Here is a 72,089-nt window from a genome sequence, read left to right as displayed (position 1 = left end):
GGGTAGGGGGGTCGGGGGTAGGGTTGGGGGTGAGGATGCGAGAGGTGGGGTTGGGTCTACGGTAGGTGGGAGGAGGTGGGAGGTGGTGCCTGGTGATGGTAGGAGTGAGGTAGTGGTAGTAGTGTAGTAGTAGTGTAGTAGTGGTGGTGGTGGTGTTGGTAGTAGTAGTAGTAGTAGTAGTAGTAGTAGTGGTGGTGGGGGTCGGGTGGTGGGGTGGGGGTAGTAGAGTAGGAGTCAGTAGTAGTGGGAGTAGGTGGTGGTTGGTAGTAGGTATTTAGTTAGTGTAGTGGTGAGTGGTGGTGTGGTGGTGGGGTGGTGGTGGGTGGTAGTAGAGTAGTGGTGGTCGGTGGTGGGTGGTGGTGTGGTAGTAGTTAGTAGTGGTGTGGTGGTCGGTGGTGGTAGTAGTAGTCTAGTAGTAGTTGTGTCCGTGGGTAGTAGTGGTTGGGGGTAGTAGTGGTGGTCCGGGTGGTAGTAGTCCGGTGGGGAGTGAGTGGTGGTCGGTGGTCGGTAGTTAGTAGTGGGTGGTAGTGGGTGGTTGGTGGTAAGTAGTAGTGGTAGCTGTGTAGGTTGGGGGTAGTGTCTGTGGTCCGGGTGGCTGTTTAGTGTTTAGTTCTTAGTAGTGAGTAGTAGTAGTCAGTGTTGGTGTGGGGTAGTGGTGTTTGTGCTGGTGGTCAGTAGTGTGGTGGTAGTTGTGGGGTGGTGGTAAGGTGTCTGGTTGTGTGGTGATTGGGTGTTTAGTTGTGTAGGTGTTAGTGTAGTGTGTTGGTGTCGGTTGGTGGTGGTGTGGTAGTGTACGTAGTAGTAGTGGTATGTAGTGTAGAGGTGGTGTGTGGGTGGTGGTGGTGGGGGGTTGGGGTGAGGTGGTGTGTTGTCGTGTCGTGGTCGGTGTCAGTGTGTAGTAGTGGTGGTGGTCAGTAGTAGTAGTGGTAGGGTGGTGGTGTGGTGTGGGTAGTGGTAGGTAGTAGGTAGTCGTTGGTGAGTGTGAGTGGTTGTGTGTGGGTGGTGGTCGTAGTGGTGTGGGTGTAGTGTAGTGAGTGTAGTAGGTGTGGTGGTGGTTGGGTGGTGGGGTGTGTAGTGGTGGGTGGTGTGTGTGTGGTAGTGTGTGTGTCGTAGTAGGTAGTTGTTGTTGTAATAGTGGGTGTGTGTAGTGTAGTAGTGGGGTAGTAGTTGTGTGGGTGTGGTGTGGTGTGTGTGGTGGTGGTGTGGCGTGGCAGGTGTGTAGTGTGGTAGTGGTGGTGGTGGGTAGTAGTGGGTGGTGGTGTGACGTGGTGGTGGTGGTGGTAGTAGTGGTAGTAGTAGTAGTGGTAGTGGTAGTAGTAGTAGTAGGTAGTAGTAGTGTGGTGGAGTAGAAGGAGAGGAGGAGAGCAAGAGTGGTAGTAATGAGAATAGGGGGGTATGGGGTTTAGGGTAGGGTCGGGTAGATTCTAGTGTGGGAGGAGGGCAGGTGGGAGGAGTCCAGGCGGTACGGAGTAGAGGTGGTAGGGGGGAGTGGGTAGGGGATCCGTGCGTGGGTCTAGTCGAGAGTAGGGTGGCTGGTGGGTAGAGTGTCAGTAGGCGGGATGTTTGGGGTGGGTGGTTCGTAGTGTTGGTAGTAGTAGTACGGAGTCTAGTGTAGTAGGTAGGAGTGAGTGGGTGGTGGTTCTGGTGGGTGGGTCTCTGGTGGTTTGGGGTGTCGAGAGTAGTAGAGGAGCCAGTGTGGTAGTATTATCGGGTGGGTAGTGTAGTTAGTGTAGGAGAGTATAGTAGTGGTAGTAGTGTGTGTAGTTTTAGTGTAGGTGTGGCGTGTAGTAGTGGTAGTTGTGGTAGTAGTAGTTGGTGTGGTGGGTGTAGGAGTAGTAGTAGTTGTGTAGGAGTAGTCAGTAGTTAGTAGTGTTTTGTCAGTAGGGTAGGTTAGTAGTAGTAGTAGTAGTAGTAGTGTAGTGGGGTAGTAGTTAGGTGTAGTAGTGGTGTCGGTGTAGTGGTGGTGGTAGTGTTCGTAGTAGTAGTAGTAGTGTGTAGCGTTGGTGGTGTGGGAGTAGTAGTAGTAGTAGTAGTAGTAGTAGTTAGTGATGGTGTAGTTGGTAGTGGTTAGTGCGGAGTAGTGTAGCTAGTGTTGTGGTAGGTGGTGGTGTGGTGGGGGCGCTTTGTACTGGGTAGTGATCTCGTCTGGGTAGTATGTGGAGTGTGGCGGTTGTCTGTATGGTAGTGGCGGTGGCGGTCTTGCGTCGCGTTGGTGTGGTGGTGGTGGTTGGGTCGTGTTACTGTCTCGTGGTCTGTGATAGTGTAGTAGTAGCTGGTCCGTCGGTGTCTAGTCGTGTGTGTTCACTTGGGTAGACGAGTAGCTGTCATTAGTCTGTCGTGTGTGTGTATCTGTCGTGTGTGTCGGTGTAGTGGTTGGTGATCGTGTAGTGTGTATTGTCTAGGTATGTTCGTGTGTCGGTGTTTCGGTGTCGTCAGTGTCGATGTGTGTCGTGTAGGTGCTTACGTGTGGGTTCGGGTGTGCGGTGTCTTTGTATGTCTCGTTTGTGTCCCTTCCTAGTGACTTCGTTGCGTCGTGTAGCTGATCTCGTGGTCCGGCGTGTGTCCGTCTTGCGTCTGTCTGTAGTCGTCGTAGGTCTATGTGGTCGTTGTAGTGTGTTTGTGTGGGTGGTGGTCGTGGTAGGGTTTAGTGTGTTCGTTATGTCGTGTGTGTCGGTCGTTCTCGTCGTGGTGTGTGGTTTAGGTGCGTCGGTCGGTGGTGGTCGTTGCCGTGTAGTAGTAGTAGGTAGGGTAGGTAGTAGTATTGACGTGTGTGTCGGTAGTGTAGTGTAGTAGTCTGTGGTAGTAGTGTGTGTGGTGTGTAGTGTAGTGTGTAGTAGTAGTAGTAGTGTGTGTGTAGACTGCATAGTAGTGTGGTGGTGTGATAGTTCGTAGTTAGAGTAGGTGGTGGGTAGCTCTCAGTGTATCAGATAGTTGGTTTGCTAGTTTTATGTGTTTGTTCTTGTTCTTCTTGTTTTGGTCTTAACTAGTCTAGTCGTAGTTGGTGTTGGTATTGTGTCAGTTTAGGTGGTGTGTGTTCAGTAGGTATGTGTTTGTTTAGTGTCATTTAGTCTGTATGGTAGTGTGTCGTGTGTAGTGGTTTATCAGTGTGTTGTATCCTTAGTGTTGGTTGGTCTTCTTGTTAGTGTAGTCGGTCGTGTCTAGTGTGTGTAGTAGTAGTTAGTAGCTAGTTTGTGTATGTAGTGTGTTGTCAGTTCGTGTCTCTCGCGTGGGTGGTGGTCGTGTAGCGCCGTGTGTCGTGTGGATGGTGTCTCGTCGTGTCGCTGGTCGCGTAGTGTCGTACGTCTCGTGGTCGTGGTCGTCGTCGTCGTGTCGTCGTCTGGTGTGTGGTCTCGTCCTCGTCGTTTCGTCGTGTTTGGTTTATCGGTTTGTGGTTGGGTTTTGTCTGGACACAACCCCTTCTTTCAAAATTCATGATTATCAAAATAAATTTGGTTCCTGGCAAAAGGGTTTCCCCTTTCATAATTTTAATTTACCCAGAAACATGGCCTGGCGAATAACTCCGTAAAGGTTTTTTATTTTATTTTTTAAAAAAATGTTGCCAAATAGGAGTAAAAAACCTAAATTAAAAAGGGAAATTTAGGGGGGGGGAGAAGGGGTGGGGAGGGGGGGGAGGGAAGGGGGGGGGGGGGTGGGGTGGGGGGGTGGGGGGAGGGGGGGGGTTGGGGTAGGGGGGGGGGGGTTTGAAGGGGGAGGGGGGGGGGGGGGGGGTTGGGTTTTAAAGTGGGTTTGGGGGGGGGGGGGTTTGGGATGATTTGGGGGGTGGGTAGGGGGGTAGTAGTAGTGGGGGGTGGGTAGTAGTAGTAGTAGTAGTGTGGGTAGGGGTAGGGGGGGGTTTAAGTTTGTAGTAGGGTGTTTTGTAGTTGGGTTTTTGGGATTGGGGGGTGGGGAGGGGGGGGGGGGGTTTTTGTGGAGTAGGTGGGGGGTGGTTTGGGGGTTTTTTTTTTTTTTTTTGGGGGTTTAGTGGGGGGGTAGTATTTGAGGGAGTAGTGTAGAGTATTTTGGAAAGGGGAAAGTAGTAGTAGTGGAGGGGTAATAGTTAGTGTGGGGGGGTTTTTAGTAGTTTTTAGGATTTAAAGTGTATAGTAGGTTTTGGTTTTTGGGGTAGTAGTAGAGTAGTGGAGTAGTAGTAGTAGAGGAGGGGGGGAAAGGAGTGGTAAGGGGGTTAGAAAGGGGAGATTTGGGGAAGGGACCGGGGGTAGGGGGGGGGGGAAAGAGGGGAGTTTTAGGTTTGGGGGAAGAGAGGGTAGTGGGAAAGGTTTTTGAAGGGGGGGGTTTAGAAAGGGGTAGGGGGGGGGGGAGAGAGAGTAGGAGAGAAAGGTGGGGTGGGGGTTTGGGTTTTAATTTTAAAAAGGGTAGGGGAGAGGGGGGTGGTTGGGTGGGTTGAGAGGGGGGGGGGGAAAAACAAGAGAGTGTGGGGAAAAAAGGGGGAGAGGGGGGGAGGGGGGGAGGGGGGTAAAGTGGGGGGGGGAAAAGGGGGGGGGGAAAGGGGAAATTTAAGTGGGGGGGGGTGGTGGTAGTAGTAGAGTGTAAAAGTAGGGTTTGGGGGGGGTTGGGTTAGAGTGTTAGAAATTTGGGTTTTTTAGTAGAAATTTGTAGTAGTAGTGGTGGTTTTTGGGTTTAGTGTAGAGGGTGGGGTGGTGGGGGTAAGTGGGGGTGTTAGTTGGTATTAGTAGTAGTAAGTAGAGTAGGAGTGTGGTGGTGGTAGTAGTAATAGTGGTCTAGGTAGTAGTGGGGTGGTAGTGGTATTGTAGTCGTAGTAGTGAGTTAGTGTGGTGTTAGTTGGTTAGTAGTAGTAGTGTAGTGGTGGTAGTAGTAGTCTGGTCATAGTAGTGTAGTTAGTGGGGGCGTGGTGGTGGTGGTAGGAGTAATTAGTAAGTAGTAGTAGTAGAGTAGTAGTAGTAGTGGTAGTTAGTAGTAGTTAGTAGTGTAGTAGTAGTTAGTAGAGTTAGTAGTAGTAGAGTGGTTCGGGTAGTAGTAGTTAGTAGTAGAGTAGTAGTAGTATTAGTGGTGGTTGGTTAGTAGTAGTTAGTAGTAGTAGTAGTAGTAGTGGTGGTGGTAGTAGTTAGTAGTAGTAGTAGTAGTAGTATAGTGGTATAGTAGTATAGTAGTGGTAGTGGTGGTAGTAGTAGTAGTAGTAGTAGTAGTGGTGGTGGTGGTAGTAGTAATAGTAGTAGTAGTGGTGGTGGTGTTAGTGGTATTAGTAGTAGTAGTAGTGGTGGTGGTGGTGGTTGATCATTAGGCGGCACTAAAAGTTTAAAAACGAAAGCACTGTCCATTTCATTAAATCATGCATTGTATATTGATCCAATCTGAATAACAGTTTCGTGTCATGCCATTGGTATCAATTATATAGAGGACTATTCAGGATCCCTATTATCACATACATATTTAATTTACGCTTCAGGCACAGACAATGGAAAACAGCTGGCAGAATAACGTCCGTATAAGGAATTGATTGGGGTTCTGTTAATTTATTTATTTCTTTTAAAGCGCCACCAATGACTTTGGCAACGAAACTATGAGGCATATAAGCCACCCCGAAACCTAACATTAAACAGCAACGGAATATATAATAAGTCGTATGTGGAAACCTTTGTAGATAGTTATGAAAGTGAAGTAATTTGTTTTCTTTTTCTTTCGGTTTTTTGTTTCGTTTCTCTTTCAAATGTTTGATAGATTTGAATTATTACAAAGACGTACATCGCAAAGCCATTATGAGACAACTTTTGCCATGCATAAAACATTTCTGCTACTAGTACCAATTAAAAAAATCAAATATTGAACAGTTAATTTTGCGCTCGAAAAAAGATGGGTTTGAATCGTCAGCGTTAATGAAGAACACTGATGAAGATGTGACAGCACGATTTTATCATGTCATGCTCATGAGTGAAGTATATGTTTCTTTTCACAAACTAAAACAATAAAGGATATTTGAAGTGGCAATTAAGTGTTTTGCTATAAATATAAAGTATAGCTGGTGGACCTTAACAGTCAACACCACTTAAACAGTACGCTGTATTCTGTTTGAAAACAATGAAACAAATTCTTTCATTTTTATGTATCACCCTTTCCTTTGTGTATCAATACGGATACTACATAAATACACAAGTTCCATCCCATATCTAAAAACAATGGTGGCCTGAAGTAATTTTCCATTTCAAGTATGTCTGGTGAGTGTCAAAGGTGATGTCGATTTTATTTTAAATAGTCATTAGAAGTCATGTTTTATTTAAGGTATGTCGCACGAGTGTCAGGGGTGATATAAATAGGGGTGATATGAATAATCACTCATAGCAAATGAACTGGTTGCACTACTAATTTTATATTTTTGATAATGTATATTACAGATAATTAATCAGGAATACAGAATAAGCAGTACCATATTAAAATATACTACTATATTACCAGGGCTGATTGATAAGTTTCAATTTCCGCCGGTTCCGTCTACGTAAGCACAGGGGCCTGAAATTGTGTTTACTCTAGGTGTTTTTTTCACTTAACCTAATGTGTACATGTAGCAAATTTTCAGACGTTTTCTGACTCTGAAATTAACAAACGTTCGGTCAAAATGACACCCTTCGATGTCCATATACAGAAAATTTGTTTTATTTGAAACAGAGTCTATATTTTTGAAGAGTAAACAGGAAAACTAAGTTACCCTAGCCTTCTAATATGATCGTCGTTACCGACGGACCTATCGTCGTCATTCCATCAAGAAAACCGGTTAATCACATAGAATCTCAAGTCACAGAAACGATTGAAAACTTGTATCGAGTCACTGTTTGCTGGTTCAAGCAAGAAGTTGCCAAAATCACCATGAATTTAATATTACCACCCACGAAACATCGCTGCGTCATGGCGATCGAGATCGACATCATTCCCAATAGCTTTGAACTATGAATGGAATTAAAATGAGAGTAGTGACATCATGCAGTGACGTAGTATTTTATAAAAAAAATGTGACTAAGCAAAATAGGAAGTAAACCGATCAAATATGTCGAGGTGCAAATAAAATTGGAAAATTCATTCAATTTATCGTTGATTTTTTAAGATATTAATGATAGAACTTCCTTTTTTCAGGATATTTATAATTTTATCACGGCCACGTCAAAGTCGATCAAATTACGGCAATTTTTTTTTTGGGTGAACTATTTAATCGTTCATCACTTAACCAATAAAGGAACGCCAAAATTGGGTATGATCCTCCAGAATATCATAGGTAATTTTAAGTAAAAACTCAAAGAAATTTGAAAATAAAAAAAGAAGAAAATAAGAAAATGGATGACTGAGGAACAATTTTGTAGTGATATTACATCAAAATACTCTTTCATTTTGAATGTATGTAGGATTAGGATATCTCCCCCTCTGGATAACAAAATGTGTAATCCTTTGATTATCCCTATCCTACTTACACTCATATGAAAGATTCTCATAAAATTCACCAACAAACGTGAATTAACAAATTTAACCGGAAATAATAAAACTAGACCATTTTTTAAAAAGAAAACCCGGTGAATCGCTTGCTGGGAGAGGGGTTTCCCCGACAGCAAAAGACGAAACCCTGCATCTCTCGCCTACACATTTCAACAGTTAGTGATAGATTCCTAGCTGCTACCTGAAAGCCCGACTAACAATATTTACATGTGTCTATTATATGTACGGGTGTGTACCAACATACTTAGCTTGTTTCATGTTGTTTTGTTTAAAACCTGTATTGCTCACCACCTATTGGCCCTATTGTTTGATTGTTAATGGTAAGCTAAGAATCTGAACAAAACATACAAATTTTATACCATCAGTCAACAAAAAAGGACATTTTGGCCAAAAATCATTAGAGAAATAAAACAACATGTAAAGCAGAAAATATATGTTGGTACGCCCATGCATATTTTAAAACGGAAAGAAACGGAATACATTTACTAAATGGAGTAAAACACCATTCTGTTTGATGTTTTATTTTCAACAGAATAACTTTTTATATTACCCTGTTCCATTAATGTCACATCAATTTCCTTTTTTTATTTTGATATCGTTCCTTTAATTCACAACCAATATACAAAATAAACAATCAAATCATGAATCATTTCTAACATAATTTATTTTTGATAAGTAACAAAACGGTTTATTTATAAATTATTCATTGCACAACCCACACAGTATACATCAATACCATCTATGCTTAATGGAGCAGCTTGTTAATTATAGGTTCGTAACGGCGCCCCAACACTTAAATTTCATACAGGCCTACGGTCAGTAGAAATGGGCAAAAAACGAAACTTAAAAAACATGTAAAATAAAATGATGTAAGTACAAGCACCTATGAAAAAAAAGGCTATGGTTTCTCAGATCTCGTGATGAAGACCAACAGCTTTTAGAAAGATCAAAATTGTGTATATGCTAACAGTTGTGAAAGGGTGTGTTGTAGATCAATGCAATCCAATAAAAAGTAGCGATACATTGTTCACTGTATAAGATCATCTATGTACTAAGGCTTGTCCTCACGGTTCAGTTATTGCACATGCGTTCTGTTTGATTGGCCTATACGAAGATCGGCAAGGACAGCCTCGGCTCGGCGATTGTCTTTGTAACAAGGAGATCAATTACCGGTATTTTATTAAATAGAGTGTAATTTATTGGCTGCATATTGTCACCATTAATTTTGTCACTGCAATGATAAATAGTTGTTTAAAATCGGTGAATTAAAGTTTAAAATCAGCTGAGGAAAGGGATTATGCCGTTTTTGCGGTTTGATCTGCTTTTTCATCGCTAGGCATTTCGGTGTCCCCAGGTCCCTGCAAAATAATATAATATTACAATTTGAGGCAAGATTACATCAAACTATTTAATGCTATTAAGAGTCTTTATGAAAGTAAGACTAGATTATTGCTCACGCTACATCGTTAGTTTTGATGCGTGAAGTAGATAGCGTGGATTTGTGCAGACTACATTCAGCCAAAAAACATAGTAAGGAACAAAATATCATCAAAATAGATGAATTCCAAAATAAGCCTAGGAGCATAACTTAAGTGTGTGATCATCTGTTTTGATGAAAACTGTAGGAGCTGTCCGTACAAAATCATCGCACAGACAGACGGATATACTTATCCCTGTATCCCCTAGCGTCGTTGCTACAACATGCAATAATATCCATGGGAGGGTGGCATCTCTACGGATAGCCCAGGACGGAAAATTCACAGCAGGTTACTGGACGTGTAAGAAGTAGGTCCGTCAAAAGACCGATTTAACAGGTACGTCCGATGATCTACAAGACGCACCTGGAATTAAGATTGGTATTAATATTGCCAGAGCGATAGAATTCAGACCTGTCATCTTAAACATGCTAATCAACTTTCCGTTAACGTTATCAAGCTTTCTGAAAAATACAATTGCTGTTGCCAATGAAAGTTACGTCTGGCAAAAGCAAGTTGATCCACTTTGTGATTTTGTTCACTGTCGAATAAATTCCGAAATGACTGGACGGATAACTGTGCGTTTCACCTCCATCCGCATAAGATATAACATTATCAATGACTCTTAAACATTTAAAGGGTTATACGGGCCTAGATGTCCTCATACAGGCATAACACTTGCTTTTGCTGTGCCCATGAAATCCTGCTGTTAGTCAAACATCTTCCTGTAACTCTAGCTGTTGATGTCCCAATGGACGAAACACACATAACCATATGATCCCAAAATATTTTTTAGTCGGTTTTTCAAGCAGATTTGTTTACATAACACAGTCATAATTCCTTCATAAGAAAACATCAATCTTTCCATAAAAAAAACTTCCCTACCACTTACATAAATTAAGTCTCGCAATATATTTCATTTCATACATACAAATTACTAATGAAAATTACAATGTATATAGCATGTACAAAACATACACACATTTTATCCAAACTAATTTGTATATTTACACATTAACTATATATAAATATATATTGGTATTTAGATTATAAGACTCTTTCATATGTGTATATGTAGGATAGGGGTATTCCACCCGAGGGGTCTCAAAATGTGGTAAAACCCGAGGCTTGCCGAGGGTTTTACCACATTTTGTGACCCCGAGGGTGGAATACCCCTATCCTACATATACACATCATGAAAGAGTCTTTTTCTCTCATATAACTACCAAATTTCAGGTAAAGTGTCTCTCTAGCCTCCATTTTAAGTCATTTTTTTAGTTTCTTTATTTGATTTTTTTTTCTTAAATACATATTATATTCTGAAAGATCGTACACATTATTGGCAAACAAAGTTTGCGCACAATTTTGAGCTATTTTTCTATGCATTGCTGAATTGTATGTTTAATTCGCTGATAAAACAATAACATAAGTTGACCGACTTTTGAGATGTGAGTGAACAAATCGAACGATATGTGAACATCCGAGAAAAAAAAGTTCCCTCAGCAAAACTTAAAAAAAAAAACTCAACTAGGGTAGAGTTTTCCAATATTACATGTAATTCAATTTTCAATACAAGATATTTCATAATTTTCACAAATATAACGGTAATTATTTTATTGTTCAGTCACCACACTCAAAATTTTGCGTCACTGTGTGACGTCACCACTGTCATCAGAATCCCATTCATAATGTCGGTCAAGGCTATTCGGAGTCACTCTCGATCACCATGATTCGACGACGTTTCGGTGCTGGAGCATGTGTTGTTATATTAACAGTTATTTGGCAATCACTCATGTGAGAACCAGCGAACAAGGATTCAATATGAGTGTCAGACCTTTTCTGTGAGAAAGGATTGTATGTGTTCAGCCTGGTTTCTTGTTGGGACGACAACGGCAAAGATGAGGCATCTGACATGACTGGTGGCCTGGATAAGGAGGCAGAGGGCTGTGGTTGCGTGGACGGAACCAGTTCTGTGTTTTTCGTGTTTGACAACATGCTAGAAATAGCGTACTGTCATTCAGTGTTCTGTAATTGTTCAGAGACTGTGTATTTTTATGGCCAGTGACATAAACCTGCAAACTGTCGGGAACATGATTATCGGTCATTTTTTGCACAAGGGATTTTCGGACACTTGTGTTTGTCAAACGTTCATAACAAGGTATGTTTGCTTGTTTCGCCATAACTCGCATCATGTTGTCAAGTTTACATTTCCCCCACAGGGGCGCGCAAATACCATCGATATTTAACATCAGGTGTTGTTGTATTTGTCACTGCTGCCAAATAAAAAGGATCGTTAGCATTACTGAAATCGTGTGGGCGTTTTGCTTCATAGAAACAATACAATGCCACGGGACATCTCTCAGGAGTTAGTGGGGTGGCATACATTCTTGGAGGGCAGGGACGGGTGTTACGTATATCTTCGCCTGTTCTTGTTTTTGTTATGCGTTCATGATATTCTAACAAAACCAAATTAACTTCAGGGTCATGTTTCAATTCGACATCTCCCCAACACATTGCCCGATGCTCGGTCGAACCACCCCTCATTCCAAAATGTAATGTATTTTGGAACCACAAAGTATTCAAAACAGAGTTTGGATTGTTTTTTCCAAGCAATTTCGTGGAATATAAAGTTTCGATGCTTTCATCGGAAATTGGTGCAGCTTTAAATGGTTTTGACCCCTTTCCCTGTGATTTTAAATCACGCTGCTTGGCCTTTAGAGCATACCTAGTTTTGACGAATTCAGCACTGGTCCCCATAATACAGGTCCCATAACCTTTTTTGCGTAAATGTCTGTCATAGCTAGATACCATACCTCGAACAGACGAGGGTTCATACTCCCCTCCGTCTGGTTTGCGAACAGACACTAAAAATTCTGACAAGTATACGTCAAGCTGAGACGGAGGAATACAGTGTAAAGCCCGATTTTCGTGAGGATACCGTTTAAGTAGAAATTCCTTAAATAGCTTGACATGAGAAGCAGTCTTCTTCAAAGTGTTATCATTTTCCTGGTCCTCAATGAATGTCTGAACATCCAACTTTTTAAATCTAGACTGTTTGCTGATAATAGACATTTCGATGACAGATGACAGCTGATCTATGTCAATAGAAGCAGACGACTCTATAGGAGCTACCTCCCCTTGACCACCGATTACTCCGCGCGCGTGAATTGCTATGTAAGATAGATTTATCTTACATAGCTATCTTACATGGGCAAACTCTATCCAACATGGCGAGATATGAGAGAAATTTATTTTCTAAAAACAGAAATGTCAATTTTCTACAATGTATAACGATCCAGACAGAAAGAAACAGCTCATTCATTAAATGAAAAGGAAATACAGATACTTACAGGTAAAGTCGAGCACAAAACATAAACGTGTATAGGAAGGGCACTGACAGACAAACAGACAAAATTAACAAGGAGAGACAGAAACAAGACAGACACGCCTAATAACAGGTTGAGACACACCTAGACATTAACAGACAAAAGGACACTGAGGGACCAAGGACAAACTGTACAGAGATAGGAAAAAACATGAAGAGAGGGAGGGGGCAATGGAACAATCTAGGTGGAAACCAGCTACTGTGCAAGTTACCTGTAATCGTCCTGTAGAAAACAAGACTGGAGACGATTTATCAAATTCAATATGGCTACACAGACTATGCATTCAAAGTAATTTTTACTGTTGTTAACAGAATATACATGTAAACACTATACAAACAAAGTCATAGGAGAAACACATACAGATACTTCCGGTACAGGGTACTTCCGGTGGTCAAGCAACATGGACGACGTGTAGTGACAGCGGTGAGGAAAAAAAACTATTTCGCATGGAAAAGTGGACTATGTGGGCCTGCAATCGTCTATAAGTAATGACAAGATAAGTAACTTTCACAACATATAACATGCAGGCTGATCAATAACTTGTACATACATCGTACTGTGGTATTCCTGAAGTGAAGTGGACAATGGTCGATCTTTCCCGCCAGTTCCTTTGTTACCATCATGTTTGTTGAACATTCCATGCTGACTATCTAGACCACCTTATCTTAACTATTAACATTTATATATTGCAATATGTCTTCTACGGAACTATCCGGTAAACTTAAGAAAGGTATCCAGGCCATCAGTGAACTACGCGATCCTGCTATCGTCAAACAAGTAGTGTCCCAGTTAATGGACAACTCCATGTTCAAAGATGCCTTACTCGATACGCTAGGAATTTCAATTATGCATGATAAAATTCAGGCAATGGAGAATGAAATTAACGACCTGCAGTAGTACTCAAGACGCAACTGTCTCAAATTCAGGGGTATACCTGAGTCCCAGGGTGAAGACACCGACCAACTGATTATCGACACCTGTAATAAGTATTTAGGAGGGCTCATGCTCACCAACAGTGACATTAGCCGCTCTCATCGTGTTGGACCCCAAATAAGAAACTATCCGAGAGACATCATTGTCAGCGAGATTTGTCCTATTTAAAGATAAAGGTAGGCCTGCTAGTGAACCCCAACCCAACACCTCACCAACCCCATCCACTCCAAGTCCTAATCTATACATCAATGAGGCACTGACTAAATAAAGGAGTCAGGTATATGCTAAAGCTAGATACTTAAAGTCGTAGAACCTTATATCTGGAACCTGGACCAGAGATGGTCGCATTGTTATTCGTAGTCCAAGTGGAGAAAAATCTCAAGTCACCCGCCTAGATGAACTGTCGTCTTATCCTGATCCACCTCCTAAAACGCCTGGATTACGGACAGTGAAGGACTGGGTTCCCGGTAACCGTAACACAGGTACTCGTGCCAAAGCCAGAGACTCAATCAGTTCTCCGATTCCTCCAAGTAACCGATAGTTATCTCATCATAAACAAGTTATGAGTATATATTGGACATAAAGATATGTTATATTTATGTTAACCGAAATTGAAGTCTTCTGGTCTGTCTTGTCATTTATATATATATAAATTTATTCTATGCACTTTAATCTGTTTTTCACATGTGCATTATGTAAACCTCCAGTATGCTACAAATATACATAACTAGTTTGAATAATGAATATTTATCTACATGTATTAATGAAAACTACAAAGAGTAATTCTACATTGTGTATAATATACATATACTTCTGATATAACAACAACTTGATCCCCCCCTTGCCAATAACTACAGTATTTATCACCAGTCACTACAATTGGAGTAAAAAAGTTGCATGTACGTATATGTGCGCTAGCCTTATGACATATGGATTGTCATGCTTCTATCTAATGATTTGCTTATTCTATATCTAGCACACATATATGATATGCATGTGTGTGCCCGGAAAAAAAATCATTTTACCGAGGAACATACATGTACATTTTTCTTGCATGTATATTTAATTCCCATCTATTTAGAATTAGGCATACGTACATTTCCTTCTGTAAATAACCTTGTTTGCTAATTCTATCTTTACGTTCGTACATGTGACCGGCGTCCTTACTCCTAATATTAGATCAACAATATCGGGGTCCCTTTTTTTCATACAATTCCAGGGATTATATCAACTAGTGTTCATCAGTGAAATAATGGCTACAGTTTATAATCAACTTTATGATTTACTTCTCGCTATGATAACAAGGGGTACACTGGTGCGATTATAAATATATATGTATGTAATTACTGCATCTAAGAAATTATGATAAGACCGGCTAATGGTAAGCGTACAGTGTGCGTAAGCGGTCTGGTGACCTTGATGCGTTTGTTTTGCTCATGATCACTCGGCGGCTTGCATTGCCTGGTACGCGGACCTTCTACATCAGAAACTTTGAAGTCCATCCATGTAGATAGTGGCTTTTGTACTCACCACGTCCTTCTGTATGGTAATAACTTGTATATTAATGCTTATTACTAGTATATTCTTAGTTATAACGTTAGGGCCCTCGCCCGCTCAACTGTTGTATATATGTTATACTATTTATGCTATTTACAATGTCTTCCCATGGTCAATCCCTTGCTGTATCATATGCCCTACCTACACGACAGAATATCCCATAACTATATGCTTATTTGATCATGGTTAAAACTTGTATGTCGCGTGGAAGGGCAGGTTGGAACATCGGGGTCTATGTATACTCATGGTTAACTAAATTGAATGTGTATTCCCCTAATAAGGCACATACTATTATGGCTGTGTATTTTTATACAATGTTAAGCACATTAAAAAACCTACTGTTTATTCTTAATGTAAAAAGTATCTTATTGATCGTTAGTTATGCCATAGAACTAAACCCTGGTCCTCTACATAACCTAGAAATATCGCACCTTAATATAAGATCATTGAAAAATAAAATAGATATTGTGGAAGCTGAATTAAATGAACGCGACATTATTTGTCTAACTGAAACACACCTAACTCCAGAGACACCTGATTCTGAACTGATGATACCATGTTTCTCTGAAAATATTCATAGACATGATAGGAAACTGGGCCAGGCGGTGGTGTCTTAATTTATCATAAAGAAAATATTTTTACTAAACGAAGACAAGATCTGGAACATAATGAAGTTGAAATGATATGGATGGAAGTTCAAATTGAGTCCCATAAATTTCTTTTAGCATGTTTATATAGACCGGAATCGCCAATTAGATACTAAGACACATTATATTTGATTATTGAAAAATCCACTGACACTAACTTGGATGTAGTGATTACTGGCGATATTAATGTAAACATGTTTAATCTTCAGCCTCTCTCTCATCTTGGTAGACTTATGACAAAATTTAATCTTTCAAATTATATCAACGACCCTACTCGCATTACTCCGACCTCTGCAACTACAATTGATATTGTCTTCTCGAATAATAGAAACCTAATTAAAAATGCCTCTGTGCTTCCTCCTATATCTAGTGACCAATCCTTAATCCAGTTCAGTATTTCCTACTCAGTGTTTAAAAGACAAATCTATCGCAAAAAAAACCCTTTAATTATCTAGGTGCAGATTATGATAAGATGAACAGGTGTATAGCAGAAAAAGATTGGATTAACCTTAACAATACCCATGACTCAAATGATTATAGCAGCATCTTATGTGATACCATAAATAATTTGATAAATGAATGTATACCAAGTAGATATGTTACAATTAGACCAAATGATAAGAAATGGATGACTAATGATATCAGACTACATATAAGGCAAAGGAATAGAGCACATAGGAAAGCAAAAACCACTAATTCAATTATACATTGGAAGAATTATAGAAACAAAAGAAATGAAACCATAAGTAAGATACGGGAAGCAAAGAAAACATATATTGAAAATTTACAAAAATCACTGAATGACAAAACTATACCTCCCAATAAATGGTGGAAAATTGCACGGAATGTTCTAAATATAAATAACAAATCCACCTCTATCCCCCACTAGTACACAATAACAATCTTACCCAACATCCATTTGACAAAGCTGAGTGTCTTAATAAATATTTTGTTTCTATATCAACTACCTCACCTGACACTGGACCAGTACCTGAAGTTTCCAACAATCTCCAGCATTCCATAAACAATATCATAATAACTGAGCAGGATGTAAAAGATCAGTTATTCCTTTTGAATGGAAACAAACCATCAGGACCTGATGATATGATCCCCAAAATAATCAAAAACCTTCACCCCTCTATACTCCTTCCTCTCACTCTTTTATTTAATAAAACACTTGAAACAGGTTCAATTCCACTTAACTGGAAAATGGCTAATATCCATGCCATATATAAAGGAAAAGGCTTAATCAATGAAGTGTCAAATTACAGACCCATCTTGGTTACATCATGTTTTAGTAAAATGCTAGAAAAAATTATATTCAAACACCTATACAATTACCTGACTACTTATAGAATTATTACTAAACATCAATCTGGATTTACACCAAAAGATTCTACTGTTAATCAATTATTGTCTATCTACCATACCATTGTTAACTGCCTGGATCAAAATAAAGAAATCAGATTCATTTTCTGTGACATAAGTAAGGCTTTTGACAGGGTTTGGCATGAAGGTCTACTTTAAAATTAGAATCATTTGGTATTAAAGGGAATCTCTTAAACTGGTTCAAATTTTTTTTATCCGACAGAAAGCAGAGAGTTTTAACTGAAGGTCATGCATCTACATTTGATCCAGTCCTGGCAGGAGTTCCTCAAGGTTCAGTCCTCGGACCATTAATGTTTTTAATTTATATTAATGATATTGTTGATTGTGTCACTAACAAAATTAAGCTATTTGCCGATGACACTTCTCTTTATGGTATAAGTGATAACAACCCCATGGAATTAGCTCAAAACTTATCTGATGATTTAAATAACATTAAAAAATGGGCATCTAAATGGGATATTAAATTTAATCCTGCTAAAACACAATCAGTAATTTTCTCTAGAAAAAATGATAAAAACCATCCTATTATAAATTTCTATGATGAACCAATTACTGAAAACAAAGCACATACACATCTAGGTCTAACTCTGAATGATGCCAAATGGAACCAGCATATATCTAATGTTTATGATAAAGCATTTAAAAGGCTTAACATATTAAGACTACTGAAAAATAAAATAGGAAATCTTTAAATACTATTTATACTGCCTATATAGGACCAATCATTGAGTATGCAGATGTTGTTTGGGATAACTGTTCAAAAGCCCAAAAAACTCTATTAGAATCAATCCAACTGGATGCAGGACGATTAATTACAGGCCTACGAAAAGGTACTTCACATGATAAACTTTATAATGAACTAGGATGGGAAACATTGAGTAATAGAAGAAATAAACATAAACTTATTTTAATGTACAAGATAATGAATAATGAAACCCAAGATTATTTAAGAGAAAAATATAGAACCGTATATTGATGATGAAACTCTTGATCGTTATGATCTTCGTACAAACAGATTATTTGACCCCCCCCCCTTGTGCCGAACAGTGAATTATTTTGAAAGTTTTTTTCCATCTATGTTAAACGAAATGAATAGTCTAGCCCCTCAACTCATAAATATCAACTCTACAGCACAGTTCAAAAAGACATTAAACACAAACTTGCATAACAAATCTGATACAACTGATGTATTTAAATATCTCGGTAGTCGTTACATAAATATTGTTCTATGTCAATTACGAAATAAGGCAAGTAATCTCAATTATGATCGTTATAAAGATCATCTAATCGAATCCCCAATGTGTGATTGCAACCAGTCTTTTGAAACTGTAGCTCATTATTTTACTGAATGTAATAATTATCAGAATCTCCGCCAGTCTCTTGAACAACAATTAATACATCAATATCACAATCACATGTGTGTTGAAGACCTTACAAATGGTTGTGTCAGCTGCAATGACAACCAGAATAAAGATATACTTGTACATGTATCAAACTTTATAGTACAGTCAAAGAGACTCTAATTTTTTTTTTTCTTTTACATGAAATTCACATATACTTTGAACTATTTATTCTTCAGTATGAAATAATATCTTAACCCTAAGATGACCACCATGATACAGCAGGCTATGGGCAGCCGTACTAAATCTTAATTACATCAATTCACTTACAATTATGTTATGTATGTATTATTATATTTATATATCAGATAGAGGCAACTCCTATTAGTAAAGTTCTCATCAATATTAATCTATCAGATCAAGTTGGTGTAACCCACCCTAAAAATATGTATCTATTTGGTGAATTTGGGTTTTGATCCCTATCAGTGGATGGCTATTGTGTTACACAATTGGACTTTAAGGCCTGTATCTGGTGGGGGAATAAATTCAATTTGACCAAATAGATGCACTCAGCAAACAAAAAATAACATCCAAAATCATTTTAGAGTTTCACCTTATTTTTGTATAATAAACCTTTGTCTTCACATTGAGGAGTTGCCTCCCCTTTTGTTGCACCATTGTTAATCTTAATTCATGTGTGTATATATGTTTATGTTTGTTTGCCACCTATAATATAAGGAGAGGACTAATATAGGCAATGCCTGATGTCTAATCCTATTGACAAAATTACATCTTATGTCAATAAAATATGTTGAAATTGAACACATACAGATACATAAATACCAATATGGTTTCGTCAATTGTATGCATAAACATGTAATCGACCCTTTGGAAGAAACAAAACAAACAGCTATTACCTAAGCAGAGGAATGTTACTTTCCTATTCATCAGTATTAATGAATAGAATCAACTTTAAATGATGGTAAACTCCTTGTTAGGTAAAATTCGAATTACCTATGTAAATAAGCTGATATATTTCGTTACCATTAAAACTATATCAATTTATGGGAAGCAACATCGATAATCGACAATTTGTGGCAGAGTTCTTTAAGGACATTTCATACACGTAACTAAATAGAGGGCAAGTTGTTCCGTCTCATTATCATAATCCGGCAGATAGGCCGTTAGAATTATAGCTACTACTGCCCCGCGCATGATAGTAAAAGGCTGCTTAATTTGGGATCAAACTTTTTTCTTTATCTTATGTCTCTCTTGCTACTGACCAGCCTTTGGCCGCTGAACGTTCTCCTTATGATGAAGGTTTTGGGTTCTGTCCCTCTGGCCGAGTCTATGATGATAAATACATACCACAGCATCCCGTGACTTACTCGCCCTCACCACATGCTTGCATCTTGCACACGGGGTATGCCGTCCTTAAATGACCATAGCTGTTGATAGGGCGTTAAACAATTATATAGTAAACTAAAAGTTTTAATATGACAACAATTGAAAACAGGTGCCATGTTTATAAGTCAAAGGTTTATTGATTACAGTCCCCCAATCCTCGTATTATATTGACATCATATAATTGTAGAACTCTCGGCCATATCAGCTGATACGTTTCCAGGTCCCACGACGTGGACGTGGTTCTACCCGGGACCCGAATTTGGAATACGTAAATATCTGTGCTGTGACTGGGTTGTTTTCTTTCTATTTACCCGACTGCTTATATCTCTATATAAGCACGGCTTGTTGTCACTTAAAAAAAAAAAAAAAAAAAAAAAGACCCTCCCCCCCCCCAAAAAAAAAACCCCATTATCACGTTTCTTGATTACCTATGCATCCGTATCAGTATATTTCCCATTATGTTTCACCCAATAAATACTGCTATCTGTAAGAAATCATATTACTATTCTTAGCAAGATAAATGGTTGTCATGAAATGTTATATAACGTTTTAAATTAGTAATATAAACGTACATTGACTATATGTATAGAGTTTCGTTAATTAACTTATGCATTACATCATACTATCAATGTATATGTATGAACAAAATGTAGGGAAAAGGGTCGTTAACCTGTTGCCCCTAAATCTCATTTTGGTATTTAATGTCGAGGTGTATATGCATAGCTCAAAATACATTTTTAAAGTTATAGTAACGTGAAGGAGCAGACATAAAAGACATTGTTTTTTGTCTTTCTTTAAACTTGCGTTTGGTAAGCATTATGATTATAAACCTCTACGAAGACAACGCTAACCAATGTCATAAGGAATAGTTATACTTGTACATATTTACATTTGTATTTATTTCTGATCACACGGATTTGTTTTTATTGAGTATTTCCTCTGATATTTTTATGAAAAAATAGACGTTTATTTTATATACATAGCTATCTGAGGATATGTGTTTTATTGCAGATATTTGTCCTGACGATATTTATTCATTAAAATGTTTTCTTCGATTTAAAATGTGTTGTTATTTTGTGTCATGTGAATTCCCTACTTTCTCATACAAGATACCAGTCCTTGAAAATGGGTGTTATTCTATGCGTTAAACCATAAAGCATGGAGAGAAAAATAGAAGTCATTTCTAGCATGCATTTCTGATATGAAAACAATTACACATAACTATGATACAAACAACCCACTCAAAACAGGATATTGACTTTAGTTAACAGGCCCAAAACTTGAATTTGGTGTCACTTTCAAAAAAAAAAAAAATTAAAGAAATGTATGCATGAACCGAAAAAGGTCAATGGCAGTATGACTCGCTATAAACAGTGACATGTAACACATTTTAAGTTGTGTATTGTCCAAAAGACGACAGCAGCTGTTGTAATAAAGAGTATATGTAAAGGCAATGTATATATAAATGACAAATTACTAATGGTCATCTACTTTCTCTGAAGGAAGAAAACTAGTATTTATTTATTATTTTACATAGATAAGAGAAAACTTCAAAAAGAAAGAGTAGATTGTTACTATAAAAAATTGAATAAAAAGGATTTTCATTTCAATCAATTTAGTCTGAATTTTTCTTAAACAATGCTTCTAGTTCTAATTCGTCTTTTTATTCTAGGATATTTCAGATGCATATACTATATACAATCCATGCAATAGTAAATCGTACCTGGGATCCTTGCATGCTTTCGATATAGGTCAGAGGCTTGGTCGTTACTGCACATCCGATTTTTGCTCGTGAAAAAAATCGTAATACGCACATTACTAAAAAGTCGAACTTCAATAACATCAATAACAGTGTAACTGATTCTTTTTTCTTTCTAGAAATGTTAATTGCATATTGAAATGTATATAACATTATATATATAAAGTAATTTAATACCTTCTTGTTTTGAATTTGTTCATGTAATTTTGATTTCAAATAAATTAAACAGAATACTAATATATCAGTCATTCATTATTATATATGGAAAATGTTATCGGCACGTCTGCAATAATATGATCAAGTCACATTTAAGTAATAGCTACACACATCCGCTGACCTACATACTCTCCAACACACCCTCACATCCATGTTCACACACATATGAACAATGATATAGTGGCATCAATATGATTCTGACAGCTATATACAAACCTTGCTATACCATCTAGGGACTAAAATACTGTTTCGACCGATATATTAATTAAAGTTTACCTACCGTATACATGATAGATTCATATTTATATTGCGGAGCTACATATATTGACACACATTGTTCTCATTGTAACAGGCAAGCATATATATACTATGAGTAGTTATGTAAATACATGTACATATCATGCAAACATTCCTATCAAATTGCATTATAAATGTCTAAATTTTGTTTATCATTGTAACAAACACTGATATATATACAATACTCTGTAATACAAATACATATCATACAAACATTACTATGAAACCATATTAAGTATGAATGTTTAATCACATCAGATACCATATTACGTTGTTTCTAACCGAAATGTAATTTTATAAAACAGTGAATGATTGCTACTCGTACCTCATATCAGAGTCGAAGCCATGTCGAATGTTGCTGTTGATCTAGTCTATGAGTTCTTTTTCGAATTCCTGTCACATCATATGAGACAATATGGAAACAATATACATTTTATTATAACAAATATATATATAATAAAAACAGTATTGTATAATTGATATGATAGAAACACTTATGTTTGTCTCTAGAATGAGTTTTTTTTTTTTAAACTTTTTCGTTTTCTAGATGTTATTCAGTTAGATTTAATTACATTGTTGGCTACTTCGTGCTTTACTGATTAACGCTATTTTAGTTTGGTATTTATGTTGATGAATGATGCATTGTTACCATTTAAATAACTTAATAGATTTTTCAGACAAAAAATATATACACAGTTTACAGTTTTAGAATAGTTGCGTAAAACAGTTCAATTTCACAAAGTACAAAGTATACATACCGTTCTGTTTTAGGCGACGTACCAACAGGACGCATTTACCTATACAAAGTCTTATACACAAGTACTTATAATTATGATAATTATAAGGATTAAGTTAAAATTGTTAGGAGAAATTTCAGGAACAAAATAATAATATATCAACAATATAAGATAAATAAATATACCGAAGACAAAAAAATGTTTAAATTATTTGTAAAAGCAAAACACGAGTCAAGCACAGCACAAAGTATGGACAATCACAATGACATAACAATGGACTAAACAATGTTAGTAATTTGTCACCGATTCATCATACAAAAGGAATTCATATAAACAAAATCATACCAAAAGAATGCATATAAACAAAATCATACCAAAAGAATGCATATAAACAAAATCATACCAAAAGAATGCATATAAAGATCATCATACAAAAGGAATTTATATACAATTGTAATATACACATGAAACTAAAGACATGACTCATTACGGAAAATGAATTATTGATGCAAAAGCTGTTTTCAAAAAGGATTAATCATAAAATTACTTTTTTATTATGGATGCTACAAACATCATTATATATATGCTTATTTATTGATAGAAGAAAATATTTATTTTGAACATTAATTAGGTGATGATATTCTCTTTACATCTTTAGTGTTACCTGTAAAGTTGATACACGCAACACGAGCTTGATAATAACAGTATCCAACCTGACCCCAACCGTTAAACGGACAATCTGCTAGACTGGACTCTGTACCATCACATCTTAGATTGTCCATCCATACTGGTTCATCAGGCAAACCGACAACACTCGATACAGCTTCCCCAGCACTAACAAGACAAAAAGTTACATTTTTCTTAGAATTAGACAACACGTTTTAGCGCTTTTATCGCATCTCCGCGATTCTTCAGATTGACTTATTCAAATAAGTTCACTGTGACGTCATATATAAGACGATGGAATACAAATTTTGTTACATGTATGTATGTATGTATGTATGTATGTATGTATGTATGTATGTATGTATGTAGCAATATATGCCTTAGGATGTTGATGAATATGATTTGGCTTATTTCTCTCAGGCCTCGCAAGAAATGTTACTTTATCAGCTATTTAGCTATGAATCATTAACGAACTGACAACGCTGTAAACGTCATGACAGTTCAATTTTTATGGGTTTACACAGGGTTCTTTTCTCATTTGGATCTGATGAAAAATGCGTTTTCCGCTATCATGGAAGGAGCGCATTGTGTACCACTCTTCGGTCCTCTTATAATCAATATACATGTACTTTCACGGGGAAACGTTTATACTTAAAAGCTTAGTGGCTATAGATGGCACTAACGGTGATCGTAATGTTAAAGTTAATATAACGATGTATTATATTCAGCGAACACACTGAAAAGAACAGATCTTGCGCGAATTCGGCTACATATATTAAAACAAAGAAAACAGGTGATCATTCACTAATACTCGTAAGTGCCCGATTTAGTTACCGTATCCTACAAGCCACTATTGCACCACTGTCATCAAAGTCGTTTATAATAAAAAAATGTCTGTGTTTGATTTATCATATTCTATCCGTATTGAGGAGTTGATTGCCGTGACATCTACATGTATATATTGTACTTTACCTGTATCCGAGCATCCTACAGGCGACATTGGCATCATTGTCATCAAAGGCATAATTGTATGTACAAATACCTCCCCAATGTCCACCGTAGTACACCTCCACTCGACCAGTATAATCATTTGGTCTATCTACCAGGCGAATGTCTAGAGCTAAATTCTCTGAAACGGAGGTTACAACCAAAAAATACATGAAGGAAGAAATCCCAGAAAAAACACATTAATTTCCATTAATAACATATTCCAAACATAAGCTTATTACTATTCGTTTTATGTTTCTGTTTTTGCTATAAGTTTGATTCTCTTAATTTTGAATAAATGATAAAACTAGTTTAAAACGATTGTCCTGAAAATAATAACGAATATCATTCTCATAAGATCAATAATTCCATGTACAAATACGTCTACAGTAACGCAAATTTATAGCTTTCAACAAATTATATTGAACACCTTGTCATGTCGCTTTCATGCATATTTGGTGAATTAATATAGTACAGTTTTATGATTAATTTTATTAAATGCCCTCAATTTCATTTAATTTACATTTTTTTTTTATTTTGAAATAAATGAAATCATTCTGGAAGTAATATTTCAATCTTCGGCATATCCGACGAATATATTATTTATCATGCATACCAGTGACGTTATAACAGAAAACAATAGCAGGATAGCTACTGCAATATCCAACTTGTCCCCATCCATCAAACGAACAATCAGCTAGACTGTCCTCCGTACCGATACAGTCTACACCTCCCATCCATATAGGTTCTGTTAGAATGCCATACCTCGTGCTACGATACATTTGCCGACCGTTACTGAAAGAGTAAACGTTCATGGACAATACTAGTCACTTTGCTAGAAAAACAATGTATTACTCAGTTCATAGCCATTCAATCAAATTCATAAATCTACAGGTACGTCCAGTAGGACAACAAAATTTGCAAACATGTTAGACTGGCTTCTTCATGTAAAGTTCTGCACAAGATACGCAATGCAATTGATCATTTAGAGATATGACACTTTTATTGATAAATATGCGGAAAACAATTGTTATCGATTAAAATATATATACAATTTAATTATATCAAAATGATTCATTTACCATTAAACACTTTTTATTGGTTGTATTGATCTACAAATTACAAGAGAGAGTTTAAGGTGTCTTTTCAAATGTGTTTGCATATAAAACAAGTTTGAACTATATAAAAGCTGTTGGTCTGTATCAGAAGGTATGAGTAACTATGGCCACATCTTTATTTTAAACTAAACATGAGTGTACCGATATACATTTACAGTTTTACATTTTCATTTATTTGATGTCTTTTCTACCGTTTTACTAGCCATTTATTGGCCCTAAAGATCTTTACAGTGTTGATGGGCCGTTAAAAATATAAATAACTAACTTTTAAAGAGCCGATTTTGGTCTTTATAAGGGGCGTTCCTGACACGTTAACATCTAATAGACTCATATAAGAGACCCAATATGTCTGCTTCTTAGTGATCTCTTTGATTATATGCCTTTTCGTTCACCACAATTACCTAGTTTCGTGTTTTAGCAAAGTTGACCCCCGACAATCCTTTGTTTTTACTTAATCAAAAGAAATTATGCTCTTTAATAAAATTGACCCGTGTGAACTAGAGTATGGGTCATGGACATTTCTCAAACTTTGTCGGACCTCATTCCAGGGAACCTATCGGCCTAATATAAACCTTGGGCTCCTGGGTAGTGAGTGGAAGTTTAACCGTTTTAAAAAAATTAACCCCTGTGACCTTGGATATTAATGTCTTTTTATCGACAACTCTGTCGAGCCTTATCCTAGAAACATATCAGCCAAATATTATGACTGCGGGAGTCTTTGCTTTTGTATTTGTTTTTGGCGTATAAAGGTCATCGCAACGCCAGTCATGTGAGGAGAGGATTAAAGTAGACCCATATGGAGGAAAACAAATTACGAAAAGTTACGGAAGAAAATCCACGAGTCTTCAGGAACCAACTTTTAGTCGGCTCGTACGACTGAGTTACTGCACGGTGATCCTTTAGGAAAAAGATAAACTGTGGAAATAAGAAAATCAAAAGAAAACCATAAAAAAATTATCGAAGACGCCTACATCCTCCTAGATAACATACCAAGTGTGCGTGGTAAAGATGGGTGAAAATCTTCATTCTAGTATCCTATGTACTGTTTCGTATTTTTTTTTTTTTTTTATATATATAAGCTTTCTCAATTTCAAAAAGGGCATACTGAATGAAAATCATTTTTCTTTTTATTAAGAAACAAGATATTTTTTATCTTTAATAAAGCCTTTTTCGAATGCAAACAAAGCTTACTGTCCATATACTGGAATCTTTCCTTACGTATATTTTTCACCATAACCAATGGAACATATTTAATGTATAAGTCTTCCATGTGATATTATCGTTTCCCTTGCTCTCTAGATAGGGTAAGTTATAGGAGAAATAAAAAGTTATAGTGAAATTATGTTGATGTATCAAATTTAATATTTTCCTATCTTCTATTACATAGGCGATGTCCACCATTAAAATGCATATAGCATAGGTATATTAACATGCATTACCTGTATCCCATCATCCTGCATGTGACATTAGCATCCCTATAGTCCCAGTCGTAGTAGCCACAAACGGTTCCCCAGTAGCCACCATAGTACACCTCCACACGTCCGACATGTGGACCTGAACCTCCAGTGAGACGGACGTCGATATCTGTGCCTGAAAAATTATATACTTTTCTCAATGACGGGTATCTTTTCGCTTATAATTCAAGGTAGTTTGCATATTTCATACCAAAGCACACTATAATCATCAAAATACAAAATTGTACTCAAGAAATAGCAACACAAAGAATTTCAAGGACATCAGGTTTTGATTTGCCTGTATCTTGCTTAACATCATGGTTCTTTTGGGACGGTCTCCCCTGAATCCGAGCTTCATGCGATACCCGTACGTTTGTTGTCGTCTTCGCCTCCACGTGATAACGGTACCTCACGGAAATATACTGCCAAAGCCAGCCAGCCAGCCAGCAGGACTACACAACCGATTAAAATGAGTATCGTAGGGCGAAACAATATGCGCCCTTCGAATGCTATTGTTATATACTATCTTGCATTAAAACACGATTTGCATATCTCACTTTTCACCACAAAGTAAATGTCTAACTTGCTGACGGTTTAAGGCAAACAAGTCAGAGATAGATAGCAATAACATTTGGCAAATTGTTGAATGAACCATCATATCATGATTATAAAGCCTACAATGATTCCAAAAAATTACTCGAACAATTGTAAGATAGTTGTACGTGCACAACTAAATCAATGAATGTTGATAGGAGGGAAACTAGCTTCCCAATACTTTCGATAATAGCATTCACTGATGTCTAAAGCATGTATCTGTAACAGGGTGTACTCATTGCACTAAGTCACACTTGTTTGTGCTGTTTTGGATGTACCCGTGTCACCACGGGTATATCGTGTCGTGAGCGAGTTGCACGTGATTCCACCTGCACACATCACCACCCTGTCTACCCTGTATGTCCCATTCACTCAGCACTTAGCTGCGAAGCAGGACGGAGCTCCTGCATAGATATATTCTATATTGTCACAGTATTGCCTTCCTCTCCGGTCGCTGGTAAGTACCTGTATACTAATTATATAACTGTATAACAGTAGCTCCGTCTAAATGCATTTTTAAATATACCATGCTATAAATAGAAACCGAAACTACACCTGTACATATATATTAAGTGATAGTTTCGTATCTTTTATTGCAGGTTCATATATATATAGAAAATAAACACATTGAAACCATAAACTCGTGTCGAGTTGTATCGCCGAGCTAGAAGGGTTACAAATGGCGCCCAACGAAAGTAAGAGGTGAACCAGTGGCCCATATTGACTACGACGGAAGTCGACAATGCAGGCAAGGGGGATAACGCCGGATTACGTCCGACGGCTATAATGGCCGCATAAGTGCAGAACAGTTATTGTAAATGTAGAGAGTCGGAGCTTGCGAAGCCCTGGATGATGGCCGCTACATGACAGTGCGTTGGATGATGTACGGAGGATGGTGGTGAAGAGTATTGTTATTTCGGCGAGGTCAAGGTGGACCAGAGGACGATATTTTTTGTGAATCTAGACATTATATATATGGAAGCTGACGGGGTTGACTGAACATTGCAAGTGTATCTAACGTTATACCTCGTGTTATTCATATATTATATACCATATTCACTATTTATCGTGAGAAATTCTAGTCTAGTCATTCATTTCAGCGCCGTTGTAATTTATAATTTTTCAGACTGTCATAAATTCATAACATTCATTTACACACTGTACATTGTTAAAATATCTTTGATATTAGCTACTGACATTTACGTAAATATAACTTGTTATACATATAAATATTATTATGTTGTATATTGTGTATAGATATTATCTATCGTATTGACATATATTAATGTGTATACTGATAGGATACTTGATGTTTGGGTTTACCAGGGACCTGTGAGGGAAGCCTGTGAAGCAGTTTAGCAAATTGACATCTGTTCTCATTCATCATTTTGTATCCTGTGCACACTCCCAGCCCAGTCACTAGAGAGAAAGAGGTATTGTATGCATGTTGTGTTACAGTGTATTTTGTCTATTGAAGTTCATGTTTTATGTCTGTCCACTCCTTTTTGATTTAATGCACGAGTACACCAAACTTTTGATATAAACCATAATAATTGTGTAACTATTGTAAACTCTTATATATATCTGCTGTGAAACTAGTTGTATTGTTTATATTTTGGTCATTCATGACAAATGAGTCTAAGTAAACTTAAGAAATTTCTTGAGAAGCCTTTGAATGCACCAGATTCTCTTAAATTTACCCCAGTGTTGTTAACAAGTAGTAAGGGTTTTTCACTGAGGAACCATTTAGATATAATTGAGTGTCTTGGATACAAATTTGATTTCTATTGTAAGGCGGGTGCTAAATTTGACCAAAGTTATAGCTGGCTCACTAAAAATTTGTCAGGAATTATTGATAAACATGGCAACATTACATTGTATATTTGGTTAGGTACGTGTGATATTACTACTAAGAGAGGCCCATTCATCTCCTTGAGTCACAGTACTGATAAGGAATGTTCTGATTATTGCAAATTCCATATTGATAGATTAGTGAAATTTATATCCACATTTAGTAAGGTAAAACTTGTATTTCTAGAGATTCCGCCATATTCAATTAGGGTGTGGAATGCCTACAAAGGCCACGCAAACCCAGAGTCCTATAACCAGCAGGATGTTATTTTGGAAAATCGCATAGAGATTTTAAATAGTTATATCAAGGACATAAATTGTAGGTTAGGTGTTCATTCTTTGAATTTCAGGTGCGATTTGCTTCAGTATAAACGAGCAGGTCGTAAACCAGTCATTAATTACTCGTTGTATAAAGATGGTATACATCCCAGTCCTGTCTTAGCCAGGTTTTGGATGAAACGTTTAGTGGCTAAGGCATTTGTTGATTGCTGCTAGTTGTGTATTTATGTAGTTTTCATTTATTATACACTGCTAGGTAGGGGGCTCCCCAACCACAGTAATTAAATGGAATTTTTGTAGATTGAGTATATATGTTGAATTTCAAGTGCAGTTTTACTTGACATTCATAGTCCTGTTGTACTTTGCAGGATTTTATATTTATTTACTTTGTATATTGTATATTATTCCGTTGTATTCCAATGGCGGAAGTAGTAGGAGCACCTTCCAAAAATCCTGACAATGTCAAGGAGGAGGAAGGGGAAGAACATGTAGAATCCGAGGTCACATTGACTGAGGAGCAGTTGTTAGAGGCTCTAGCAAAACTTGGGAAGTACAGGATTACTCCTGTTACTGATGGGGGACCACCTCCTATCCCTAATGCTGCTAGCACGCCTATGCATAAATTTAGTTTTGTTGGTACAAGCCAAACACATCCACCAGACCACTCTGGCCATGGTACAAGTATGTATGGCGGTAATTCTCAATATATCCCTAAGGTACCCCAGTTTTCAGGGGAAGAGCCACCTTTAAAAGGAGATGTTTCCTATGCGGAGTGGAGGTATGAGATCAGATGCCTCAATAGAGACTCTGATATAACCTCCAGCACCCTTGTGCAGGCCATTAGGAGGTCACTTCGTGGTATTGCAAGGAGGACTCTTTTAACTGTAGGTGATAAAGCCTCTCCTGTGGAAATCTTGGGGAAATTAGATTCTTTGTTCGGGGATATTTCCACACATGGAATGCTGATGCAGGAGTTTTTTTAACTCTAGTCAGAAATCCAATGAATCTGCCACTGCATTCGGTTGCCGGTTAGAGGCTTTGCTGCAGACTGCTATAGAGAGTGGTTCTCTACATAAGTCGGCTAAAAATGACCTAATGCGTCATAAGTTTTGGACTTCCCTGAGATCTGACAAACTTAAGAGTCAGACTCGTCATAAGTATGACACAATAACTAGCTTTAATGAGCTTTTAAGGGAAATTCGAATAGTGGAGAAGGAATTAAATATCTCCTCTACTGCAGGTGCAAGCCAGCCAAAAAAGGGACACCAGCATGCCATTAGTGTTGAATCTGACCCACAAATTGCTTCTGTTACTGAGATGGAAGATAAGTTTGTTATAAAGCTAGAAAGTCTAGAGCAGAAGAACTCTCAACTTGAAAGTAAGTTGGACAAAATTTTGAACAAACTTGGTTCACAGTCCACAAGTGATAAAGCAGATGCAGGTCAAAGGTCAGGTCAGAACAAAGGTCGTGGCCGTGGAGGTTACAACAAGTCTAGAGGCCGTTTTTAAGTAAGTTGACCCAAGTGAATATCTCTGTCATGCGTTTAAGTATTTATGAAAAGAGTTCAATTACGAATGGTCATTTTGGCCCTATTTTCTTTTCTAAATAGTGCGTTTAGCCTCGCTATTACAAAATTGAATTAGTAAACGTACCTACTGATATATGTGTGTGTATTTGAATAAATTGATTTTTTGTATAAATGGAAATTATTTTACATGGTCTACAGTAAGTCTTGAAACTTGAGCTTGAAATAGTTTAGTTAAATAGGCTAGCAATATCATCGTGATTTAGATTATATTATATGGACGCTATGGTTTAAATATCAGCCGTATGCCTGCTATATTTAATCTCTACACTTTATCTATCCTTCTCTTGAAAATATTGACAAGTCATGACGACTTCGATGTATTACTTCTGAATAGTCCAGCATGATAACTATGCCCCTATTTCTGGTTAGACACATTCGTAAATTGTTACGTACTGATAGTAATATGACGACCTCCTGGGTAATCCCGAACACTGTGCCAACTATCACAAACTGAGTATATTTGTGGTAATACATCATTCCTAAATATTTCAGAAACAAACCAAAGACTTCTGAAGCTGATCAGTCTTCTAAGATCAATCTCATATCACTCTTTATTCAGTCAATACTCGTATAAAATAGAGAATTATCAAAGTCTGCAAATGTTTCAATTTATATTATTGTTTTGCGCTGCGGAATGTCTGGTGTTGTGCCGAGAAGATTTAAATGTGTTACATGCTAAAAACAGACAAAGCCGAACAAAAGACGGAATGTTACAAAGATATCGATGAGTTGCAAACATTCTTTCGTATCAAGACCGCAGACAATTGTTTCATCTGTAATACATGCAGACACAGATTCAGAGATAACAGGCTTCAATTAAAGCAATTCACTGAGATTGAGAACTTTCTACCTCCAACAAAGAAAAGATTCATGTCATTCATTCTACTTTATGTAAACTTGCCTACTCGGTAAACACAAAGATAGTTGTGCCGTCAGAGTGCCGAACATCAGTATACTTATACCTGCAGGCAAGAGATGCTGCCAAAGTCATGATACAGACGGTTCACTTGAATTAGATGCGAGGGAGAAACTAAAAACTGACAACATCTAAATGATGAACTCTCTTTACTGAAAATTGATTATATATGTCGCTAATTGATTTACGTAAAGACAGCGTTAAACAAAATTGTGACGTTGTGACGGATATGATAGGGAACACGGCATCAATGAGGCAGCAAATATATGTTGCCATCTTTGTATGCATGATTAAATCAGAAATTTCGAACAAGATTTCGGCAACAATTTCCAATATTTCCAAGTCAAATATACGCCGGGTCTATCAACTGTAAGGAATGCCTTAATGACAAGGTCCGTCCTTAATTACTTTGTTCACGTCCAGCGCGAGGATGTTATTATGGATCATACACGGCTACTTGACCAGACGTTATTTGGAAATTTTGGGCAACAGGAAACTGTCCTTGTGCTTATTGGTACCTATATATCTGTTGAGAAAAGCAATAACTGCCATTTCCAACGCCGATCCACAATACCATAGACCAAGCAAGACCCTAGTGAAACCGATGGTAGTACCATAGCAAGCGGCTTTTATATTTCCAGCATAGGACCATATTTGGCGGATTCGAAGAACAATTATGAATCCATTTTGAATCATATTCTCAAGACAAACGTTGAAGGTCCTAGATTAAGGAGGGAGATAGTTTTATTGTGGACAGGAGATTTCGGGATTCTATTTTACTTTTGGAGGACTTGGGAATCAAATCGGAAATGACACGTGTTTGTGAAGGACAAAAACAGATGTCAACCGAAGACGCCAACATGAACTCACTCATAACAAAGGTAAAAAGAGTTACACAGCCTTAAGCAAGGACCTTAAATATCCGAAAACTCATTATTACCATGTCAAAACCCAAAGAAGAAACCGACCTGTTTAAATCAGTCTTTTCAAGTTTTATACCATATAGTATCATAGACTTTTATTTTATTTTGCTTTAATGCTTGTAAATGAATACAGGAGTTTCCTCGATATTACCCAACCACAATTTTTAAGAAAATGTTGCCCTATTTATGTAATTCAGATAATTCAGATACGATTTTTCCTTGTAGATGGCACGGTTTGTGGAGTCATTAAGTGTCGGGAGGATGGAAATATTTCGACACATCTCTTCCTAAGTTATATCTCTGTCATAAATTATCAGGGAAGATGCTACGGTTGTAACTAAGGAATACAAATCCCAATTGATAGAATAACTATATTTCTAACCTCGTTCATACAAATATGCGGTGTAAATATGAATAAAATAAAAGACAGGGCCAAGAATGACTATTTGTGAATCTACTCCTTTATTGATATACATACCTGTTGTATTATAACAGAAAACACTAGCAGGATAGCTGCTTGCAATAGCCAACTTGTCCCCATCCATCAAAGGAACAATCAGCTAGACTGTCCTCCGTACCGTTACAGTCTACACCTCCCATCCACACAGGTTCTGTTAGATAGCCATAATTTAGTGTACGATATATCTGACGACCGTTACTGTAAGAGAAAATGAATGCCTCTATGAAATTATACCGTTTGATATTAAACTTTATGATAAGTCGAAAGAAAAACTAGAGTACCGACAAGCCATTCGATGTGTCTCTAGATCTGAATTGAAATAATGTTCATATGTTCCAACTACATGTATATATATATTTTGGCGGTGTTTATTATTTTTTTATTATATGTTAATCGAATATAATCTTCCATGGGTCTTTCCTGTGTACAGGGATATCTCAATCCGGGTTAAACACGGACATTACTTAGGGATCTTTGGTGCAAAACAATAAATGATCTTTATTGGTTCCATGCAAGACTGGCCTCATTAGATAGTCATAATTCCTTGTGCGCTATATGTGTCGAACGTTACAAAACCATATATATATATATGCCTATTGATAACGCATGTTTAAAGATGTGCTCAAAACAACCATAATTCACTGTTGTTTAAGTATTGCTTTCTTTGTTACCTTCCTATATGAATGACCGTCCCAGCAAAAAAAAACAAAAAATAAAAACAAAATAAAAACATTTGTGGAAATTAACACAAACTCATCTATATCAAGTTCATCCACTTTATTCCCCCCTGGGAATATTCACCTTATATACACCATTACTATATAAATTGTTGCCTGTTGCATTAATCATTCGGGCTATTGCTTTTTTAATCCGGTAACACGAATTTTCATGACTTCAAAAATACACGTAATATAGTGATGTCAAAACAACGACGTCATTTAGAGACGAGGACAAGAGCATGCTTCTTCGTATCACTAAACCAATTGCAACAAAATGAAAATTATTATATGATAATTTTCTATTTTCTATTGTAACTGATATACATCTATATACATATATATACATATACAAATGCCGAGCAAAAGGAAAATGTTATCTTGACTAAAATATGAATGTGACCGCTTTAAATAAATGGAACATTTTTTTTTTAAATTTTATCAGAAAATAGTGCAATGCATTACCTGTATCCCAACATCTTGCACGTGACATTAGCATCCCTGTGGTCCCAGTCGTAGTAGCCACAAACGGTTCCCCAGTAGCCACCATAGTACACCTCCACACGGCCGACATGTGGACCTGAACCTCCAGTCAGACGTACGTCAATATCACTTCCTGCCAGAAACCATAATGATATTAAACTACGAACAACCGAAAAATTATTATCATTACCTACCACAATAGGTATGTGTTACATAACCCGAAGTATGAAATAATACAACTTTTTAATAGCAAACAGTCTACCACACATGAAATAAACTCAAAAATGCGTTTTGAATTGTTGACACGTTGACCTTTGACGGGGACTATTTCTAAATCATGTGCTTTGTCCAACACATGAAGACCTCTTCACGTAGCTCATTTTATACTTCAGGGAGGATTATTACACCTCAACTGATGCCGAGAAAGGACACATGTTAACACAAACCAGGCCAATTCATCATCTGAATAGCTTTTTTATTTTGAAACAAAAATAAAAATAATAAAATTTATCATTTAAACTTTTCACAATTTTCAATATATATATATTTGGATGGATGTCTTGAACATTATACCTGTAATATAAAACCAATTTTCTTACAATGAACACTACCGAGATAAAATGGAGATAAAGACTTTATCAAAAATCACTGCTCCTTTATTTCAGTCAGTAATTAGGACAACAACCGCATATAAATATAAAATATACCTTTAATTCTGCTTATCACACTATCTAAAATGTCGGATATATCATCAAGTTTATAACTTAGCACTTAATTCACACTGATAACGTAGGAAATAAGTTTTGTTTTTCTCATAAATTTTATTTGCCATGGTAACGTCAATAATACAAAAAAACACAAAAAACCACTATTTTTTTGTTATCTTATTTAAAACGGTTATATTCTCAAGTTTCTTACTACATAGTGATTGTTCACCAAAAATGTTGATGCAAAAAGATGAAAATCATGATAAACAAAAATGTCGGATTTTTTTCAGTTCCATTAGAAAGTCCTGGGTGTTAATGGATTAACGACAGTTGAACTTCCCCAAAACATAAAAATAGCATATTTTACCAGAGACGTTATAACAGAAAACACTGGCTGGATAGCTGCAATAATCCGAAAAAGCCCATCCACTAAAGGAGCAGTCAGCCAGATTTTCCTCCGTACCGTTACAACGTACATCATCCATCCAAACTGGGGACGTATAACTACCGTAAGTAGACGTTCGATAGATTGATCGACCGTTACTGTAAAAATAACAATGATGAAAGTATAGTTCAATCATAAATAAAGATGTATATTATTGGTCCCAGATGTTACAAATAAATGCATTTTTTTTCTTTATTCGCATGTGAATATGTTCAGTGTAATTTATTTATAAAGAGGTGAGGAATGGTCCACTTATCTTCTTTTCCTGCTGTATTATATATCATGGTATCCATATAACCATGCTTGCAAATTACTGTAAAACTTTGATATGATGTCATATAATATCATACAGTGTTGACATATGTGTGTGTATGCAAGCTTTTATCGTGGACTGCGACGCCGCCACTGCCATTGGAAGCGTGGTACTATAGTCTCGCTTTCGTGACTGTTTTGTTTTATCACAGACGGAGAAACAAATTGATTATAAAGACAATGTATCTGTTGTTTTGGATAAAAGTACTATTGCATTTGCTATCGCTCAAAACACTTCAGCTAAATGAAATAATGTATTTGTTTTGACCAATCAGGAGCCGACATTATATTTCCATTGTAACGCTTCTGGTGACACCTGATGTCTTAAGGAATAAGGTATAAACATGTTAACTACTTGACCAGGTTTTAAAAGAAGAGGGCCAGGGAGCCTGCATCGCTAACATGGATGTATTAAAGAAATCATGAGAAATGCTCTCATTCAAGCTATATTACAAATATTTTACAATTGTTTGAGCTGCTTATTCTAACAATGGAACAAACATAACGTCAAAAAAATTCTGTCATCCCTATAAAACAAAACGGAATTTGTTTTATTAAAAAATTTACAATATTTCTTGTATTTGGCCCCGCCCTTCGAGCACCAAGGTAGTTATACCATCTGTTTATACAACGGACCCCGCCCTTAAAGGGTCACAGCGGCTCAGACCTCTCATATATACAAAATTGCTCCCCCTTCACCAAATGATGCTACCGACCAAAGATGGACCAAATTAGTTCATTCCTACAGAAGAAGAATATTAAATAATGTGCTATGATTCCCACTACAGGGTTCACCCGTCAGGCCCGAAAAGGTCTAGACCCACCGTTTATAGCATGATTCAGGCTGAATAAGGACTGAATCCCTTGTTTCCTACAGAAAAAAAAAACGATTTTGATGAATATGCTATATTTTCCCTGTTGCGCCCCGTTCCTCAGGTCGCTGGGGACCTTGACCCACAATTTAAACAAATCTGTATATCTTTCTCAAATGGATGCTTCAGACCATATCATATTAGAATCTGCTCACTCGTAGCGATTTCTAGCAAAAGACGGAAGACGGACCCCGCGCCAGTGACTTGGTAACCATGTCAACCACAACCCGAAAACATAAAAAAAATCACAATTCAAATAAAGCAATCACATCTACACATGGTTTTTAATATTGTGATGTTTTATTATTCTGTTAGCTTAATTTGTCAATTAGGTTTGGAAGAGTAGCCCGGACAAAACATGTCTCACTTAATGGCCATTGTCCCGAGTAAAAAAAAAATCTGATTTATCGGTTACAACGTAATGCCACTAATATTAAGTTCCTTTGAAATCTATGCATTATCCTGAACGTGGAATCGGCAGAAAATTTTTTGTCAACAGACAGAAAGACATACACTCTTTCCAGTATTGCCCCCCCCCCCCCTAAAAAGTGTTTGTGTGTATGGGGGGTGGGGGGTGTATTATTTTACATTCATTGTGAGATGAATGGGAAAATATATATACATGGATACCATTGCATCCGTGCCTTTAATAAAATGAACGTCATTGTACCTGCATTGACATCCCTTGATTTTTGTGTGAATACAAAGCATGTTACACAGTTTCATGATTTATATAATGATGGTCGTTAAAACGAAGTTATTTCTAGATGACGTTTGCTTACCTGTATCCAAGCATCCTACAAGTAACATCTGCATTTTTGTTGTCCCAGTTGTAATCATAACATACTGTTCCCCACATACCGTCGAAGTAAATCTCTATCCGTCCGACGTTGGGTATTGCTCCTCCTACCAGTCTGACGACAATATCACTGCTCGCTAGATGTTTAAATTGAGTATTATGTCACTACTGCTATAACAGGATTATACGGAAATATGTTTTACATGTTAAAAAGAAACATTACTTATAAATATTTTAAAAGGTTTAAACGATACAAAATCTGTATGTATAAGATTGAAATTTGATTTTGATTCTTGAATTTAAACATACCTGTTACATTATAACAGAAAACACTAGCAGGATAGCTGCTGCAATAGCCAACTTGTCCCCATCCACCAAAGGAACAATCAGCTAGACTGTCCTCCGTACCGTTACAGTCTACACCTCCCATCCACACAGGTTCTGTTAGAGAACCATAATTTGTCGTACGATATATCTGATGACCGGTACTGTAAGAAGAGTACATACCTTAATGAAATCGAAACATTTATTATGAAATGGTAGCAAACTGTGAAGAGAACCTCAATGCCGACAAGTCATAAAAGTCACGCGAGTTATCTAAACCTGAACATTGTTTTTATGTTATTGTAAATTGGCAGAATGATATATTTCCATTTTCTCGTTACACAGTTGTGACTAGAGTGTCAACTGTGTTGCCCTACCCCAAGTAGTAAGGCTTTATCCCTTCCGTAGCAACAACTGGATCTCTACGTGAAATATATGAGAATAAAAGGGTCGATAGGGAAATTATTGTCATGTAAACAAACAATTTCTTACGTGTAATTGTCATTCATTTGTGGACGTTTTACTGTTGGAAATATAATTTGATAGATAGTGACTTTGAAGTCGATGTCAGTTCTGTGCTATTTCTCAAGAAAAGATACAGGAGTACAAATTCCTGAAAAAGCACCATTTAACGTGATACCATGGCTATGGTTTGACAACCATTGCCATTAAAAGGATGAAAGGTGTTTACATCAAATTTAAACATCTTCCTTCGAATAAGTATTGCACGTGGTCGGAGAATACACCGTCCGACACGACAGAGTGTATAAAAACCAAATTCGGACATGTAGTCGTGTAACCTGATTACGGTAGGGCATTGAATTTCGGAACAAAAATGTGTATTAGTTATATTAAGATATATAGTTGATTTACTGAAATAACCAAAATACGGACTTATACAAGTAAAAAACGGCTTTCAAAACACTTCCAACTACTGTCATGGTTGCTGTAAGATAACTGTAGTTTTTGAATGATTAATTTCTTTTTTTGTTCATTGAAACAAGTAGGCTGCTCATTGTATAGATACCATAATGATAATGTTTTTCTCTATTTTAAACATATCATTTAATAGATAGTTCACTACTAATGAATACATGAGAATAATACCTGTATCCCATCATCCGACACGTGACCCTAGCATCAGTGTAGTCCCAGTCGTAGTAGCCACAAATGGTTCCCCAGTAGCCACCATAGTACACCTCCACACGGCCGACATGTGAACCTGAACCTCCAGTCAGGCGTACGTCAATATCACTTCCTGCTAGAAACCATATCTAAGTAAACTGCAAGTTATACATATTAGGGCATCGATATTGCTTTCTGCTGAAAGCATCTTTAAGCTTCACAAAACTGACGAGTATGTATAAGTTTCATGGAAATCAATATATACTAGCAGAAAAAAAGTTCGGGTTTTCTAATGTAGCTTCCAGAAACGCGGTCTCAATTCAACTTATTTTACACTGAATTAACCCCTTGCACTGTCGAAATGTTTTCAGTTACAATTTAGTCGAACATTTCCCCTTCCGCGTCTTTTATCGGATGTTTCAGAAAAACCTTCATCCGGGGTTATCTTGCGCCATATGTAGTGGTAAATCATTGCTTTGTTTGTTTGTTTGTTTTTGTTTAACGTCCTATTAACAGTCAGGGTCATTTAAGGACGAGCAAGGTTTTGGAGGTGGGGGGAAGCCGGAGTACCCGGAGAAAAACCACCGGCCTACGGTCAGTACCTGGCAACTGCCCCACGTAGGTTTCGAACTCGAAACCCAGAGGTTGAGGGCTAGTGTTAAAGTGTCGGGACACCTTAACCACTCGGCCAACGCGGCCCTAGAAAATCATTGCAAATCGAACATCGGAATAGTACATATCATTTACAAAACATTACTTTTCGAAGCGACTGTACAGCGAAATGTTGCGTTGTTTAGTAAAGTCGATAAAGGTAGGGTCATAGCTCTGATCATGCAAGGGCATTCGCACCGGCATGTAGCCTAGCAATATGGTGTACCTGATACAACATTATCCCTTTATTTTGGCGTCCCTGAGCCACAGGGATATCGGGTGATCGTCGTAGGAGCGGACGCTCGCGCATTACGTCACGACGTCAAGGTAGAAGCACGCGTTTCCAGTACCTCTGTAATCCATTTCAGACGGCGACCGAGACATCATGCCAAGTTATCGGCAGTGTGTCCAAGATATGTTAGGAATCGGTCGCGGAACTTTAATGTAAGGCCACGGGTGGACACACATGCTACTAATTCGGATCAGCAAACGATGTAGGTTACATATGATTAAAAGTTATTCACGCAAATAGTGTTATACAATATATCAAAGTAGAAGTTCTTTTTAAAAGTCAACAGGAAAAACACGCAATGAAGACTGCTTCGGAAGCGAAGATGACATCTGTGTCATCGTCGACACCTACCATACAATTTTAGGTCAAATCCGAACGATGACAACAGAACCATTATATTATGGAACTGTATGCATCAAGCAGAAGGTATTTTTGGGCGTCTTAACTTCAGCACATACAGGTATAAATGCAGTATCCGCAAAATATTTAAATCACCATTCGATGTTAGTTGTGTTAAAACATACACTCCGATTCTACGTTATCGATCACGTTCAGCTGTAATTGTCTTTCTAATTAAACAAGGGCCCAATGTGCCCGAATCGCCAACCTGCTATCCAGTGACCCTTTTCATGAATAAACATAATTAAGAACAAGTGTATCAGCGATCTTTGGGCCTGGCAGTTATTTGAATAGGTGTGTCTCTTAAATATTTTGGCCAATCTAACTCAAACTTAAATTATGATCAAGGTCATTCATTTGAACAAGCTACTAGCCTTCCTCCAAGAACGCTAAAAACCAGATATAAGGTCTCTGGACCTTTCAGGTATTAAAAAAAAGTTATGGAAAGATTTCAGCCTATTTGATCCCTGTGGCCTTGTATGATGGTCAAGGTCATTCATTTAAACACAAATAGCCTATTTGATCCCTGTGACCTTGAATGAAAATCAAGGTCATTCATTTGAACAAAAGTAGTAGCACTACACCAAAGCATTCTATAGACCCAATATCAACTCCCTGGGACTCTTTGTTATTGAGAAGAAGTCTTAAAGATTTAAGCCTATTTGATACATGCGACCTTGAATGATGGCCAAGGTCATTCATTTGAACAAAGTTAGTAGCCCTTACTCCCAGCATGCTGGGCTGGTGAGCTAATAACTAGCAAAACATACAAAAGCTGTTAAATTAGAGAGAAATGAATCCAAATCAGACATCCATCATTATAAGCTCACCTGCCCGAAGGGCAAGTGAGCTTATGCCGTGGTGTGGCGTTCGTCTTCCGTCCGTCCGGCATCAACTTTTTCATTTAAACAACTTCTTCTCATTAAACAAGAGGCCCAGGGTGAAGGGCTTCCAAGTTTGTTCAAATAAATGACATTGACTTTCATTCAAGGTCGCATGGGTCAAATAGGCTATAATCTTTAAAAGGCTTCTTCTCAATAACCAAGAGGCCCAGGGACTTGATATTGGGCCTGTCTGTAGCATGCTTAGAGCCAAGAGTCACCAAGACCCGATCTTAGGCCAATAGTATGCTGGAATTATATGTCGATGTGCGTTAATTAATTTCAGGATTATCGATAGTATGCAGTCATCGACTGACAATTCAATACAAGGACTAGAACTAGAAAATAGGACTAGAAAATATATTGACATGAATAAACCTAGCTTACTCTGATATTTGAATAAAGTGGTTATCAGCATAGCATCTGTAGCAATGACCTGCAAATTTGCTGTAAAGCCAGGTGAGCCATATAGGCCCATTGGGCCTCTTGTATTGAATTGTCAGTCGATGACTGCATACTATCGATAATCCTGAAATTAATTAACGCACATCGACATATAATTTCATTCTATATTGAAAACAAACGCAGCACGTACCCGACACGTTATAACAAAAAACACTGGCTGGGTAGTAGCACGATTCCGAATAAGACCATCCACTAAAGGTACAGCCAGCCAAATTCCCCTCAGTTCCGTTACAGCGTACATCATCCATCCAAATCGGTGAGGTAGCACTACCGTAGTTAGACGTTCTGTAGATTGCTCTTCCATTACTGTTAAAACGTAAGTGTGATTTTATATAACAGATTGAAGCTTACAGCATGTGAAATCAAACAGCAAAATATCGGTATGGGATATGAAAAAAAGGGAAATAGCCTAGCATTACCACTTTAATGCACTTCGATGATATCACAGTCAATAATGGAAACCGTGCAACACCTTTTTTGCGTGGTTCAGTTCTTTTGTTTTTATTTTGTGTGTGTGTGTGACTACGGTTTTGCCTCATTTCAATATATCGCTGGTCAAACTAATCATCGTTTCCTGTTGCGTTGGTTGTGCTGGATATGGTAGAGTTATACGTGAATTATTTCACAGCCACATCGTTTTTTTAATAATTTTATAAATTATACCAGTAATTTAAATATAGTCATTTAATTAATGGAATTCAGGGTTTTTCAATAATCTCAAATACTAATAAAAGTATATTATTTTAGTTATATTGATTAAAGTATCAAGTCTAAATACAGAGATGGGATTCATAGTACAAACTTTATATCTCGGTTGTTTACAGTGTCTTCATTCGATGTCAAATGTTACATCGTTATATCATATATACATAGTATATATACAGTAGTAATTAACATATCACATTTGTATGAATCTGTACAATAAAGATTCTTTGTTCTTTTTGATATATAAAGTTAGAGTAGAAAATCAAACACCAGAATGAAAACCCTTTACAGATCCTCCAAGATTGTGTTTTTATTCTAGATTCGTAAACTATACTGAAGATCATCACCAGGTATAGGACATAACAAATAACATGAGCATTTATCGGGTTAAATCACACCTGTATCCAATCATCCTACATGTAACATCTGCGTTCTTGTAATCCCAGCTGTAGTCATCACACACCGTCCCCCATAAACCACCATAAAACACCTCCACACGTCCGACGTGGGCGTACGATCCTCCCATTAGTCTCACGGCTATTTCACTTGTAGCTAAAATGTCATATATAGTATCGCTGATGAAAACTAGTTACCAATACCTTACTAAGTGATTTGAGCTGGTAATATATCATTTGCAGATAATGAAATCCATATATGATTTTGAAATAACCATTAATATAATGACACTTTCAATCGCTTTCTACAATTTTTACTCCAAATGTGTAAGATTAATTAAATAATGAAGTAATAACATCTACATGCTGTCATATATTCGAATGCTTCAGCTTCTGATATATATATATGTAACAGGAGAGGAAAAAATGTAGCGGCCAGACCGGGGTTCGAACCCGGGAAGTCCGAACACTAGCCGGATGCTCTACCAATTGAGCTACCTGGTCACCGATGATCGACCCAGTCCAGTCCCGCTACACACCTCCCTCCTTTTTTCCAAGTCTTCACCCTCGAAGACACACGAGACCCTTATACCACCACCGTGGGTATTTTAGTTGGGCGCCAATTTTGTAACAGGAGAGGAGAAAATGTAGCGGCCAGACCGGGGTTCGAACCCGGGACCTCCGAACACTAGCCGGATGCTCTACCAATTGAGCTACCTGGTCACCGATGATCGACCCAGTCCAGTCCCGCTACATATATATATAATGTCGTAACTTTTAAGGTGACTGCTATGAATTCTTTTATACGTGTTCATGTTGAACAATATAAATGCTTTAGTTTGATATCTTATTAATTGATTTCCTAGTTTTGATGAAATTATCCTAAATATTATTGCTAGTATGCATAAAAAGACAGCTATCTATTAATAACGCCTAATTAAGCGGTTACCTGATGCATTGTAACACGCCACACGAGCTTGATAATAACAGTATCCAACCTGTCCCCAACCGTTAAACGGACAGTCTGCTAAACTGGACTCTGTACCATTACATCCTAGATTTTCCATCCATATCGGTTCGTCAGGCAAACCAAAACTTTTGTATAAGGACTGACCATCGCTAAAGATACATTACAACGTTAACGATATTATAAATCAATAGAATAGATAGTGTCACATTATTTGGAATGAGGCTCCGTTATAAAAATAACTGATCACTATAATCCGTCCTAGTCTTTATATCGACATTTAGCATATCAGGTAACACATTTTAAGTGTTGACATGTTTTACTAGTTTTCTCTAAGTTTAATTCATGTCATATTTTAACTATATTGACGAGCTGTTGCTTTGACATACGTTACCTGTATCCGAGCATCCTACAGGCGACGGTGGCATCATTGTCATCAAAGCCATAATTGTAGGTACAAACACCTCCCCAATGTCCACCGTGGTACACTTCCAATCGACCAGTATAGTTGTTTGGTCCGTCTACCATGCGAACTTCTAAGTAAGAGCTCACTGAAAATAAGGTATTGTAACATTTGAAAAAAGAACAACATTGGTCATCCTAATGTCAACGAGATATGTTTCAACTGATTACTGAAATCATCCGAGGTATCGATACTTCGGCAAAATGTTTGACGTTTGACTTCAACTTTGCTTTGTTCTTTGTATTAAGTGGATACGAAACGGACAGGAAATAATGAATAGATTTTCCAGAAAAATAAACGACATTTGCGCCACTATTTGAAAGAATAGACTAATTATCCGGATAACTCGATTTTTTTAGGAAAACACATTTAAAAAGAAAACTAGATCTAATTGATAATAATTTATGATAGATATCAGTGAGATAGCAAAAGCAAAATGTACCCGACACGTTATAACAGAAAACACTGGCTGGGTAGTTGCATGAATCAGAATTAGACCATCCACTAAAGGTGCAGTCAGCCAAATGCCCCTCAGTTCCATTACAGCGTACATCATCCATCCAAATCGGTGACGAAGCACCACCATATTTAGACGTTGTGTAGATTGCTCGTCCATTACTGTAGTAACAACATAAATGTGATTTTATATGACCTGTATATAACAGATTGAAGCTTACAAGACACTGCAGCATATGAAATCAAGCAGCCAAATATCTGTACGGGATATGAAAAAGGGAAACAGCCTCGCATATAGTGATATAGTAATCAACATTACCACTTTATTTCATTTTCAATGATATCACAATATATAATGGAAACCGAGCAACATCCTTTACGCGTGGTTCTGTGATTTTTAATTTTGTTTTGTCTGTTTTTGTTTTTGTTTCTTTGTGATTCAGGTATCGCTTCATATAAATATATCGCTGGACAAATAAATCAAAGTTTCCTGTCGCGTTGGTTGTGCTGGATATGGTAGCGTTATACGTGAATTATGTCAAAGCCACTTCGTTTATTTCCATAATCTTATAAATTATAACAGTAATCTAGAAACTGTCATTTAATCTAATTGAATTCCGGGCTTTTCAAACATCCCAAATCAAAATAAAAGACTATTAAGTTATATTGTTTGTGTATCAAGTCTAAATACAGAGGTGGGATGCATAGTACACATTTTATATCTAGCTTGTTTACAGACTTTTAATTTGAAATCAAATGTTTCATCGTTAAATCATGTATACATAGTATATATAAAGTAGCATTGTACATAATCATCACATATGTATTGAATCTGTACAATTAACATCTTTAGTTCGTTTTGATGTATAAAGTTAAAGTAGAAAATCAAACACAAGAAAGAGAACGGTTTAAAGATCTTTAAATATCTTCCATATTTCTGTTTTAATTGTAGATTTGAAAACTATTCTACAGATCATCACCAGATCAAGGAAATAAACTTTTATCTGGTTTAATTAAACGATTAAAAGATGAAGGCAACCAAACCTGTATCCAATCATCCTACAGGTAACATCTGCGTTCTTGTAATCCCAGCTGTAGTCATCACACACCGTCCCCCATAAACCACCATAAAACACCTCCACACGTCCGACGTGGGCGTCTGATCCTCCCACTAGTCTAACGGCTATTTCACTTTTAGCTAAAATGTCATATATAGTATCGCTGATGAAACTGGTATCATATACATTACCAAGTAATTTAAGTTGGCAATATATCATTTGTAGATTATGAAATTCATATCATTTCAATATCACCCTTAACATAATGAACCTTTCAATTTTCCTTCCACATTGTTTGCTCCCAATGTTTAAGATTAATTTCTAAGTAATAACATGCTGTCATATATCCAGGCTTCTGATATATATATATGTTGATATATGTATATATTTTTAATCTTTAGAAAAGGTCAACTGCTACCAAAAATAATAGGATGATAACAGGCAAGTTTTATGTTCACCGTTAAGATCACATCAGCGAATGTTTTATGTGTCGTTTCTGTTGCTGTATGAAATTGTAAATTGCTTAACCTTGAAAGTGACTCTGTTATTGATTCTTTTCTTTCACAGGTGTTCATGATGAACAATGTAAATACTCTATATTAATATCTTATACATTGGATTTTCAGATGAAATTATCATAAATATCATTGCTATTAAAAGTATTAATCTAAAGACACAGTTATCTATTAATTACGCCAAACTAAGCGGTTACCTGATGCATTGTAACACGCCACACGAGCTTGATAATAACACCGGCCAATCTGTCCCCAACCGTCAAATGGGCAGTCTGCTAGACTGGACTCTGTACCATTACATCCTAGATTTTCCATCCATATTGGTTCGTCAGGCAAACCATAACTTCTGTATAAGGACTGACCATCGCTAAATATACATTACAACGTTACCATAAATCAATAGAATAGATAGTGTCAACATTATTTGGAATGAGACTCCGTTATAAAAATGACTAATCACTATATTCCGTCCTAGTCTTTATATCGACATATGGCATATCATGTAACACATTATATGTTTTGACATGTTTTACTAGTTTTCTCTAAGTTTAATTCATGTCATATTTTAACTATATTGACGAGCTGTTGCTTTGACATACGTTACCTGTATCCAAGCATCCTACAGGCGACGGTGGCATCATTGCCATCAAAGATATAATTGTAGGTACAAACACCTCCCCAATGTCCACCGTAGTACACCTCCACTCGACCGCTGTAATTGTTTGGTCTGTCTACCAGTCGAATGCCTAAGCTAGAGTTCACTAAATATAAGGAATTGTAACATTTGTAAAAAGACCAACATTGAATACTGAAACCATCCGAGGTACCGACACTTCGGCAAAATAAACATAAATGAAACCTGCCCTCGTCAATAACAACACCAGACAGGCGATTTCTGACAAGGACGGATAATACAACAATGTCATTTACACGTTTAAATTCAATTCAGCTTTGTTCTTTGTAATTAGTGGATACTAAACGGGAAGGAAATAATTAATCGATTTTTTTTTCCTGAAAAATGATATGAATTACTTTTGCGCCACTATTTGCTTTGTTGGAAGAAAATGCAATACCTTTCCATACCGATTATTCCGATAACTCGTTTTCTTTAGGAGAACGCATTTAAAAAAAGAAACACATTCTATAAATGTTAGGTTGTTACGGGAGGGATATTATCTAAGTTTAGGAATTTTACCTATAAGAAAGATGGAAAAAGCAATACGTACCTGACACGTTATAACAGAAAACACTGGCTGGGTAGTTGCAGTTTTCGGAAGAAGACCATCCACTAAAAGTACAGTCAGCCAGATTCCCCTCAGTTCCGTTACACCGTACATCATCCATCCAAATCGGTGACGAAGCACCACCATATTTAGACGTTCTGTAGATTGCTCGTCCATTACTGTAAATAAAACGTAAATGTGATTTTATATGACCGGTATATAACAGATTGAAGCTTACAAGACACTGCAGCATATGAAATCAAGCAGCCAAATATCGGTACGGGATATGAAAAAGGGAAACAGCCTAGCATGTAGTGATATAGTAATCAACAATACCACTTTATTTCATTTTCCATGATATCACAATATATAATGGAAACCGAGCAACATCCTTTACGCGTGGTTCTGTGATTTTTATTTTTGTTTTGTTTGTTTTTATTTCTTTGTGATTCAGGTATCGCTTCAGATAAATATATCGCTGGACAAATAAATCAAAGTTTCCTGTCGCGTTGGTTGTGCTGGATATGGTAGCGTTATACGTGAATGATGTCAAAGCCACTTCGTTTATTTCCATAATCTTATAAATTATAACAGTAATCTAGAAATTGTCATTTAATTTAATGGAATTCCGGGCTTTTAAAAAATCCCAAATCAAAATAAAAGAATATTTAGTTATATTGATTGTGTATCAAGTCTAAATACAGAGGTGGGATGCATAGTACACATTTGATATCTAGCTTGTTTACAGACTTTTAATTTGAAATCAAATGTTTCATCGTTATATCATGTAAACATAGTATATATAAAATAGCATTGTACATAATCATCACATATGTATTGAATCTACAATTAACATCTTTAGTTCGTTTTGATGTATAAAGTTAAAGTAGAAAATCAAACACCAGAAAGAGAACGGTTTAAAGATCTTTAAATATCTTCCATATTTCTGTTTTAATTGTAGATTTGAAAAATATACTAAAGATCATCACCAGATCAAGGAAATAAACTTTTATCTGGTTTAATTAAACGATTAAAAGATGAAGGCAACCAAACCTGTATCCAATCATCCTACAGGTTACATCTGCGTTCTTGTAATCCCAGCTGTAGTCATCACACACCGTCCCCCATAAACCACCATAAAACACCTCCACACGTCCAACGTGGGCGTCCGATCCTCCCATTAGTCTCACGGCTATTTCACTTTTAGCTAAAATGTCATATATAGTATCGCTGATGAAAACTGGTATCAAATACCTTACTAAGTAATTTGAGTTGGGAATATACTTTCTGTAGATATATATGAACATATAAAAAAATATTAATTGACAATCTATCTAAGGCGTTGTATTTTGCACAAATATATTGATATATAGGTATATATTTGTGATTTGTTTTTTTCTTGCCGTCTCCTCAGTTCTCCTGACTTGAGATAACGTTAAGTCTATTAAATAGTAATAAATCGTAGAATAATCTTTGGAATACGACAACTGCTGACAAAAAGAATAGGCTGGTGACCGGAGAGTTTAATTATCATCATTACGATCAGATCGGCGAAATTTTCATGATGAACAATGTAAATGCTCTATATTAATACATTATACATGGCTTTTTATGTTTCAGATGAAATTATCCTTAATAGTATTGCTGCCAAAAGTATGAATCAAAAGAAACAGTTATCTATTGCATACGCCTAATTAAGTTGTTACCTGATGCATTGTAACACGCTACACGAGCTTGATAATAACAGAATCCAACCTGTCCCCAACCGTTAAACGGACAGTCTGCTAGACTGGACTCTGTACCATTACATCTTAGATTGTCCATCCATATCGGTTCATCAGGCAAACCATAAGTTCTGTATAAGGCCTGCCCATCGCTAAAGATATAAATATAAAAAAACAATGGTCAAACAAAGCATTCTTTACAATTTAAAACATATTATTTAATTTTCAACATTTTTTGTTTTTATTGTGTATGTGATTTTCAGATTACACATGTTTTACCCTTATTTATGAGTAGAAAATTAGGCATTTTACTTGTATAGATGAGTTGATAATTAAGGCATATTATACCAATATAAATGAGTTGATTGCCATCAATTTTACCTTATTGGTGTTGACTTGAATATATTAAGTGTGTAGTTGAAAAAATTTGACATTCATTTTACAGGTGTGGTTTCAATGTTGATATAATTTAATCAATACATTGAATATCGTGAAATATTGTACCTGTATTTCAGCATCCTACAAACAACTGCTGCATCTTTGTCATCAAGGTTGTTATTTTGAGAACAAACACCTCCCCAATGTCCACCGTAGTACACCTCTAACCGACCGGTATAATTGTTTGGTCCGTCTACTAGCCGGATGTCAACGGTGGAGTTAACTGAAAATAATATTCTTAATTCATCAACACTTTCGGCAACTTTGCAGACACATTCAGGCAGACATGGAAAAGAAAATGGCCAACAGAGGAACATCTTCAGTTTTTGCAATTTGTTGTCAAAACTTCTCAAAAAGTGCTAAGATCGTTCCCGGACTTCATTAGTATGTTCCAATTGTTACCAAAGGGTTTGAAAGTAGAGAGGGAATACGGAAAATGATGATCCTCTCCAATGACCTGAAAAGATTATTCACTGTTTGGCGTCAATCTCTTTATCATTTTACAATATTAGTATATTTTACTTCAACACTTACTACCTTCAATGTACGCTGTATTAAAAAAACAAGTTATATGTTAGTAAGTTGCATTTCGTTATTCCTCTTTTGCGTGTTAACCTATTTGTTTTGTTGGGTTGCTTTTTATTGATTCGCTTAGTCACATTGCGGTTTTTTTGACAGCCAATCAAGCGAAACAATAATAATAATAATAAAACGAAATAATAAGTTGGGGACACAAATCTACTTAATTCTTGAAATTCAAATAAACAGCAAAATTTTATAATTTGGCATCTTATATTATAATTCCATTTGTATATAAGTAGAACTTTAACTTTATCATATTTATACCAACCTGTTATATTATAACAGAAAACAGTAGCAGGATAGCTGTTGCAATTGCCAACTTGTCCCCATCCATCAAAGGAACAATTAGCTAGACTGTCCTCCGTACCGTTACAGTCTACACCTCCCATCCACACAGGTTCTGTTAGAGAGCCATACTTTACGGTGCGATATATTTGCCGGCCGGTACTGGCAGGTAAAATAAAGAACAAAACCTTGATAACAATACAGAACAAGATGCAGTATATCTGTACGGTATGCCAATGACTTGACTTGTCAGAATGCGGTTTACAATATTTATTAAAAATATTGATGATGGCAATAAAGAAATGTGTGACAATATTTCTTTTCAATAAGTAAATAACTTGAAGCGATATTCATCTGACTAGTCTGTAGCTATATATATATATTGCCGGGTCCATTACCTGTACCCCAACATCCTACACGTGACATTGGCGTCCCTATAATCCCAGTCGTAGTAGCCACAAATGGTTCCCCAGTAGCCACCATAGTACACTTCCACACGGCCGACATGTGGACCTGAACCTCCAGTCAGGCGTACGTCAATAACGCTTTCTGTAAAAACATAAGATTTTAATGACAGTTAGCTTTTGACTGCATTGGACGTATTTCTCATTTCAAGCATTCTTACATATTTCTAATATTTATCAATAGGTTACTGTTAGTAATGTAAGACAAGACAGGAATATACATGCTTATCATTCAGTTATTTAAAAATGTAATAAATATATCAATAGATCAGAGTTGCATTACAAGGTAAGATAGCATGGCATTACATTAATGACAAAAGAAGTATATTTCATCATCGGGTAGTTTGCTACTGTGAATATTGATAAATATTAACCTATTTGTTTTGTTGGGTTGCTTTTTATCGATTCGCTTAGTCACATTGCGTTTTTTGAGAGCCAATCAAGCGAAATAATAATAATAATAATAAAATGAAATAATAAGTTGGGGACACAAATCTAGTTAATTCTTGAAATTCAAACAAACAGCGAAATTTTATAATTTGGAATCTTATATTATAATTCCATTTGTATATAAGTTGAAATTTAACTATATCAGAATTATACCAACCTGTTATATTATAACAGAAAACACTAGCAGGATAGCTACTGCAATATCCAACTTGTCCCCATCCATCAAATGAACAATCAGCTAGACTGTCCTCCGTACCGATACAGTCTACACCTCCCATCCACACAGGTTCTGTTAGAGAGCCATACTTTACGGTGCGATATATTTGCCGGCCGGTACTGGCAGGTAAAATAAAGAAAAAAAACCTTGATAACAATACAGAACAAGATGCAGTATATCTGTACGGTATGTCAATGACTTGACTTGTCAGAATGCGGTTTACAATATTTATTAAAAATATTGATGATGGCAATAAAGAAATGTGTGACAATATTTCTTTTCAATAAGTAAATAACTTGAAGCGATATTCATCTGACTAGTCTGTAGCTATATATATATATTGCCGGGTCCATTACCTGTACCCCAACATCCTACACGTGACATTGGCGTCCCTATAATCCCAGTCGTAGTAGCCACAAATGGTTCCCCAGTAGCCACCATAGTACACTTCCACACGGCCGACATGTGGACCTGAACCTCCAGTCAGGCGTACGTCAATAACGCTTTCTGTAAAAACATAAGATTTTAATGACGGTAGCTTTTGACTGCATTGACGTATTTCTCATTTCAAGCATTCTTACATATTTCTAATATTTATCAATAGGTTACTGTTAGTAATGTAAGACAAGACAGGAATATACATGCTTATCATTCAGTTATTTAAAAATGTAATAAATATATCAATAGATCAGAGTTGCATTACAAGGTAAGATAGCATGGCATTACATTAATGACAAAAGAAGTATATTTCATCATCGGGTAGTTTGCTACTGTGAATATTGATAAATATTAACCTATTTGTTTTGTTGGGTTGCTTTTTATTCGATTCGCTTAGTCACATTGCGTTTTTTTGACAGCCAATCAAGCGAAATAATAATAATAATAATAAAATGAAATAATAAGTTGGGGACACAAATCTACTTAATTCTTGAAATTCAAATAAACAGCGAAATTTTATAATTTGGAATCTTATATTATAATTCCATTTGTATATAAGTTGAAATTTAACTATATCAGATTTATACCAACCTGTTATATTATAACAGAAAACAGTAGCAGGATAGCTACTGCAATATCCAACTTGTCCCCATCCATCAAATGAACAATCAGCTAGACTGTCCTCCGTACCGATACAGTCTACACCTCCCATCCACACAGGTTCTGTTAGAGAGCCATACTTTACGGTGCGATATATTTGCCGACCGGTACTGGCAGGTAAAATAAAGAACAAAACCTTGATAACAATACAGAACAAGATGCAGTATATCTGTACGGTATGTCAATGACTCGACTTGTCAGAATGCGGTTTACAATATTTATTAAAAATATTGATGATGGCAATAAAGAAATGTGTGACAATATCTCTTTTCAATAAGTAAATAACTTGAAGCGATATTCATCTGACTAGTCTGTAGCTATATATATATTGCCGGGTCCATTACCTGTACCCCAACATCCTACACGTGACATTGGCGTCCCTATAGTCCCAGTCGTAGTAGCCACAAATGGTTCCCCAGTAGCCACCATAGTACACTTCCACACGGCCGACATGTGAACCTGAACCTCCAGTCAGGCGTACGTCAATATCGCTTTCTGTAAAAACATAAGATTTTATGACAGTTGCTTTTGACTGCAGTGGCGTATTTCTCATTTCAAGCATTCTTACATATTTCTAATATTTATCAATAGGTTACTGTTAGTAATGTAAGACAAGACAGGAATATACATGCTTATCATTCAGTTATTTAAAAATGTAATAAATATATCAATAGATCAGAGTTGCATTACAAGGTAAGATAGCATGGCATTACATGAATGACAAAAGAAGTATACTTCATCATCGGGTAGTTTGCTACTTTGAATATTGATAAATATTAACATCAATGCTTTTATCACAACCTTCAGCACCGTATTTCTTTTGAAGTCATTTAACTACGAAAACAGGGCTATTCTATTGTGTACCTGATGTATTATAACAAAAGACGTTAGCCGGATATGGACAACTGTTAACATATCCCCATCCGTCAAATGGACATTCCTCCAGACTGGATTCCGTGCCGTTGCAATTGACATTTCCCATCCATTTAATATATGTCGTACTACCGTAATCGTAGGTGCGATATGGGGCACGACCATCGCTAAACAAAATAGTTCAGTAGTAGAGTTGTCGATAATCATTTTCAAACAATCATTACGAAATCAGTAGTTTTGATTCATAAACCCGCTTTGAATATGTAAAAGTACAAAATTAGCGGTAAGCACTATCTTCTTTGCTGATGCTTTAGACTGCTTTAATCATTAAATCATCAGGGCCCAGTTGATCAAAGTGTGACTTATTTAATCATTTTTGTGAAAATCTTACTTGTCTTGAAATTCAAAACCTGACTATATGTATTCCTTAAAATAGTCCGTTGTCAAAATAATGTGACCGGGTGATATGTCCTGCGGGATGTCTTCAGCAGTATGCTTCAGAAAGGTAACACTAAAAAGTCGACATCAGAATCGCACTATTAGAAGAAGAAAACACGAACATACTGCAGCCTTAAAACAAGAGGCCCATTGGACCTGTACCGCTCACCTGGTTGGAATAGACCAAATGTCAAAATAATGTTCATGTTAAATTCATTTTATTTGTCAATCTCAAACAATGCTATATATGGTTATAGTGCTTTTAAGAAATAACGAAGTCCAGACACTCTAAGGGTCTAAAAGACCTCAACAATTATTTTTAGAACATGCATTCATCACTTTATGACTAGTAGCAATTTAAATGAATTATGTTTATTTCCCATATGGGGCCCCGTCCATTTGGCCCCTTGGGGGTCAAAGTCATCATTTACGCAAACTCTGTTCCCCTTCCCCCAAGGATGTTTCTGACCAAATTGGGTTCAAATCCATTCATAACTTTATGACAAGTAGCGATTTAAACGAATTACCTCTATTTCCCCTATTGGGCCACACCCCCTTGGCCCCTTGAGGGTCAGAGTGACCATTTACGCAAAATCTGTTTCCCTTCCCCCAAGGATGTTTCTGACCAAATTGAGTTCATATCAATTCATAACTTTATGACTAGTAGTGATTGAAAGGAATTACACCTATTTCCCCTATTGGGCGCCACCCCTTTGGCCCCTCGGGGGTCAGAGTCACCATTTATGCAAAATCTGTTCCCCTTCCTCCAAGGATGTTTCTGACCAAATTGGGTTCAAATCCAATTATAACTATGACTAGTAGCGATTTAAAGGAATTACCTCTATTTCCCCTATTGGGCCCCACCCCTTTGACCCCTCTGGGTCAGATTCACCATTTATGCAAAATCTGTTTCCCTTCCCCCAAGGATGTTTCTGACCAAATTTGGTAAAAATCCAATAGGAGCTTTTTGACTAGTAGCGATTTGTATATGTTAATAGGGCGTTAAACTATACTAAACCAAATCTTATAATAGGAAGAGACTGACGAGTGTTATTGTCTCATAAAATTTGGTCACCTTAGATTTACTAGAAACGATTTCATCAGTTTTTTTTCTAAATAGTTTGTTAGTAGTTGTTCAGTATTGAAACAAAAATGATTCCGAGAACCTTGAATATGTGTCAAGGTCATTTCTTTTCACAAACATCGTGGGTGTCTTACTAGGATTTTGTATTGACCTATATATAATTATGGTCATTCAAGACTTCCACTGTGTGCCGTCTAACATAGTGTGTTTTGTGTAAGTTTGGAGGCTGTGATGTTTACCTAATAGTAATAACACAGAATTGATGCTGATTGTACAGTTTAGTTGAAGTGTAACGCCGAAATCCGTCACCAGGACACCTCACCCAGGCCAATAATAAATATGCATTTCAATATTGCCGATGACGCCATTTTTAAATATAGTAAGTTTTGTTCACCTTTTCAGTAGTTTATTTGTAAGTTATGTCGAAAATATTGTTACTTCCGTGTTGATAAGATTTGCCAAACTGACGTGGTCCTTAGCCAATATTTGATAACTTCACTTTATTTTCTTAACATCTTACATATCACCTAACAAGTATCTTAACTTTAAACAGGTAAACTATTACCGGTATCCGAATATCCTACATATCATCTTGCATCTGTCCTAACGTCTAACATGTAAAACATTACCAGTATCCAAACATCCTTTAGGTGATCTGACATATGTCCTAACATCTAACAGGTTAAACATTACCGGTATCCGAATATCCTACATATCATCGTACATGTGTCCTAACATCTAACATGTAAAACATTACCGGTATCCGAACATCCTACATATCATCTTACATGTGTCCTAACATCTAAAATGTAAAACATCACCGGTATCCGAACATCCTACATATAATCTTACATGTGTCCTAACATCTAACATGTAAAACATGACCGGTATCCGAACATCCTACATATCATCTTACATGTGTCCTAACATCTAACAGGTAAACATTACCGGTATCCGAACATCATTAAGGTGATATTACATATGTCCTAACATCTAACAGGTAAAACACTACCGGTATCTGAACATCCTACATATCATCGTACATGTGTCCTAGCATCTAACATGTAAACAAATTACCGGTATCCGACCACCATTTAGGTAATCTTACATGTGTCTTAACATCTAACAGGTTAAACATTACCGGTATCCGAACATCATTTAGGTAATCTTGCACGTGTCCTAACATCTAATATGTAAAACATTACCGGTATCCGAATATCCTACATATCATCGTACATGTGTCCTAGCATCTAATGTGTAAAACATTACCGGTATCTGAACATCCTACATATCATCTTACATGTGTCCTAACATCTAACAGGTTAAACATTACCGGTATCCGAACATCATTTAGGTAATCTTGCACGTGTCCTAACATCTAACATGTAAAACATTACCGGTATCCGAATATCCTACATATCATCGTACATTTGTCCTAACATCTACTGTGTAAAACATTACCGGTATCCGAACATCCTACATATCATCTTACATTTGTCCTAACATCTAACATGTTAAACATTACCGGTATCCGAACATCCTTTAGGTAATCTTAAATGAATCTATGCATGCTACACATAGTCTTACCTGAATCCTAGCATTTTACAGGTAACAGTTGCGTCTCTGTAGTCCCAGTTGTAGTAGTCACAAACTGTTCCCCAGTAACCAGCATAGAAAACCTCCACACGACCAGCATTGGGCTCTGGTGCTCCACTCAGTCGGAAGGCAACCTCATCTTCTACAGAAGGTACAGGAATATTAAAGTCAAGATAACTTCTTTCCTCTTAAGCATTATGGGAAAAGCGCATTCCTAGACTGGCCATCTGTACGATAGCGAAAGAACCCCCGTTTCTAGATCCGATTATCTCACCACCTTACATCTTGAGAAACCAAAATACCAAATCACGATTAGCTTACTAAAAAAAGTCTGTTTAGCAGACTTATGATAATTTATTTTTCAACACATCAACGTAGTTTTGTCTACAACAATGATCATTGCAGCGGAAAAATCACCTTCTACACAAAAAACGACATTTTCCATATGGATGGATACAATTATTCATATTTGTTTGATGATATGTTCAATGATAAGTAATATTTTATATTTATACAAGTCACCTTGATTTTCTGAGAAACAGATCACACCAGCATCTTCAATATGACTACAATCCTCGATTTCCCAACCATTGAAAGTACAATCCTGAAGGTTTTGTTCCGATCCATCACAAGCGACATTATCCATCCAAATTGGTCCAGACCCAGCACCAAAATAGGCAGAACCAACATAAAAAGCGTTGCTGTAAAGACATGATTATATAGGGATGTTACATTAATATGATACTGAATTTTCATGCATGTTATTAATTAATTGAATAAAAAAGAAGATTATAGAAAAAATAGATAAATGAAAATAGTTCTTTTAGATTTAGACCTATGTGGACAAAATCCTGTCATACAGGCTCTCTCTCCGGCCCCACGGGAGCAAAACCCTCCGTTTAAACAGCATAAGATTGCCTTGAACCAATAACGCTCAAGGACAAGGACTTTCATCAAAATCCTTTCATTTGGTCAGGACAAATAGGGATGTGAATGATTTACCATATTGCCCCCATCCCCAAAGCGCAAAGAATACCACACCTTCCATTTATACATTATACATCTTGCTCGATAATGATTCAGACCAAATTTCATCATAACTAATTCATTCGTTCAGGACTAGTAGGTATATCTAAAGGGTTTATCTCAATTCCCCCTCTTTGGCACCACCCCCAAGCCCCAAGGAAGCCACATCCTCCGTTTATACATCATAAGATAGCCTTTGCCCAATAATGACCGAGGCCAAATTCAATCAAATCCATTCAGGCGCTCAGGATGACGGCAGTCTGATTAAAATCTAGATGGTCATTTTCACTACGTAACAGGAACCGTAGTGAGAATGACCATCTAGATTTTAATTAGATTGAGGTTGACAGTCGCTGCGTCATGACCCTTCGGGCGTGATAAGCATTGAGCTAAAACACTTTCAAATAAAACTAGAAATTGTTGGCTAACAATTTGACAGGCTTTTCACCTACTTAGCATAAATGACCTAAAGGCTTGGTATTTCCAAACGTAAAAAAACTATTTTAGAACACTTGATAGGTCATCCACATTCTAGTTTTGAATTAATCTGGCATCTGAGATGAAACGTTTCAACAAAGGAGTTGGACGAGGGGAGATAACCCATACAGCACATTGTACGAGTTATCTACCTCCGTCCAACTTCTTTGTTTTTTTTAAATACTGTACATAAAATATAAAGGGAATTATTCAAGATAGCATATCGCATTAACGCCGAATGTTACTGAAAAACTAAGGACAGCAATATCATCAGAATGACATACTGCGTCATACTTCAAAAGAATTTTGGAAAAAGATTCAAAAATGAAGATTTTCTAAAAAGAGACAAATTTGACCCCATATCTTACTTTTTTATTTGACCTTTGACCTGAAAACTTTTTGTGGTAAATGTTAGCGCCAGGCATTATCTACAAATAACATAATTACATGACCTCTGTAGAATAAATTCTTTTTTAGTTATGGTCATTTAAAACTTTTTAATATATGACGTCACGGTGGCCATATTGGATTGTGGATCGACCCCATGGTAACAAGACTTGGTCAGTACCATTTTATAGTCATTTTGTTAAAGTTTGTGTTGAATCGCACAGGTGGAATTTGAGAAGAAACTTAAAATGTGAGTTAGGCATACATAAGATATAGAGAGAAATATTCAAAATGGCGTCTCGCGTTTACGACAAATGTTACATAAGAACTAAGGACATCAAAATCATCAGAATGACATTCTGCATCATACTCTGAAAGATTTTTTGAAAAAGATTGAAAATCGAAATTGACATTTTGAACCCCCGGGTTTTAACATCTAACAGGTTAAACATTACCGGTATCCGAACATCATTTAGGTAATCTTACATGTGTCCTAACATCTAACATGTAAAACATTACCGGTATCCGAATATCCTACATATCATCTTACATGTGTCCTAACATCTAACATGTAAAACATTACCGGTATCTGAACATCCTACATATCATCTTACATGTGTCCTAACATCTAACGTATAAAACATTACCGGTATCCGAACATCCTTTAGGTAATCTTACATGTGTCCTAACATCTAACATGTAAAACATTACCGGTATCCGAACATCCTACATATCATCGTACATTTGTCCTAACATCTACTGTGTAAAACATTACCGGTATCCGAACATCCTACATATCATCTTACATTTGTCCTAACATCTAACATGTTAAACATTACCGGTATCCGAACATCCTTTAGGTAATCTTAAATGAATCTATGCATGCTACACATAGTCTTACCTGAATCCTAGCATTTTACAGGTAACAGTTGCGTCTCTGTAGTCCCAGTTGTAGTAGTCACAAACTGTTCCCCAGTAACCAGCATAGAAAACCTCCACACGACCAGCATTGGGCTCTGGTGCTCCACTCAGTCGGAAGGCAACCTCATCTTCTACAGAAGGTACAGGAATATTAAAGTCATGATAACTTCTTTCCTCTTAAGCATTATGGGAAAAGCGCATTCCTAGACTGGCCATCTCTACGATAGCGAAAGAACCCCCGTTTCTAGATCCGATTATCTCACCACCTTACATCTTGTGAAACCAAAATACCAAATCACGATTAGCTTACTAAAAAAAAGTCTGTTTAGCAGACTTATGATAATTTATTTTTCAACACATCAACGTAGTTTTGTCTACAACAATGATCATTGCAGCGGAAAAATCACCTTCTACACAAAAAACGACATTTTCCATATGGATGGATACAATTATTCATATTTGTTTGATGATATGTTCAATGATAAGTAATATTTTATATGTATACAAGTCACCTTGATTTTCTGAGAAACAGATCACACCAGCATCTTCACTATGACTACAATCCTCGATTTCCCAACCATTGAAAGTACAATCCTGAAGGTTTTGTTCCGATCCATCACAAGCGACATTATCCATCCAAATTGGTCCAGACCCAGCACCAAAATAGGCAGAACCAAAATAAAAAGCGTTGCTGTAAAGACATGATTATATGGGAATGTTACATTAATATGATACTGAATTTTCATGCATGTTATTAATTAATTGAATAAAAAAGATTATAGAAAAAATAGATAAATAAAAATAGTTCTTTTAGATTTAGATCTTTAACCAATAACGCTCAGGGACAAGGACTTTCATCAAAATCCTTTCATTTGGTCAGGACAAGTAGGGATGTGAATGATTTACCATATTGCCCCCCTCCCCAAAGCGCAAAGAATACCACACCTTCCATTTATACATTATACATCTTGCTCGATAATGATTCAGACCAAATTTCATCACAACTAATTCATTCGTTCAGGACTAGTAGGTATATCTAAAGGGTTTATCTCAATTCCCCCTCTTTGGCACCGCCCCCAAGCCGAAAGGAAGCCACATCCTCCGTTTATACATCATAAGATAGCCTTTGCCCAATAATGACCTAGGCCAAATTTAATCAAATCCATTCAGGCACTCAGGATGACGGCAGTCTAATTAAAATCTAGATGGTCATTCTCACTACGTTACAGGAACCGTAGTGAGAATGACCATCTAGATTTTAATTAGATTGAGGATGACAGTCGCTGCGTCATGACCCTTCGGGCGTGATGAGCATTGAGCTAAAACACTTTCAAATAAAACTAGAAATTGTTGGCTAACAATTTGACAGGCTTTTCACCTACTTAGCATACATGACCTAAAGGCTTGGTTTTTCCAAACGTAAAAAAACTATTTTAGAACACTTGATAGGTCATCCACATTCTAGTTTTGAATTAATCTGGCATCTGAGATGAAACGTTTCAACAAATGAGTTGGACGAGGGGAGATAACCCATACAGCACATTGTACGAGTTATCTCCCTCCGCCAACTCCTTTGTTTTTTTAAATACATACAATATAAAGGGAATTATTCAAAATGGCATATCGCATTAACGACGAATGTTACTGAAAAACTAAGGACAGCAAAATCATCAGAATGATGTACTGCGTTATACTTCAAAAGAATTTTGGAAAAAGATTCAAAAATGAAGATTTTCTAAAAATAAACAAATTTGACCCCATATCTTCCTTTTTTATTTGACCTTTGACCTGAAAACGTTTTGTGGTAAATGTTAGGGCCAGGCGTTATCTACAAATAACATAATTATATGACCTCTGTAGAATAAATTATTTTTTTAGTTATGGCCATTTTAAACTTTTTAATACATGACGTCATGGTGGCCATATTGGATTGTGGATCGACCCCATGGTAACAAGACTTGGTCAGTACCATATCATAGTCATTTTGTTAAAGTTTGTGTTGAATCGCACAGGTGGAATTTGAGAAGAAACTTAAAATGTGAGTTGTAGGCATACATAAGATATAGAGAGAAATATTCAAAATGGCGTCTCGCGTTTATGGCAAATGTTACCAAAGAACTAAGGACATCAAAATCATCAGAATGACATTCTGCATCATACTTTGAAATATTTTTTGAAAAAGATTGAAAAATGAGGATTTCCAAAAAATAGATAAAGTTGACACCATAACTAACTTTTTTATTTGACCTCTGACCTGAAAACTTTTGGTAGTAAAAGTAAGCGCCAGGATTATCTACAAATAACATAATTACATGACCTGTGTAGAAGATTTTTTTTTTTAGTTAGGGCCATTTTAAACTTTTCAATACATGACGTCATGGTGGCCATATTGGATTTCGGACTGACCACATGATAACAAGACTTGGTCAGTACTATCTCCTTGTCATTTTGTCAAAGTTTGTGCTGAGTCGCACTGGTGGAATTTGAGAAGAAGTTAAAAAATGTAAAACTATTTTTAATATAGAATATATAGGGACATTTTATTGATCTGTAGAAGTTTTCAAAACTAGTAAAAAACAAGAGGCCCAATGGGCCTGTATCGCTCACCTGGCTCTACAGCAAACTTGCATTTGATTGAGGTCATTTCTACAGATTCTATGCTGATAACCAATTTATTCAAATATCAGAGTAAGCTAGGTTTATTCATGTCAATAAATATTCGAGTCCTTCATTCCAGCATACTATTGGCCTAATATCAGGTCTTGGTGACTCTTGGCTATGGCAAGATTTAAAAATATTTCACCCCTGTGACCTTGAATGTAGGTCAATGTCATTCAGTTGAACAAACTTGGTAGCCCTACACCCCAGCATGCTACAGACAGGCCCAACCTCAAGTACCTGAGCCTCTTGGTTATTGAGAAGTCGTTGGAAGATTATAGCCCATTTGACCCATGTGACCTTGAATGAAGGTCAAGGTCATTTATTTGAACAAACTTGGTAGCCCTTCACCCCAGCATGCTACAGGCCAAATATCAAATACATGGGCCTCTTGGTTATTGAGAAGAAGTCGTTGGAAGATTATAGCCTATTTGACCCATGTGACCTTGAATGAAGGTCAAAGTCATTTATTTGAACAAACTTGGTAACCCTTCATCTCAGCATCCTACAGGCCCAATATCAAGTCCCTGGGCCTCTTGGTTATTGAGAAGTCGTTTGAAGATTATAGCCTATTTGACCCATGTGACCTTGAATGGAGGTCAAGGTCATTTATTTGAACAAACTTTGTAGCCCTTAACCCCAGCATGCTACAGGCCCAATACAAGTCCCTGGGCCTCTTGGTTATTGAGAAGAAGTCGTTTGAAAATTATAGCCTATTTGACCCATGTGACCATGAATGAAGGTCAAGGTCATTTATTTGAACAAACTTGGCAACCCTTCACATCAGCATGCTTCAGGCCCAATATCAAGTCCCTGCGCCTCTTGGTTATTGAGAAGTTGTTTGAAGATTATAGCCTATTTGACCCATGTGACTTGAATGAAGGTCAAGGTCATTTATTTGCACAAACTTGGTAGCCCATCACCCCAGCATGCTACAGGCCAAATATCAAGTCCATGGGCCTCTTGGTTATTGAGAAGAAGTTGTTGGAAGATTATAGCCTATTTGACCCATGTGACCTTGAATGAAGGTCAAAGTCATTTATTTGAACAAACTTGGTAACCCTTCACCTCAGCATCCTACAGGCCCAATATCAAGTCCATGGGCCTCTTGGTTATTAAGAAGAAGTCGTTGGAAGATTATAGCCTATTTGACCCATGTGACCTTGAATGAAGGTCAAGGTCATTTATTTGAACAAACTTGGTAGCCCTTCACCTCAGCATGCTACAGGCCCAATATCAAGTCCCTGGGCCTCTTGGTTATTGAGAAGAAGTTGTTTGAAGATTATAGCCTTTTTGAGCCATGTGACCTTGAATGAAGGTCAAGGTCATTTATTTGAACGAACTTGGTAGCCCTTCACCCCAGCATGCTACAGGTACAATATCAAGTCCCTGGGCCTCTTGGTTATTGAGAAGAAGTTGTTTAAATGAAAAGTTGACGACGGACGGACGGACAGACGGACGGACGACGGACGCCGCACCATGGCATAAGCTCACTTGCCCTTCGGGCAGGTGAGCTAATGAAAACATTTCTAAAAATAGATAAACTTTGACCTCTGTCGCACTTTTTTACAAGACATTTTGTTATAACTTGTAGAAGAAAAAAGTTGTCCCCAGATGTATTGTACAATAATATAACTTTGTAACATCTGTACATCAAACGGTTATTGAGATATAGCTATTTTAACATTTTAAAGCATGACATCATGGCGGCCATCTTGGATTTTAGATCAACTTTAAAATTGCAAACTTTTGTCTGGACTATCTCAGGACTATGTTAGACAAGTTTGAGCTGAATCCCACTGGTGTAATTTGAGAAGAAGTTTAAAATGTAAAACGATTTTTAATATAGAATATATAGGGAAATTTTCAAATGGCGTACTACATTAACCGGAAGTGCTATTAAGACACCGAAGGTATCAATATCATCGGAATGACATACTCTATTGATTTGTAGAAGAAGTTTTCAAAAATAGTAAAAAATGAAAAATTTCTATAAATAGCATAACTTTGACCTCCAGCGAGCTTTTTTGTTTGACCTCTAACCTCAAAGCCGTTATAATTTAAAAGTTGTCCCCAGATGAATCCTACATGAATATACCTTTGAATATTTTTAACCTCATACCGTTTTTGAGTTTTGGCCATTTAAGCAAAATAAGCTTTGACGTCATGGCGGCCATTTTGGATTTTTCGACCTACTTAATTTTTATTTCCTGCACCCCTTCAAATCATTTTATAATAAAGGCTGAAAAAGAAATCTGAATAACTTTAACCAGTTTGGCGTTAGTTTCTACAAAATGAAATGCAGAAGATTAGGAAGGATAATAATAAGAAACAGAACAAAAACAATAGGTCTTTTCACCACAAAGTGAAAAGCCCTAATAAAACGTTGTAAAATCATGTAATTAACTAGTGGTTATCTTCTGTCTTTGCTTTTGCATCAGAGGTAGTTGAACACTTTGTCGTTTTGATAAGAGCATATTAATTTTTAATCGTCAGTGTTGGTCACAATTAGAAAAGAGGCCCATGGGCCTTAACGGTCACCTGAGTTTTGAAATATTTCTGTAAATTTGACCCTTTTTACCCTGCCCACCAGCCCCTGTGGGCCAATAATTGCATAGCAGCAAACTGTCTTCAAAACTGCTAATTCCAATAGAAATGACAGAAATGATAGTCACAAATGTGATGTCCTTATATAAACAAGAATTCCATGGAAGTGGATGTGTCGCCTGCACAGCAAGCTAGGATTTGAATAAAAAAAACAGATTTGATATTCATTGTATCTATTCCAAGTATAATTTGTATGATTTGCCGGATAGATTCCCATACAATGAATGAACTCACGAATGATGGTAATACCTAAATGGCTTTAAGTAAACAAAAAAACATTTTCAGGATCTGATTTTATTTCCCTTTTATTTCCAATTTGACCCTTATTGTCCCGCCTTTGAGGCCCCTGGGGGTGGGGACCATATATTTACATTTGTCTGGCATTGTCACTTTATAGTCTGTTTGAGAGCTCTTGTATCGATATACGTTTAAATGCCATCCATCACGCGCTACACTTATCAGCGTATTAATACAACACAAACCGGAACTACAATATCCAGGATAATTAAGTTTAACGACTAATTATTTTCTCTACATTATTTGTTATAGAAAAAATGCCATTCGAGCATTACGTTGATAATAGAATAATTAACAAAATTGACTTTTTTATAAAAATGTTCCATGTACTATTTTGTTCGCAAAAAGTACGCGACCGTGTTCCGTTCCGGCTGTTCCAACGACTGACAAAACATCTGCTGACTGTCGGTAAGGCGGGAATGATGAATTTTAAATATGAATTATAGCATTTAAATTTTTTTTTAAAGCAAAGGAATGTAAATATAAGTGTTGAACTGTTTTTGTATGGTATTTATGATCCATTTGAATGCCAGAGCTTTGCAAGCAAACAACATAATGTGCATGCAAGCAAACAAATCATGTGCTAACGCACATTATGTTGTTTGCATGCAAAGCTCTGACATTCAAATAGATAATAAATACCATACAAAAACAGTTTAATGCTTAAATAATTCACATTATTGTTTGACCTTTGGCCATGGAAGCTTCCTGCTAAATTCTATTCAATTTGGTTCAGCGGTTTTGGAGAAGAAGTTGAAATTGTAAATTGTTTACGGACGGACGACGCACGAGGACGGACAAAAGGCGATTTTAATAGATCACTTCAAACTTTGTCTCAGGTCTCAATAACATACTGACATGAAACTTTTCATTTGATTGTGCATCGCTCAGCTTTTGAAATTGCTGTTGTATGGACTAACCTATATCCAAGCATTCTGCACACAACTAATGCATCGTTAGATCCCCAGCCGTCATCACAAACAGTGCCCCATTGTCCATCATGGAAGACCTCGACACGTCCGGAACTGTTGGTAGCGCCGTCAACCAGACGAAGATTAAATGGCGAAGGTGTAGTAAAGCTGGTTGGAGAGGAGGAAGTTGTCACGCCTGTCAATATATCAGAGTTTAACGACTGAAGTATAATTATGAGAGTTTGGTGTCATAGTTTTCGTGTGAGTTTCAGTGGAATCCCCACAAAGGCCTCACAGCTCCTCGCGGGTACATGTATTTGCAATCTAATTAAAATCTAGATGATTTTAATTAGATTGATGTATTTGTACTTTGTTATCATACACGTTAATAAATTGTTGAACTATATTTGAGGAGCCCATTTTTATTTTTGCCAATCGATCTTATTACATTTTTGCTTGTTTGTACACGGAATCTACAAGTAAAAGCGGCTGTCGACCCTGTTCTTCCTGTCCCTATTGCATGATCGTAAGAGGCGACTAAATCCGGGATCTTATTGTTCCTGATATATCCCGCGACCCCGCCTCAATTTTGACCATTGGTCGAGCATTCGCCCTTGTAATAACGTCTCTAGGTTCTGTCCCCTAGTCGAGACATTCCATTAGTTTTTAAATGACAGTTATTACTACTTCTGGGTGTCGTCGGCAGTATGCTTCGTTTGGGTAGCACTATAAAGCCGACATCATTTTTGAGCTATCGCAACGAGACAAACAATAACATACATGTACTGCAGTCTTTTTAAATACAAACACACACTACCCACCTATTTACAAACAGGGAGAAGGGCGTCCTTTAATGACCTCAGCTGTTGATAGGACGTTAAATATAACTAAACCAAACCAAACCTGTTTACTACCAGGTGCAGCACAGACATCATTTTACATAGAAGCGAGTTGTTCAGATTGCAGAGCATTAAGTAATACCAATGGGGACCGTGTATTTAACTTATACACAGGTGTACATGTATATGGTGTATTGCCTTCATATCCTGACCTACAAAACTAAACTATGAAAAGGAATCTTGAAATTACTCAGGTATATCATCAGTAAAATTTGTAAATGAATACTTACCCGATATCTTGCTAAATCGGTTAACTTCCTTGTTCGCGACTTGATGTACGCCTAAATAATAATAGGCCTCTTATATAATGTACAATACCCGCCCTTTGTTGAGATAGGGTTGTACAAAGGCGAGCCTCCATATACGAGGAATGGCAATGGTTAACATAATTGTATTTATTAGTAGGATTATATCATTTTTATATCATTTTCACAAGACTATAAGAACAAACCGAGATTTATACACATGGGTAACATTGACGACTTTGGTCATATGCAGCACCCAAAATATGGTAGTTGCAGTACAGGAAATGGTAATGTCCAATTAATATTTAAAAGAAATCATTCACATTAGATATGTTATATATATTTTCTCGAACATTATACTTACATTCTGTGAAAGTACAGAAGCCAGTCAGTATGACCAATAGCAGGTAAGTATACGGATACATGATATCACAGCTCGCCGCTACCTGTAAGTGAGCTGGACATTCATTTAGGTACACGTCAGACTCTGGCTTTTCTGCGCATGTGCACACGCATGTTTAAAGAACCAACCTGATATCACAGTATCTGGATCGCTGCACATACCCTAATATACGTGTTTGTATATAGATATATTTATTAGTTTACACATAAGGCACATTACGTTTAAATGATCACATTACCTATGCTTATTTTTCTATCTTCTGCCAAGATGTCAGTCGTTTATATCATGCCAACAATACTGTTAGTGCTCTCCATATATAGAGGCTAAAGGGTTAAAAGAACATAGAATACATGCCGTAGGCTATATGTAAGTATGTAATCAATTAATACCAACGGTTTTTTTTTTATGTCCCCCGCCGGAAGTGCGTCCCGATGAAATCGAACTAGATAATATCGGGAACCAAAACCAAACCAAACCTGTTTATTATCAGGTGCAGCAATTGATATCCTTACAAAAATGGGTACCGAGGATTTGACTAATACAAAGGTAGATGTGGTATATTGCCTTCATAGCCTGACCTAAAAAACTAAGCGATGACAAGTAATCACGGAATTACTCGGGTATAGCATGAGTAAAATTTGTAAAGATTTAAAAAATTAGTTTTCCTTATAAGGCTCCTGAATATTTAGCCAATATGTTGTTAAATCGGTTAACTTCCCGGTCACTGATTTATGATATACGCCTTGATTATAATCATATATTTCAATGACTCAGGTAATCCGAGCACGGTAGATTAAAGCATGTGTCCACTGTGTCTTATTCGTAAGAGGCGACTAATTGCTGCCTCCCCTCCCCTTCTTCTGCTTATGGGACATTAAGACATAGAGTCATTGACAAAACCAAAAATAAGATTTCCTGCCCCCTTTTCAACACTTGAGATCTTAAATAATCCCTTTCTTTATCTCATTACTACTCCGATTGACTGTCTCTTTCTTGGTTTTACTTTTTATAAATGCCTCATATGAAAATGTCTGTTGTGAGAACTTTTAAACCCTAACAAAATCCTTAGTCTGTACGTTGAAAGCATATATACACCACATGCAAATATATACACTACATGCAAATATATACACTACATGCAAATATATACAGTATACAATATGCAATAACTAAATCATTACAATGAATAGTTTAGGGAAAAAAACTTGTATTAGCAATCACTAGTCACTACAAGTAAGGGTGTGCTTTATATGTAGTTTGAATTGAAAGAAAGTATTATACAAATAGGCATCCTTAAAAATAGGTAGCATCCCTTTTAAAATAGGTAAGCACAATTTCCAACTCTTCAATCAAGCATGGATTCCCATTTTAACGTCGGAAAATGTGTTAACACTTATTAAGAACTAGGATATTGAAATAGATCAGACCACTCCATACCAATTATTTTATTGAAATTTATAATATAACAATCAATAACCTACATAGGCTTAACACGAACATAACGCAACATCCCTTAACACACATACGCACTCGTCACATGCATGTCGCACGCACGGGAGCCGCAGCTGTTGATAGGACGTTAAACAATGATAGACCAAATATTGCCTCAGCCTGATGTAGCGCTCAGCAAATTGGGAGTGGGACGACTGGTTGGCCCGTTGTCAGTATAATGTGACCGGGTGGGGTGTGCCGCTCGGTGTCTTCGGCAGTATGCTTCAGTGAGGTAGCACTATAAATCGGCAAAGGTTCCTGCCTATCACAACGAGACTTAACACGAACATACCGCAGCCTCCCAAAACACACCTACGCACTCACCACACGCATGCATGTCACAATCACGGGAGGCTGTCCTTAAATAACCTTAGCTGTTATTAGGACGTCAAACAAAATAAACCAAACCAAACCAAACTGAAGTCCTGTCCATTTGACATGGATACGATTGTTCACATTTACACAAATGTATTGCACGTAATTACATACCTTTTCGGGGTTGATGCATTAAATTTAATGTTATTTTTACCTTAATAATTTCACTGTACACACAGGGGTATGTCTAGTTTTATATATTTTTTTAAATAGCCAGAAATACCTATATATATTGACAAGGGAAACATCCTATCGCCATTGAAATTCTGACCTATTTTTTTCGAACTTATTTATATATATGTTTCATTCATCATAGCTGCCGAAATCCAACTTTAATCAGCTCATGCTGCAAGATTTCTAGCTGAAAGTTTTGGCATACTGACCACATGACTTTCACCTCTTTCGTCATAGGACCGCAGTGAATATATCTCATTTCGGATGTTCTCGGGAGTGTACCTTTTTTATAGGTAAGTGAGGAAGAGTTCCGAAACAAAAAGTACGGGAACATAAAAACATGGATCGAGACATTTATATAAAAGTTATAGTAATGTATCTACTATTCATAAACTAACTGGCATACGAGATGGGAGGTACAGTGACAGTGAACTTATTGATTTGTTCAAGTCCTCTGCAGATTTCCATTTACAGAGAGACAGCATACTGAATGCAGATGTCGTTATTGTTGACGAGATTTCTATGTTAAGTGGAAGGAACTTTGAGCAAATCCACAATTTATTTTGTGCTGTGAAAGAATCCAGCAAACCTTTCGGAGGTGCATAGTTTATCCTTTCTGGGGGACTTTCACCAACTACCACCAGTGCCAAATTATGATTTTAAAGATGATGGGTCCTTCATATTTACACTGAGTTAGTTAACAAATTCCATGTCATCAATCCCAGTACAATTCATCGCCAGGATGAAAGAGACTTGATTAAGTCATTCAAGAATTAGCAAGGTATTGCTTTTTTTTTCTAAAAATTACAAGCGTGTATAAGGGAGATTAAATTTAAGCTGCATCCTACTTGCAAAATTCCACATTTGGTTGTTATATGCTATACACAAATCCTTGCACAATTCCTAATTTGGTTGTTATATGCTATACAAAAATCCTTGCACGATTTCAAACTTGGTTTCTACAGAATATACGCATCCTTGCACTTATCATTCTCTGTATATATCTTCCATATTTGTCGCTTTTTATCAGAGAAAGATAAGTGCTGTAATTTAATGCTCATTAATTGATGCATACATGTACATGTAAGATGTTTCCTTTTTTAGCAGAAAAAAAATCATGATGATTGCTAACTTAGACATAAATACAACCCCATCAGTATTTTGTGTCAGTCATCCGTCTTCCATCCATCTCCATTCATCCATCCATCAATCATCACTACTACCACAATCATCATCAAACTTGTTCATGGTTATAAATATTATATAGAAATAGAAATAAGAATTCCCATTTTATATATTCCAATGAACAGAGAGTGGGTCTATCCTCAGAAATACATACCGGTTTGGTTTGGCTTATTTTGTTTAACGTCCTATTAACAGCTAAGGTCATTTAAGAACGGCCTCCCGTGCGTGCGACATGTATGCGTGTGGTGAGTGCGTATGTGTTTTGGGAAGCTGCGGTATGTTTGTGTGAAGTCTCCTTGTGGTAGGCCGGAACTTTTGCCGATTTATAGTGCTATCTCACTGGAGCATACTGCCGAAGACACCCAGCAGCATACCCCACCCGGTCACATTATACTGACAACGGGCCAACCAGTCGTCCCACTCTTAATATGCTGAGCGCTAAGCAGGAGTAGCAACCACCATTTTTAAAGACTCTGGTATGTCTCGGCCAGGGGACAGACCCAAAGCCTTCCTCACAGGGGCGAACGCTCAACTAATGGCTCAACTAATGGCCAAAAGTGAGGCATTGTCAAGGGAGACATTAGGAAGAAGAAAGTTTGTCAGAAAGAAGAGAAAAGATAAGATCCCAAATTCAGTCGCCTCTTACGATCATGCAATGGGGGCAGCAGGTACAATTCTTACGCCCTACCTGCATTTTAAAAAATGAAATAAAAAAGGCAGTTATGGAAAAAAGACTTTATAACTATATATAGCTGTCTTTTTTTGGTATTGATATAATTCTGAAGAAGGAAAAATACACTCAGGTGAAATAATATCTCAAGTTAAGAGGTAATTTCCTAAAATTCACATAAATGGACAAAGCCAAGAACCAGGTAGGACTATAGTTTTGCATTGTATACTTCATTCCTTGTTCAGGCTTTACCCCCTACCCTACTGACCTGAACACACGACAAACAACCATGTTGGATTCCCGCTCAAAGACTGCTTTTAATCAAGGGTCCCATGTACAATGATTCATATGTTTACAAACATACTGGTGACTTGGTTTATACAGCTAAATGCCACCAGGGACATTATAGGATACATTACACTGTAC

General features: G+C 36.9%; 1 protein-coding gene across 1 annotated transcript; it reads right to left on the bottom strand.

The window, feature by feature from the left end:
* Positions 1-22,377: 22,377 nt before the first annotated feature.
* Positions 22,378-67,827, bottom strand: LOC117317443 (deleted in malignant brain tumors 1 protein-like). The gene is made up of 33 exons (XM_033872253.1): positions 67,730-67,827; positions 66,231-66,417; positions 60,261-60,439; positions 59,729-59,879; positions 57,460-57,638; positions 56,929-57,079; positions 53,811-53,986; positions 53,291-53,441; positions 52,878-53,056; positions 52,205-52,355; positions 51,789-51,967; positions 49,917-50,073; positions 49,395-49,564; positions 48,742-48,895; positions 47,692-47,867; positions 47,070-47,226; positions 46,663-46,832; positions 45,937-46,090; positions 44,879-45,054; positions 44,368-44,524; positions 43,956-44,125; positions 43,010-43,163; positions 42,037-42,212; positions 39,201-39,354; positions 38,079-38,257; positions 37,753-37,906; positions 35,709-35,884; positions 34,617-34,767; positions 33,497-33,633; positions 26,809-26,959; positions 24,868-25,046; positions 24,237-24,393; positions 22,378-23,432 (listed from the first exon to the last, which is right to left on the bottom strand). Exons 1-33 carry the CDS (start codon positions 67,788-67,790, stop codon positions 23,222-23,224), a joined length of 5,364 nt encoding a protein of 1,787 aa, XP_033728144.1. The 5' UTR covers positions 67,791-67,827; the 3' UTR covers positions 22,378-23,221.
* Positions 67,828-72,089: the final 4,262 nt, after the last annotated feature.

Source organism: Pecten maximus, chromosome 19 (genome assembly GCF_902652985.1).
Source record: "Pecten maximus chromosome 19, xPecMax1.1, whole genome shotgun sequence".
Classification (NCBI taxonomy): Eukaryota; Metazoa; Mollusca; class Bivalvia; order Pectinida; family Pectinidae; genus Pecten; species Pecten maximus.
Note: the sequence above shows the minus strand (reverse complement) of the source record. Positions and strands in the feature narration are given on the sequence as shown.

Coding starts and splice junctions, on each gene's coding strand:
- LOC117317443 (XM_033872253.1), bottom strand. CDS start 67,790: ATGTATCCGTATACTTACCTGCTATTGGTCATACTGACTGGCTTCTGT. Junction 48,896..49,394: donor AGCGTGTTACAATGCATCAG/GTAACAACTTAA, acceptor ATGACATTTTAG/CTAAAAGTGAAATAGCCGTG. Junction 45,055..45,936: donor TGTAGGATGATTGGATACAG/GTTTGGTTGCCT, acceptor TTGTTACTACAG/TAATGGACGAGCAATCTACA.